At 55.4% G+C, this 68,584-nt stretch overlaps 3 protein-coding genes and 1 long non-coding RNA gene across 6 annotated transcripts; 3 read left to right on the top strand and 1 right to left on the bottom strand.

Moving 5' to 3' along the window:
• Positions 1 to 12,246: 12,246 nt before the first annotated feature.
• LOC116639974 lies at positions 12,247 to 40,567 on the bottom strand. 2 transcript variants are annotated; one of them, XR_004300951.1, is made up of 6 exons: positions 40,397 to 40,567; positions 39,812 to 39,950; positions 30,011 to 31,208; positions 28,889 to 28,999; positions 23,523 to 23,629; positions 12,247 to 12,677 (listed from the first exon to the last, which is right to left on the bottom strand). It is a non-coding gene; the product is annotated as an uncharacterized LOC116639974 (long non-coding RNA). The 2 variants fall into 2 exon arrangements; XR_004300950.1 differs by having other exon boundaries at positions 39,812 to 40,567.
• On the top strand, positions 14,457 to 30,391 carry RAC2 (Rac family small GTPase 2). The gene is made up of 7 exons (XM_032416738.1): positions 14,457 to 14,823; positions 17,012 to 17,083; positions 24,118 to 24,235; positions 24,892 to 24,954; positions 25,344 to 25,503; positions 28,875 to 29,006; positions 29,640 to 30,391. Exons 1-6 carry the CDS (start codon positions 14,789 to 14,791, stop codon positions 29,003 to 29,005), a joined length of 579 nt encoding a protein of 192 aa, XP_032272629.1. The 5' UTR covers positions 14,457 to 14,788; the 3' UTR covers position 29,006; positions 29,640 to 30,391.
• Positions 40,568 to 40,650: 83 nt separating the features above from the next.
• Positions 40,651 to 48,358, top strand: SSTR3 (somatostatin receptor 3). Of its 2 annotated transcripts, none has more exons than XM_032416858.1 (2): positions 40,651 to 41,307; positions 45,363 to 48,358. In XM_032416858.1, the coding sequence occupies exon 2, from the start codon at positions 45,399 to 45,401 to the stop codon at positions 46,665 to 46,667; it is 1,269 nt and encodes a 422-aa protein (XP_032272749.1). In that variant the 5' UTR covers positions 40,651 to 41,307; positions 45,363 to 45,398; the 3' UTR covers positions 46,668 to 48,358. The 2 variants fall into 2 exon arrangements, with proteins under 2 accessions (XP_032272749.1, XP_032272750.1); XM_032416859.1 differs by lacking the exon at positions 40,651 to 41,307 and adding an exon at positions 43,298 to 43,386.
• An 8,810-nt stretch (positions 48,359 to 57,168) lies between these two features.
• Positions 57,169 to 65,125, top strand: C1QTNF6 (C1q and TNF related 6). Its single transcript, XM_032416693.1, has 3 exons — positions 57,169 to 57,277; positions 60,036 to 60,291; positions 63,438 to 65,125. Exons 2-3 carry the CDS (start codon positions 60,042 to 60,044, stop codon positions 63,983 to 63,985), a joined length of 798 nt encoding a protein of 265 aa, XP_032272584.1. The 5' UTR covers positions 57,169 to 57,277; positions 60,036 to 60,041; the 3' UTR covers positions 63,986 to 65,125.
• Positions 65,126 to 68,584: the final 3,459 nt, after the last annotated feature.

Below are 68,584 nucleotides of genomic sequence, written 5' to 3'. Positions count from 1 at the left end.
GATCCCAGGACCCTGGGATCATGACCTGAGCCGAAGGCAGACGCTTAACGACTGAGCCACCCAGGCGCCCCAGGATAACTTTTATTAAACAAACAAACCAAAAACAAGTGTTGGTGAGGACATGGAGAAATTGCAACCCGTGGGCACTGTTGGTAGGAAGGTAAAATGGCGGAGCTGCTGTGGGAAACAGTATGGCGGCTCCTCAAATAATGAAAAATAGAATCACCAGATGATCCGGCAATTCCACTTCTGGGGATACACCCAAAAGAATGGAAAGCGGGGTCTTGGAGAGATATTTGTACACCCGTGCCCACAGCAGCATTATCCAGTTAAAACGTTGAGACACCCCCCCGTGCCCCTTACAGATGAATGGATAAGCAAATGTGCTGCCTCCTTACAGTGGAATATTATTCAGCCTTAAAAAGGAAGGAAATTCTGCCATCCGCTACAACGTGGATGAACCTTGAGTTCCTTATGCTCAGTGCAGTAAGCCACAAAATGACAAACACTGTATGACTCCACTTATATGAGGTATTTAGAGTAGTCAAAATCATAGAGGCAGAAGATAGGGAGGTGGGTGCCAGGGGCTGGGGGAAGAGGGAGTGAGAAGTTATTGTTTAATGACCGAGTTCTGGTTTGACAAGATGGAAAGAGCTTTGGGGACTGATGGTGGTGCTGGTTGTACAACATTATGACTATCGAATACCACCAAACTATCTGCATAAAATGGGTAAGATGGGAAATTTGATGTCACGTGATTTTATGGCTGTCGTAAATATTAAAATTGGCTCCCTCAACGGATCTGGAGCTCCACAGCAAGATCTAGTTTGGAGAAATGTATCTGGGTGTCATCAACATGTGGGTGACAGGGAGGTCATAAGACGGCCTGTGCTTGTTCATGGAAGCTTTGGGCAGTTGAGTTCAGATCCCTGTAGAAACCAGCATTATGGGGTCCAAGCTGTAAGAAGGGCCCAGAGCTGAGGATGAGATCAGAAAAGTAGAAGAACAGGAAGAGACTAGTCGAGGGAAGGTGAGGGAGGGAGCTAGAGGCCTTTGTCGCAGATACTTACCCGGCATCTGCTCTACCTTATTCAGACGTAGGTCTTCTGGAACCACCACACCTCCACTTCTAGTCCATGTGGTTTATGAGGCTTCATCCCTAGATCCAGGAAGGGGGTGGAGAAGGCAAGACAGACGTCCAGCTCATAATATTCCATCTCCTGACTGTGGTGATTGGTTCAAGAGTGGACCTGTGACCAAAGTAGGGCCAATGGGATTCAACCGTGGGATTTTTGCTGGAACAACTAGGAAAACAGAACTCCTTTCCAGCTGTGATTTCCAGCCGGGAGGATGATGCAAATCTGGAGCTGCTAGTGCCCCCAGAGGGACCCTGACAGGAAGTGAGTGGGCAGATGGAGAGCAGGAGATTGAGTCTGGATGATATCCTATGAGCTTCTGGATCCACCAATGCCTGAAGCCTGGACAACTTGATTACATAAGCCAATGAATTCCCTTTATGGCTGTGACAAATATTAAAAATTGACTCCCTCAACACCTATTTCCAGTTTGTCTTCCAATTTCCTTCCTCTGCTATAGAGTCTGGAAAGCTAAATCATTTCCCAGTGTCCTTTGTGGCCAAGGTGGCTGTGTGATTCTGGCCAATGAGGAAGTCCCTGGGGAGGGTGTCCCTTCCTGAATAGAAGGAAATTCTCATTAGGAGAATGCCGTTTGGGCCCCCCTTCTCCTCCCCTTTTTTGCCACTTGGCATGTGGGTATGAGGCTGGAAGCTGCAGCCGCCATCTTGCAGCGAAGACAGCGAGCATGAGATTTAGGACAAGCCCTAGGGGTGTTGGGGCCAAAAAATGGGATGAGCCTGGGCTCCTGATGGCATCACAGGGATGCGGCTCCAGGCCTGGGCTGCCTCTTCCTGACATCTCGAGAGGCAATAGACCCCTGCGTGTTCTGAGAGAGTCAGCTGATACCCAGAGATACCCAAAGGAGCCCAAAGCAATGCAAGGTGAGCATTTCAAAAGTACTTAAAAGGGGGTCGGTAGCCCCCAGGCGGGTGATGCAGAGAATCTGGGAGAATGGGGCTTGAGATGAAGCTGTGGGTCGGCTCACTTGCCTTCTGCTCTTCCCCCTCCCCTGTGCTTCCTTGAACCGTGGAGCCTGGAAAGCTCAGAACGCCATTTCTCCCGGACCCCTTGCAGCTGGGGTTCTGGCCGTGCATTTGATTCCGCCGCGGGAGATGGGCCCGGGGGGTGCCTACCTGCCGCTCTAGGCAGCTGCGAGCACCCAGGAGACGCTGTAGCAGATGAGACGGTGGTCAGTGGAGGAGGTGGAGGTGCCTCCAGCTGGAGGAAGGAAGGTGGAGCAGGTGGAGGAGGACAAGGGCCGTCTCAGGACGGGTTTGGTGGGGGTGGGAAGCTGAGGTCATCTGAAGGAGAGGTTGGTGGTTCCAGAATGTGGTCAGGGGAGGGGTGTGTGTCAAGGAAAGCACTCGGGGCTCAGCAAGGGCATGGCTGAGCACCTGGGGTCTTGCTGAAGCTGAAGTGGAGTCCACAGGGGTGGACGGGGTGGGTCAGGAGGTCTAGGCTCCTGGGTGGGGACCAGCCAGGTGTGTGGTGAGAAGGACAAAGAAGGAAGATGTTAAGGGTGTTCTGGGTAGCTTGTGTAGGATGAGGATCTAAGAATGGGCTGTTGGTTGGGGGTGCAGGGGGAGGGGGCCCTGGGTAAGTGGCCAAAGAGAGGAGTGCGCAGCCGATGAGGTCAGGGCTGAGGGCAGGCCGGGAAAGCCTGGAGGGGACACAGATATGCCCCAGATAGGCATGTGTGGTAGAAGAGATTTTCCTGCCTCCTATCCCCTCCCAGTTCCTCTGTCTGGTATTGGGAGGCTGGCAATGGGAGGGAGCTTCCGGTCATGCAGCTCAAGGCAGAGAAGGAGGCAGCCCTGTGGTCCTTCGGGTGGTCCTGCCTGTCTTCAGCGGGACTCCTCCCCTGGGTGACCTCCTGCCACTTTGAGTATCTCTACCTCTGGACAACTCCATGCTTATGTCTACCCTGTATCTTTCCCCTTGCTCCAGACTCATCATGCAACACACTCAGCATGCATGCCTTTGTCTGACAGGCTTCTCAACCGAAATATCCAGAATGGAATCTTTGATTCCCGACCCTGCAAACACTCTCCTTCCAGTCACTGCTTTCTGGTTAAGCACGTCCATCTTCAGGGTCGCTAGGAATGAAACTGGCGTCATCCTTGACTGCATCAGCAGATCCTGTAGACCCCACAGAATATATCTCAGGTCCAGCCACTTCTCCTATCCTCCACCATCACCTCCCTGGTCCCGGCCTCCGTCCCTCTCTCCTGGACCCCTCAGGGAGGGCAGGCTCTTCCAGCTTCTGCCCTTGTCCCACTAGGGGCTATTCCTCACATGGCCGCCAGGGAGCGCCTTCGCGATGCGGATGGGGTTTCCCTGCTCACGGAAGGAAGGCAAAGTGGTCACTGGTGCCTCCAGGCCCTTCCGCTGCTCTGCGTGTGCACTTCCCTGAGTCCCACCCGCCTTCTTGCTGCCCCTGAAAACAGTCTGAGCTCCTTCCTGCCTTTGCCCTCGGCGGGTCCTTCCGCCTGCAGTACCCTTCCCCCATCCTTGCAGAGCTCAGTCTGGCTTCTAATCACCTCGTCTTCTTCCCTTCTCGGTCTTTCTCTTCTCCCTGGCCTCCCTTGTTAGCTTTTCGTGGCACTTTTCACCACGTGTATTCTCATTATATGTATTAACTTGTGTATTGTCTGTGTCCCTAGCAGCAAGTGAACTCCCTGGGGCAGGGACTTGGCTTTGCCCACTGCCATGTCCTCAGGGCCTAGCACCCAGGACTAGCTTGTTACATATATGCTGCATGATGCATAGTGCGTGTCAACCTAGGACGGCCCAGGGGACTTGTCGGCAGGAAGCCATCCTCCCCCTCCCCGCCTCCTCCCTTCCCCGGGATTGAAAGTGTCTTCCCCTCCCTGCTCAGCATCAGCGTCCTCTGGCCCACCCAACAGTGGAGCCCGCAGAAAGGCAGGAGCGAAGGGGTCAAATGGCCTGGGAGTCCATGGAGGAGGAAGGGGACTTTGAGAGTCAAAACCCAAGACCTGCCCATTGGACAAGATGGGGAGGATGCAGTGCATGGAGTGGAGAAGTTGCCCCAAGACTCCTTGCCTTGGTCTGTCTAGAGCAAAGGTGTGTCCATAACTTGGCTTGTTCTGTGCCCTTGTGTGCATGCCTGAGGGCTGCCAGGCAGGCTGGGGTTGGGGGTCTCTGCTCTTACCCTTCCATGAGAAGGCTAAGGAATGGGGAAGTAAGCAGAGGGTGCTGGGGGTCAAGGGGGGACCCCCAATGCTGAGTCTTGGAGAAGAAATAAGATCTGGTCAGACAGAAGGGGAGGGCGAGGGTTTGGGGCGGAGGGAATGGCAGGTGCAAGGCCAGACTGAGTGTGGCTCTGAACCTTCCAGGGGTCTGGCCTGGGCGTGGTAGAGGGACAAAAGTGTAGGGGTAGGGACAAGCACGGGGACCCTCCCTCCCTGAATGAGAGTGAGCCTCACCAAGAGCGAACAGGATCCCATTCACAGGTGGGAAAGCTAGTGGCCCTCCTCCCGCAGCCCCCAGCACTGACACTCACCTACCTGCACCCTTTATTTTTTTTTTAAGTTTTTTTATTTATTTTACAGAGAGGTAGTGAGAGCAGGAACACAAGCAGTGGGAGTGGGAGAGGGAGAAGCAGGCTTCCCGCAAAGCAGGGAGCCGATGCGGCGCTCAATCCCAAGACCCTGGGATCATGACCTGAGCCGAAGGCAGACGCTTAACAACTGAGCCACCCAGGCGCCCCATCCTACCTGCATTCTTAATTAGAGCTGCGGGGTGGAAAGTGGGAGCCCAAGTGGAGAAATAATAAGGGGGGGACCACGGGGCCCTGATAGGGCCTGGTGCTGGGACTGAGCAAAGGGAACGCTGCCCCATCCAGGAATATTCAAACGCATGAACGATCGGGTAGCAGCTGACCGCAGCTTTTCAGTCAGTGGGGAGAAAATACACTGTTAGGGTAAATGGTGCTGGTCGATGGGTAGCCACCTGGAAAAAAAAACAAAGTAGCATCTGCTCTGCACGATGTAGCAACTAACCAAATGTAAAAAGTTAAACCTTAACACTGCAAGCAGAAACACTGCAGGAGAACGCTTTTAAAATGTGATTTCAGAGGGGCAGAGACCTTTCTAAGAATCACAAATGACCTGAACAATATCAATATGAAAATGTCTTCATGGCTCAAACCGCCATTAATTGAAGCCAGTGGTGGAACTGGGAAAACACGACTTGTGTGATGGACAAAGAGCTAATTTCCCTAATATGGAAATCAGTGAAAAGCCCAGACACCAAATAAGAAAATGAGCACCGGGTATGAAAACACAGTTCACAGAAAAGAGAAATACAAATGGCTTTTAACCCCCTGGAAAAATGCTCACTGGTACTAAAAGAAATGCAAACCAACACCCCATTGCAATATCACTGCCTCCGGGAACATCAGAAATAAGAATGTCGTCTGAATGACTGTTGGTGGGAACGTGGGAGATGAGCTCTCATGCACTGCTGGTGGGAGGGTGAATGGGTACAACCCCCCGGGAGGGCATGTAGCACAAAAGACACCCCTGTCACCCAGCAGCCCTCCCAAAGGGCAGGGCCTTCAGACGCTAGCACCTGGCAGAAGGGCGCGCGCACTGTGGGAGAAGCCAGAGGTGGAGGGGAAACCTACCTGCCCTTTCATAGGAACTAATCAGACTAATTCTGGCACGCCTAAGCAACGGAATCCAGCTGCGAAGATGAAGAAGGAAGCTCTTTCTGGATGAATACGGAACAAACTTCAAGGTAAACAGTAAATGAAAACCAGCAAAGTGCAGGACACTGGGCATCGTGGGCTCCTTTTGGGGTCAGAGAAAGGAAGTGAAGAATGCTGTTTTTTCTGCTGGAAGGTCCCTGGAAGGACACACAAGAAATTGACAATGAGGTGACCTTCTAGGAAGGACTGGGCGGCTGGGCGGTGGGTCAGAAGGCTTACCTATCATAATAAGCTCTTCTGCATAGGTGTAGGTGAATGTATTACTCATTCAAAGGTAATGTGAAAATATTAAAATATAACCAAAAAAACTTTAAAAAAAAAAAAAAAAGGTTTGCTGTCTAGGTCCCAGGTTAGGGGAGCGGGATGGTTGTGTTGTACTGGGAGGAGGGTTGGGGGGGTGCTGAGTTGGAGGAGCTGGTGGGTGTCTGGGGTTGGGTGAGGGCATCTTCAGCAGATCTCCAGGATGGCGATGGTGGCCCTGGAGTGGCTGGGATGGTCCCCAGGGTGTGAAGAGAAAGGCCAAGACAGCGTCCTAGGAGCAGGTATATGAAATGGAGGAGCAGGGTGCCCCTGCACAGGAACCAGAAGGAGCTGCTCTGTCCACTCATCAACGGGAGGAGGGTGGCCTGGGTGTGCTCCCTGAGGTCCGGGGCAGAGGACAGTGGGAGCCTGGCTGTGCTGGGTCTCTGGGTGTGTCTGGGGCAGAAGGAAAGCCCCTGATGAAGAGAGGGGTCTGCACTCGCATCTAGGGCTTCATGGGGGTCTCCTAGGAGAAAATCCCCTCCCTGAACCCAGAATTTGGCCCACGGAGCCCTTGGGCCCAAATATGGTCCCTCTACCAGGAAGGAGGGAGATGACTAAAACTGACAGGTGGCCCAGGAAGTTGGGTTAGGGGCAGGAGTGGGGGGAGGGAGGGGATGGGAAACAATCATCAGCTCTGTCTGAATCCACCCTCTGGTAATTTGAGCCCAGTCACTCTGCCAGGCTGGGGACCAGACTCCAGCCACTGGGGGCTGCTAAAACTGGCCACCCATCTTTGGCCACCTCTCTTGGTTGTGACGCTGAACATGAAGCTGACCCAAAGCAGAGTGGACCTCCACCCAAATGGGTTCCCAGCATGCCTCCGGGGGGCCTGCCAGAGACGCCCACCTCCCAGGGGTTTCCTCATTTTTTTAAAAGCTCTCATTTCTATCATAATTTTTAAGTGCTGACTTAAAATATAATAAATATGATAAAGTCTTTAAAATGCTGGCTGCTATTTTAATAAAAGGTTACACATTTTTAGTAAGATAAAATAATTCTAAAGTTGTATGCATGTGATGATATAGCCTAAAGGTTTATAAAGCAAAAATAAAAAGGGAGAGAATTACAAGGAGAATTGACAAAGTCACCATCATGGTGGAAGAGTGGACATACCTTTCTAGTAGCTGATGGATCAAGCAAGACAAATGAGAACAATTTGTAATGATATAAACGATATGAGCACTGCAATTAACACCTTTGGTTTCTTAGACATATAGAGAACACTGAATATCTACACATCTATGGAAAAATGAGCCTCATATTAGCTCATACATAAAGCAAGTCTCAACAAATTTAAAAGCATTAGTGTGATGCAGTCCATGTTCTTTGGCCACAATACCACTAAGAAAACTTAACAAAAAGACAACAATTCCTTCCCTGAATTTGAAAATGAACACACTTTCAAATAACGCATTGATCAAAAAGAAAATCAGGATGAAAATCTTAAGATACATAGAACTAAAACATAATAAAATGTTACATATCAAAGTTGTAGGTTGTGACAGATTGTATGTCTTTTTTTTACCACAATTAAGAAAAGATGGTAGGTTGCAGCTAAAGTATCTGAGGAAAATTTATAGCCTTAAAAAACTGCTATTAGGAACACAAGGCTGAAAATGCATGAACTGAGCATTCAAAATTGAGAAGTAAGATAAGAACAATGCAATAAACCCAAAGGAAAAAAATAAAGGAAAAATAAAGGTAAGAACAGAAATTTGTTAAGTGTGAAAAAATTGTATAATAGGATTAAAAAGGCCAAAAGTTGGTTCTTTGAAAAGCTTAGTAAAACTAACAAATCTGGGGAGCAATTCAGAACAAAGGTTGGAAGCAAAAATAGTCAATATGGAATGAAAAGAAGGGATATAACAGAAATTAAAAAGGAGACACTAAAAGTTTATAATACTATGAATAGATTCCTAGCAATAAATTTGAGAACCCGAACAAAATAGAAAGCTTTATAAACTATTTCTAGAAAAATATATAAAAGATGGTTCCAGAAGTAATAGAAATTCCAAATAGTCCTGTATCCACTAAAGAAATCGAATTAGTAATTTAGAGCTACTACGTTCTTCTCTCACATAATTCTAAAACCAGGCCCAGATGGCTTTATTAATGTTATAAAATATTCACGGTAGAGATAATTTCATATTATCCAAACTCCTCTAAAATTAGAAAAAGAGATAATGTCAGGCGCCCCTGGGTGACTCAGTGGGTTAAATGGTGACTCTTGGTTTCCGCTCAGGTCATGATCTTGGGGTCCTGGGATCCAGCCCGGCCTGGGGCTCCTCCCTCAGCAGGGAGTTGGCTTGAGGATTTCTCTCCCCCTCCCTCTGCCCCTCCTCCCCATAAATAAATAAAGGATTTTTTTTTTTAAAAGAAAAAGAGATAATTTCACCAACTCATCTAGTGAAACTAGCACAACCTTGATTACCCCTTTCCCTCCCCACCAAAAGACAAAACGAGAAAGGAAGGAACATGAGTGGCCAATTGCACTGTTGAACATGGGACCCTCCCTGCCCGCATGTTGGCAAGTTAAAGTCAACTATACACACAAGACAATCATCTGGACAGCATTCCTTGGGGTGTAGTTTAAGCTGTGATAACAAAAAGCCGCCAAAACACAGGGCCTGAAAGAAGACACAGTGCATTTCTGTCTCAAGTCCAGAGGGAGCCGTCCTGATCCACCATCCCCCACCCATCCAGGATTGCACCAGCATTTCTATTTCCTAGCCAGTGGGGAGAGGGGCAAAAAAGATGGACAGGACAAATGGTTTAAGCCTTCGAGGAGATGATGGCTCAGAAGTTGCCCACATTAATTCCATGCGCACCATTTCCCTCCACACTTAATCACAAGGCCGCACCTCGCTGGGAGGGACACTGAGAAATTTGGTTGAGCTGGGTGAGCGCATGGCAGGCTACAAGTCCTTGAGCTCTGTTACTAAAAAGAGAAGGCTAGTGAGGGACTATGGTCAGCAGCATTCCCCAGAGTGGCTAAGTTGGATTTATGCAGGAATGCATGGGTAGTTGAACACCAGCAAAATGGATTAGTGTTGTTCACATCTCCATAGACACAGAAAAAAAGCATTCAATAAAATTAAACCCTTATGATAAAAACAGAACAAAACTGCTGTTACTAACAATAACAGGGAAACTTCTTTAATGGATAAGAATATCTGCCAAGAGCCTACATCATCTTTAATGGTGAAACGCTCAAAGCACTCTTTTAAAAATCAGAAATAAAACAAAGATGCCCATCATCATGGATTCTATTCAACACTGTGGTAAAGGCTCCAGACACCCCAAGAAATTAATATTATAAAACTTGGGAAGGAAGAAGTAAAACTGTCATTTTCCACAAATGAAGGCTATCTACGAAGATAGTCTTAGACTTGTTAGTAGCAAAATCTCTAGATAAATTATAATAAGAATTTCCATCCATATGGCCATATATATAAGTATAATATATATAAGTCCAATATGCAAAATTTGACATTTTTCCGGCACAGAAGCAACCAACAGAAAATGCAATTTTAAAAGGTGTTCGTTACGATGACACTGAAAATAATAAGGTATCAAGGAATAAATCTGATGAGAAAACGTGCATGACCTTTCTGGGGGGAAATTATAAAACTTTATTGAAAGATATAAAGAGGAACTATAACACGTTAATGGGTAGGAAGACTGAATATTACAAAGATGTCAATCCTCCCCAAAGTCCTCTATAAATTGAACGGAATCCTAATTAGAATCCTGACATAGTTCTTCTCGGAACTTGACAAGCTTATTCTCAAATTTATACGAAAGAGCAAATGGTCAGGGATAACCATTTTGAAAAAGTTCAAGAGAGGAGAATTTTTACCCTGCCAGATATAGAGAGACCTGGCATAGGATTTCGGTAATTTAGGCAGCGTTGTGCTGGCTTCAGGGAAGAGCCGACTCACACCCGGGCAGACACCTGCCAGGAGACAGGTGGGCGGGCTCACTGGGGAAAGGCGGGGGGGGGGGGGGGGGGGGGGGGGGGCGCCTCAGCGCTTTGTGCCAGAGCAGTCCGAGATGGAAACGACAAAATTAACTCGGTATCTCCCCACATCCTAAAATCCACCCCAAGTGTGTAAAGCTTTGAACATGAAAAGCAAAACTTTAAAAGCTTTTATTATTTTTTTAAAGATATTATTTATTTGAGAGAGAGAGAGAGAGAGAGGACGAGGGGGGAGAGGCAGAGGGAGAAGCAGATTTCCCGCTGAGCAGGGAGCCCGATGTGGGCCTCGATGCGGGGCTCGATGCGGGGCTCGATCCCTGGACCCTGGGATCATGACCTGAGCCGAAGGCAGACGCCTAATGACTGAGCCACCTGGGCGCCCCAAAACTTAAAAAGTTTTAGAAGAAAACATCGGAGAACATCTTTATGAAATGGGGGGTGTAGGGAAGGATTTCTTATGACTTACTCCAAAAGCAACATCACCAGGGAAGAAGTTTACATGAAGCTACGTTCAAATTAAAAGTCACAACTGATGAGAAGACACCCCAAAGACTGGAAAAAAGATATGTAATGCATTTAGCAATTTAAGTTGGGAAATCAGAGTATACAAAGAACTTCCTCAAATTAATATAAAAGTATAGAGGAATGGACCAAAAAAATATGAAGAGGTAATTTAGGGAACAAGAAACACACACATCCAATAAATACTTGCAAAAATGCTCGATGGCACCAGAAGTAAGTGAATATAAATTAAAACCACAGTGAGAGCGGCCCCTGGGTGGCTCAGTTGGTTAAGCGTCTGCCTTTGGCTCAGGTCATGATCCTGGGGTCCTGGGGTCGAGCCCGGTGTCAGGCTCCCTGCTCAGTGGGGAGTCTGCCTCTCCCCCTCCCTCTGTCTGCTGCTCTCCCTGCTTGTGCTCTCTCTCTGTCAAATAAATTAATAAATAAAGTCTTTAAAAATAAATAAATAGATAAATAAAAAATCTAAAAAAGCCCCCCAGAACCCCACAATGAGATGCCGGTTCACATCCATGAGGTTGACCGAAGTATAAAGCCTACAAGGCCAAGTGTGGGTGAGGATGTGGACCCTGAGTGCCCCTGAAACATGACTCCTCACTCTATTGAAAGCCAAGATGTACATGGCCTCCAGTTCTGGGGCTCCATTTCTAGAGAGACCTCACCCACCACCTCCGGGAATCCACATGCATCATAGTGGAGGGGTTTGTAAAGCCAGCTTTGCAAAGCTCACACAGATCCATTCACAGGAGACTGGATAAATACATTCTGATACATTCATATCATGGAAGATTACATCCCAGCAAAAATAATCAAACCAGAAGTAGAAGTTTAAACATTTACCAGCACATTACTGGGTGGAGGCCGTGCCTCCCAAATCCTCAGGCTTGTGGTGAGGAGGAGGGAGTGCCCTGATCTGCATGGCCTCAGAATAAGAACGAGGACCTCTGTGAGGACCATCTAGGGAGGTGGACTGGGGCTGAAATGAACAAGGGTTTTGTAACAGGCCCAGGTGCCTGAGGATGGAAGAGACTGTCTCCTAAGGAAATGAGCTCCCCGTCACTGGAGGTATGTGAGCAGGGGCTGGGCGGCTGCTCTGTGGAACCAAGCGCTGGATACCAGTGGTGCCAGGGCGGGGCTGGGTAAATATGGCTTTTGGTGAGCTCTGCGTGCATGCCCAGAGGCCCCGCGGTTCTGTGATTCAGTGTGGTTAAAAAAGGCAGGACTAAATGAATAACCAAAGTGTGACACATCCCCGTGCTGGAACCTGCCCGTTGGCGCGAGGGGACGGGCCCGGCTCATGCAGCAGCATGGATGCGTCTCCAAAACATGCTGCACGAAAGAAGCCTTCTGCAAAAGGTCCCATACTGGGTGATTCCATTTCTGTGAAATTCTAGAAAATGTGAAGTAATGTAGAACGACAGAAAGCACATCAGAGCTTATGTGTGTGGTGAGGGGAGGGAAGGAGCTTCCCGCAGTGATGGAAATGTTCTGTAAGGTTCTGTATCTTGATCGTGGCGAGGGGTTCATGGGTATATAATGGATGGAATCGTACACTTTAAATGGATCCATTTATTGTATGCAAACTATATCTCAATATGGACACTTAAAAAAGAAGGAAAAAGATCAGGTGGAGAGGATTGGCAAGGAGGCCTCGGCTGCTGCATCTTCGCCTTGGTCACAAAGACTGGGCCTCAGTTTCCCCATCTGTGAAAGGAGGGAGAACCTGTAAGGAGAGCCCACATTTATTTCCAGTGTAGTGGCCACAAGTGTGTCCTCCTGGGCAAGTCAGGGAGCCTCTCTGTGCCTTGGTTTCCTCCTCTGTAAAGTGGGGGAACAACAGAGCCCCCTCCAGGCATGCGCTCAGAGCCACAAATGTCACGCTGGATGTCACAGTCGCGGCTACGGTCCTTCTAGTCCTGTGTCCACCTGCATGCTGCTGTCTGGGCTGCTCACTTCCCCTCTTGCTCCTCTGCCAACCTTGGCCTTGTCCGCACAGCCTGTGGGCCGCCTGCAGATCGGGACATCCCAAGAGAGGGGTTTCAGGACACCTGGGTCACTCTCAGCGCAGAGCACAGGTTCTTCGGGGCCAGCTTTCTAATCTGGGTTTGTGTCCCCTGAAGTATCAAGCCCAATGCTAGGTATTCAAGTGATGTATCCTTGAATGCATGCAGGAGGGAGTCTGATGGCCCTAAGTCAGGGAGGATTTTGCTTGGGTTGTCTTGGAGAAGTGGCTTTCTCGGCCTGGAGGGCCACCAGGGCCCTGTATGGTTGGGCAGGCTGTTCACTGCAAAAGGAAGCCCCGCCCTAGAGAGGTGAACGGGGGATAAAACCCATACATATACCCCTTTCGAAGTCATACCGTGTTTTCCCAAAGAAGTGCATTATTCTCTCTTTTCTTTTTAAAAAAATAAACATTTTCTTCTGGAACAATTTTAGATTTACAGAAAAGTCACAAAGATAGTGAGAGAACTCTCCTATATCCTTCACCCAGTTTTCCCTTCATCAGCATCGCTTACATAACCACGGGACACTTGTCAAAACTAAGAAATTAACATTGGGACAATACTGTCAACTCAATTTCAGACTTGATTTGGATTTTACCACTTTCCCCACTGATGTTCTTTTTCTGTTCCAGGATCCAATCCAGGATATCACATTGTATTTAGGTTTTGTTGTTGTTGTTTAGATCAACAGGGGTTGCCCTAGGGGCTAGCAGTGGATGGGAAAAAGAAGGTGGGTACAGGGGAGCACCCAGAATAAAGTCCTTAGGGGGTTTGTGAGGGAGGAAGCCCAGGGTGGGTCATGGGGGGCCACTGGCCTTCCTGACCGGGTCTGAGCACCGTGAAGTGTTTCCCACCGTCTCAGCTCAGCTTATGCAAAGGACAGAGGAAAGATATCAAAGTTTGTTGGCTGGTTTTAATTATTGACTGGCCACATATTGGAGCCGGCCACAGTCTTGTGGTTTCCTGGTTCGTCCTAAGTGACAGTCCAGGCTGGGTGACCAGTGGCTCAGCTTATTTCTTCCCTTGGGTGTGGGGAGCAGTGGCAAAATGAACGGTAAGAGCCAGGTGAACTCGGAGCCCACGGGGAGACGCCGTGCTGCTCAGATCTCAAGTTGACTCATGGCTAAGGGGGAGCACTCACCCTCCCCACGAGCTGCAGAACTCCGGCTTTGTCTCCTCAGCAGCTGAGGTGCCAGAAGAACTTAGAGTCACCTGGCCCTGGGTTTGATTTCAGGCCGGGTGGTCCTAGTGGGTCAGCTGCCTTCTCAGACCCTCCCATTTGCCCATCGTTAAAATGCACCACGGAGCCTCGTTCCAGGGCGCCTGGTCCCCCAAGCCTGCCTTGAGCACAGGACTGGCTCATGTGGAGCACTGCCCATCATTTCCCTTTAATTTCCTCTTCTCCCTCAGCGGGGCCCCCGCCCCCTTCCTGCCCCCCCCTGCCTCCCTGCCTCTCCCGTCCTTCCACACTCTGGGATCCCCATGCTCGCACCTGCTTGGGGGAGCCTTGTGTGTTGCTCGCGTAATCCCCTCACTGGGAGTGTCCTCTCTCTGGCGAGCTTCCGAGTGCTGGCTCAGATGCTCACAGGCCCCAGCTCTCCCTCCATGTAGCTCTGAGGTCCCCTCCCTGGAGATCCCCCCTGACACGTGTCAGGTCGCATCTTCCCCAGGGATCAGCTGTGCCTTTTGCACCTTGGACTCACCAGCACCGATACTATGCCCAGCATACAGTAGGCACTCATTAAATGCTTAACACTTAGAATTGAGATGAATTGAATTCCTGGAAGCCTGAAGTCTTTGGAGAACAACCCTGGCCCTCCCTCATGGGCAAGACGTGAGGCCCCAGCCGGCAGGGTACCCCGGAATCCTGCGGGTGCTCCAGCCCAGCACCTGAGGGGCCCCGAGCTGTTCTGCCAGACCGCATGCTCCGCCTTCTGCAAACGGCTGTTGGGGCAGCAGCTTGGGTAAGTTCCCCTTCCGCTTCCTCCTACCTCTTGTCTTACTGTTGCTCCTCCTCGGCCGAGGCGCCTTGCCAGTTTCTCCAAGCCCCTAGAGCCCGCAGAAGCCCTCTCTGCCCTGAGCTGTCACCAGCACTGCCTCCCAGGCCCCGGACGCCATGCAGGCCATCAAGTGTGTGGTGGTGGGAGATGGGTAGGTACCTGGCTGAACTTCCTCCCCTGGCTGAAGCTCTCTACTGGGGTATCCCTGACACCCGCCTGCCCTGCAGATGTAGGATTCCCTGGGAGGCAGCGGGAGGAGCTGCTCCCTTCTTGTCCCGGGACCCAGAGACAGCCCCCGAGGTGGGCAGAGGACAGCTTCACCCTCTTTGCCTACTTCACTCCGGAAGCTGCCTGGGTGGCGGTGGGTGGAGGTGCCTGGGGTCCCTCTCCTGCACCCTGAAAGCTGGAGCAGGTCTCTCATGGGACCTGTCTTCAGCTCTGTGGATGCAGGGGCAGGGGTGGAGAACCAAGAATCTGGCCTTTGTCCTCCGGCTGACCCGGGCTCTAGTCACTGGCTTGCACTGCTGTGTGTCCTTGGGCAAGCCACAGAGCCTCTCTGAAGCTCAGTTCATCCATCTGGGAAGAGGCCACGCCCCCAGGATTGATGTGGGGTCACCTGACATAGTTTGAGTGGCTGTCCTGTGCATAGTGTGCTCAATGAATATTAACCTCCTCCCCCTCCCCCTTCCCTGACTCTCCCCTCCCCCCTCAGCCTGCCTGGTTGGGGAGGATGTGTGGGGGATGTGGGTGATGAGCAGAAGGGGGAGGGGGACATGAAGGGAAGTTGGAGGGAAGAAGGCATGGGAGGGTGATTGGGAGGGTCAGTGTGGGCTAGGCTGGACTGAGGGGCTTTCTCAGCTGTGGGATCTCAGGGACCTCGGGTTGTCATGTCCCCGTGGGCCTCAGTGACCTCAGGTTGTCATGTCCCCGCGGGCCTCTTTCTAATGAGGTCTAAGATGCCGATCTCTGGAGCCAGCCAGCAGCAATGTCTCAGGGCCCAGCCCACAGGAGCATCCTGGCGTTTCCTATGAGTCCAACCCAGTAAACCCCAGCATTTCTAGCTGGGCAGGCCTCCGTTCCAACTCTCCCATTCTACAGAGGGGCAGCCTGAGGTTGGAGAGACTCAGATCTTTCCTGGCCTGGGTCACAGTGGCCCTGACATGACAGACCGACTTTGGCTCTGATAGATCTCATGGGAGCAGGTCCATTTATCAGCGCTCAGCTGATTCCAACACACCGGCCTGGCCTTATCTGCCCGCCTGCCCAGCCCTGCTCACTTCCGCTCTGTATCTGATCTGAGGAGGGGAGGGCAGGAGCCAACGTTCCAGTCATTCAAAGTCACCTTGGTGGCAAGCTCTGGGGAGGGCAGGGGGGGAAGAAGGTGGCCGGCCTCCTGAGAACAGGAAGTGACAATGCAGGAGTGGGGCTGGAGGGCCCAGGGCTGCCCCTTTGGCTGCTAGCCTTCCCACCGCACCACCCGCGCCCCCGCGCAGCCCAGCCGACCCGCAGGCAGTTACTATCGCTTGCTGTGTCAGGCACTGGACTCAGTCACGCCCCCTCTATTTGGTCTTCCCACCAATCTAAAACTAGGCCCATTTTACAGGTGGGAAAACTGAGGCTCGGAGAAGTTAAGTAATTTGCCCAAGACCTCATGGGATATGAGGCCGGGTCTCTCTGACCTCAAAACTCCATGCTCTTAACTGCTGTTCTCTCTGGTGAGGGGGGAGGGAAAGAGGAGGGAGGGACAGGCTTCCCCTAGTGTTGACTACTAGCCGCTAAGCTCTGCCAGACATGGTGCTGGCTGCTTCTATGGGCTTCCTCTGATTTACTACTCAGCACACTCCTAGGAGGAGGAATGCCTCGGATCCCTATGTTCTAGATGGGGAAACTGAGGCCTAGGGAGGCTAAGTGCCTTGCCCAAGGCTGGGCCACTGGTAGGTGGTGGAGCTGGTATCTGGAGCCCAGGCGTGTGACGGCAGAGGCCTGGTTAGGCCCCTGGGTATTGTCTGGTTCAGTGGGCACCTGGGCTCTTAACCCTGTGTCCCACACTGGTGTCACCTGGGGAAGCTTGTTACAAATACAGATTCCCAGTTCTGCCCTGCACGCACGGATCAGAATCTCTAAGGGAGGACCCTGAAGTCTGCCCTTTAACAAACAGCCTGATGACTCTTACGACTCAGTTTTGGGACCACTGATAGTGGCATTCTCAGGTGGGGAGACTGAGACCCAGAGAGGTGGGTCTGGGTCTTCCCTGAGGGCTGGGCTAGGGGACCCAGAAACCTCCCAGTGTCTCGGGCAGGGCCCATGACCGCTGTCCTCTCGAACCTCCTGTCTTTCAGAGCCGTGGGAAAGACCTGCCTTCTTATCAGCTACACCACCAACGCTTTCCCCGGAGAGTACATCCCCACCGTGTGAGTCCTGCGGGGGCGGGGGCGGGGAGCCGGGAGGATGGGGAGACACGCATCACCAAGCCCACCCCCTTGTCAGGCACTTCCTGTGTGGGCCCCTGGGGGGTCTCTGCCTGGCAGACCTGCCTGACGACCCCATCGGGAGGCGGTAAGCAAGGTTGAGCTGGGCAGTGACGACCAGTGCCCAGGCCCCCAGAGCGGGAGAGACTGGGCGGGTGGGGCAGGACGAGCGGCCTCCCAGCTGGGCCTCGGCAGGAGAAGCGGAGGGAGGGTGGGCTGGTGGAGGAGGAGGAGGCAGTTGGGGGCCTTGCCACCAGGACAGCGGGGCAGCGGGGCAGCCGCTGTTAGGGGAGAGGGCGGTGCCATCTGGAGGCCAGTGGGAGGCCCTGCCCTCTTGCGGGCTTGGAGGCAGGGCCGTCGTTCGAGGCCACGTAGGAGTCCGTGGGTGGCAGCCTCAGGACGGAAGGGTACCTGGGGAAGCACCGGCCCTCGGTGGCCCCATCGCTCCCAGGACAGTGTCCCCACCCCCAGCCCTGCATTCAAGGCTCCGGGCGGGCTTCTCCCAACCTTCCCTTCCAGCGTCACTGCCCTTACATTGCCTCACGTTCTGTCTGCTTGTCCCCACCAAACACTCCCTGGGCATTTCCACCTCAGGGCCTTTGCTCAAGCCGTTCCCTCTGCCTGGGGTGCTTTTCCTTTGCACGTGTCTAAGACCTCCAAGGCCCGCTCCAGGACCCCTCCTCCGGGAGCCTTTCTCACCCAGCCCGAGGGACCTCTCACTCCCCAGAGTGACTCTATCTGATCTTTCCCATGACTATGAGTCTCTGGAGGGCAGGGAGCCTCATCCAGTTCCTTTGGGTCACCCCGTGAGCTTAGCATGGTATGTCAGGCACACTATGATCCGTGCATTGTCTTAAACACGCCGGACGTGTTTTGAGTTGACCTGAACTGAACTTCATGGAGAGGCCCTAGGAGGATCCATCGGGGCTACCCTCCATCTACTGAGGGCCTACTGTGTGCTGGCCCCTGCATGAGACATCACACATGTGTGCCCCCACTTGACCCTCATGAGACGTGGGCATTCCACCCAGCCTGCCCACGGGGGAAGCTGAAGCTCACGGCTGCCAAGTGGCCTGACCCCCAGGACACTGACCAGCACCCCGGCCTGGGCCGGAGGAAGGCAGGCAGCAAGGACAGGGCAAAGAAACTGGGGTAGGGAGCCTGGAACACCGTTTTCTCGGCCCCATCTTGGCTCCCAAGTCCCCAGCTGGCCTGGGGATGGTGCTCGTCCCTCTCCGCACCTGCCATATTTGCCCCTTGGCCATCAGTCATCAAGTGTTTATCAGGCACCGCCTAATGCTGAAGGAGGGCTGGCTCTAGGCCAGAGGAAAGGCAGCTTCTGCAGAAGGTCATTGTCACCAGCCGTGCACTGGCTGCCTGCCGTCCTGCCTCTGCCTGTCCCAGCTGGGCCGGGGCCCGTTTGCTGAAGGACCTTAGACCAATCACTTCCCCTCTCTGAGCCTCAGTTTCCCCTTTTATAAGGGCAGGGCTGGGCTGGGAAATCCCAGGCTCACTACCGGGGCGCCTCCCCTGGGCAGGGAGCCGAAAGGCATGTTCTCTGGTGCAAGATGGTGGGAGGAACAGAGACCAGGCTAGACCCAGTTGTTCCCAACAACTTGGAGAACGCTGGGCCCTGGTGGCCCCTGGTGGCCTCAGGACACTGGACACCCTTGCGGGCCAGATAGAATGAACCAGGCAAGGTCTGCCTTCCCAGGACTCTGGGGAGCTGGGACAGACCCTAGGGCCATCTTGAAATTCTTGACCTTTGCACAAGGGATCTTCCATTTTCATTTCGCATTGGCCCCTGCAGAGGATGTGCTGGTCCTGCATGTTACCCTCCTGTGTCATCCAGGACCCAGATGCTCAGCTCTGGACAAGCCCTCCTTCCGGGGCTCCTGCTACAATGCCTGTTACCCCGGTTACAGGGAGGGGGAGATAAGTCACGCTGAGCCCTTGACATTGGAAGGTGGGGGCCGCTGGGGAGAGCAGAGTTGGGGAAAACAGGAGATCTCTGGTACAGAGATAAAGACAGGGAGAGCGGCTAGGGCTCAGGGCCAGGAGGGTTTGCTGGGGCCGGGGGGCACATGTGCCAGCTCACAATCAGAGAAGCAGGCGAGCTGAGCTCAGCTCATTGCCGGGGCGGGGGGTTAACAGCTCAGGGTCAACCCCCCCATGCCACACATGGGGAGACTGAAGCCCGCTGTGTGGGTGGTCTTGTGCGGGGCGTTGGGGACACCAAAACATGGCAGGAGCACCCTGCACTTGCGTGCCTGTGACATAGGGGCTCTCTCCCTTCTGCCTCTCCTCCTACAGCCATTCTCAAAAGGAACCCCAGACGAGTTTTCAAAAGGGAAAATTAGATGCAGCCAAGCCCAGGCCTAAACCCCTCCCATGGCTCCCCTTCACGTTTGAAACCATCTCCTCTTCTGTCATGTGAAGCCCTGAATGACAGCTGCCCCCCAGCCTCATCTCCTACCTAATCCCCCTTACCCACTGACTCCAGACTCCTGGGCTTCCTTGCAGATCCCAGACGCACCAGCCTCCCCCACTCCTCTGTCCTCCTTCCCATCACTCAGTTCCCTGCTCAGGGATCAGCTTTCTGACCCTCTGTCTCAAGTGGTCCCTCCCTCCACCCAGGCCCCATCACCCCACCCCCCTGCTTGATGTTCTTTATGGCCCTTCCTGATCTGACTTTCCCTGCTGGCTCTGGGAGGACAGGGCCCTGGTCTGTCCAGTTCACGGCTATCACACCAGCTTCTAGAACAGAGCGAGCACATCAGTGATGCTCTGGAGTGACTGGATGCTCTGGTATGTTCTGAGAAGGTGTCAGAACTCGGCCACCAGTGGGTGGCTCAGCTGGTGGGAAGAAAGAACACATGGTTAATTTAGGTCCCACTGGCCAGTACTCGATTTTCACCTTCAGTTCACCTCCTGGCAAGTCAAGCCTGGAACTGCATGAACTCGAGGACACCCAGCGTCTTCTGCTGGGCGCTTACTGCCCCTCGCCCATACTCTTGGCACCACGGGCGGGATTCCCTCACTGACTCGGCTGGCTCCAGCCTCCCCTGCTCATGCACCCGCTCCTGTCCCCTCGTGCCCTGCCCGGGAAACCCCCCTGCCTCCCCCCACCTCCCCCAGCCATGCTCCTTTATCACTGCTAGCTCTGTAAGCCTCCCACTGGCCCCCCCAGCTTCCCCTCTGAACTTCCTCCCAGGCTTCTCCATCCAGTGGCCAAGAGGAGCCTTTTCTAAATGCAAATATGATCACATCAGCCCACCCCATCCCCGCCCGGTGAAGCCCCTCAATGGTGCCCCATTGCCCCGAGGACCGACACCCGAGGCCCAACAGGGGTCCACGCCCACCTGACCTGGTCACTCCTCCTTGGTCCCCGTGTCACCAGCCAAGCATGCCCCCTGGCCTCTGGGTTCCTTGAATACACCATCTTCCTTTCTGAGGGTGGGCTTGGGTGGGGCGATCAGGTGATGCTGGGTGCTGGGCCCCCTTCCTCCTGCCCCTAATCCCCTATTCTACTCCATTCCAGGGTCAGGGCTGGGCCTGCAGCCCTGGGAATGCAGAAAGAGGTCACACGGACTCTGGGTGAAAACTCTCCATCCGTGTAACCTTGGGCAGATCACTCCCGGTTTCTGAGTCTGTGCCCTCATGTGTAACATGGGGACAAGGGTGACACCTGCTCCCTGGGCTCCCTGGGCCCACTGAAGTGGTCTAAGTAGGAAGGGCCTGGAACAGTCATTGACACCCCTGGGTGCTCAGCAAACGTGAGCTCTCTGCCTTCCCACAGCTCAGGGAAGCCCCACGCCCAGGCCCAGACCACTGACTCTCCAGCCATGAAACAGCCCCCATGTTTAGCCTGTGAGATTTTCTGAATTGGGGAACAGGGCTAGTCCTAGATCTGCTGCCAACTGACTGTTAGATCTTGGGCAAGTGCCTTCCTGTCTGTGGGCCTGTTTCCTCATCTGGAAAAAGGGGTGAGGGCTGGCCAGGGTGGGGGTGTAAGGTTCTTCTGGTCCCCGCTGCCAGTGAGTCTCAAGTAAGGGGGACCCCCGGGGGGCATGGATCCCGGCTGCATGCGTGCAGCGATCCCTCAGGCTCTGGCGGCTGGGCCTCTGGGGAGGGACCAGCGGGTATGTGTGAGGACTTTGAAAATGAGACCACTCAGCTGCTCAGCATCTCCCCGTGGGATGGCTTGAATGTTTTCTGTCTCTTCGGATCCTCCTAATGGCCCCAAGAGAAAGGACTTTTTTTTTTCACATTGAAGAAAGTGAGGCTCAGAGAAGGTAGGTGACTCACCCAGGGTCACACAGCCAAGACAAGGCTTCACAAGGAACTCTGTTCCCTCCTAGCTCTGGGTGGCTGTCCCTGGGGAAATCAACCCCCTGCAGTTCATTTGTCCACTTGCTCACTAACAGGTGTCACAGAAGGAGCAAGGCCCGAATCCCAACTCCTTTGCTTATGAGATGGTTGGCTTTGGAAAAGTTACTTGACATCTTGAGGCCTCGGTTTCCCCATCTGTTTGATGGAAATAACTTGAGGTTCTTTTGTCTTAGGCTACCTGGGACTTCAAGACCTAACATAGAAAAGTCCCTAGATTTCTGCCAAGCCCCAGATCTGGTGCTTGGTGCTGCTACGAGGTCCCAGGACCCTGCTCTTTCCCCATCGCCACGGCCCCTGAGACCCTGGGGATGGCTCCGCGAGGACACATGGCTTTGGCTCAAGGAATCTTGGGAGGCTTTTTGGCACCAGAATTTCAGGCTGGACATTAGAGAGGAGAGTGTCCCAACACCCTAAGTGTGTCCGGAAGGAATGTTTCTGACGGAAGCCAAGGACAACCCAGGTGCTTCTTTTCCCATCATGCCCTGCGGTGTCTCCCTGGACAGCGCCTTCCTCCTGACGTCCCGCGGCAGTGTGGGTGGTATCTAGAGTTGGTACACGGAGCCCCGACTATGTGGCGTATGCTGTGCTGGCCTCAGGGCGCCGTGAGGAGCAAGCCAGGCTCGGCGCCTGCTGCTGGCACAGATCGCTGGCCTGGGGCCTGGACTGGCTGGGGGCCAGGAAAGGCTTCCTGGAGGAGGTGACCTTGAGATGGGGCTAGAGGCGAGTGAGTAAGAGTCAGCTGGGCACCAGGGGGGGGGGGGGGGGAGGAGGAGCAAGGGAGGAAGAAGAGTGGGAAGTCAGAGGAAGAGTGTCTGTAGGAGCTTCCAGGCAATAGGGAGCGGGTCATCTGTGGAACTGAGAGGTGACTGGAACACTCCATGGATGAATAAGCATGATGTGTTAAAAATGTCAGGCTACTCACTTTTGGGGGTGTGTGTGTGTGTGTGTCTTTCTCAGAACAGGTGTCTTTGGAGTCACTCTGAAGCATTAGGGCTTCTTCAGCCTGTCCCTGAGCAGCATTCTGTGAGGGCTTCCTGGAGGAGGGGGCATTCCAAGGGCTTCAGTTCAGTTTGCTTTAATTCCGATGCACTCACTGGGTGCCAGGCCTGAGCCTGGAGATGAAGCAGGCATGGGCCCGGCCCACATGGAGCCTATGGCCCCTGGCAAGACAGAGACACACTAACTGCTTGTTTAAGTCAAGATAGAGCGGTTGCCTGAGGGAGGGAACAATGAGCTCCTTCCAGGTGGGGCACAGGGAAGGAGGTGGCCTGGAGGTTTCCCCACAGAAGAGGAACTGCCTGGGCACGATTTTGAAGCATGAATAGGAGACAAGGGTCAAAGGGGGGCAGAAGGGTATTCTAGAAAGAGGCACAGATGGGAACAAAAACCCTGGAGAGTGGGTAGGACTGCATGGTCAGGGTAAGTGGGAATGTTTGGACAAAGAGAGGTGGGGAAGGGCATTCTGGGCAGGAGCAAGTACAGGGAGGTGGGCAGCGCAGGCCTTGCCCAGGAGACAGCTTGGCTGGTGTATGAGGGGAGGAGGAGGAGGAGGAGCCTGAGGTCTCAGTGGGCCAGGTCAGGGGATGCAGAGCAGGGCCTTCATGGGTGGCCTCAGTGAGGAGAGACGAAATGATGATCCTGGGCCCTCACGGGCAGGAGGTGAGGGCATCTGTGAAAGCATAGCTGGGGCACGGGGCAGGGAATGCTAGATTCACGCACAACTGGTTTCTCACTTGGCTTGTTCACTCACTGGCTGTGTGGCCTTGGGCAGGTCGCTATACCTCTCTGATCCCAGTCTTCCTTCCCACAGGCTGAGAAACCAGCACCTTCCTCTCAGGGGTATGTGTAGTGAGAAATACTGTTGGGTTGAATTAAAAGAAAACCTGGAAGCTTGTTTGATTGCCCTGGAGGCCTCTCTGGTGCTGGTGGGAGATTTGGGCTATCACTGTCAGCACCCCCTGTCCCAGCACCCCTCTGGCATGTGTCTTACCTGTGTGTGCTGGTAGCATTTCTTGAAATTGTCTGCAACAGCTGGCTTTTGGTGTGCACTCGGGTGTGGGCTGGAAGACTGGGGATTTAGCGCCGCAGGACATCCTTCTGCCAATGGAAGACAGAGATGCTGGAGAGAGACCCCAGGTCGTGCCCCTCAGGGGTGCCCCATCTTCAGTTGGCCCCAACAGTAACGGCTCACTGACTGACCCTTCCTTGTCTCTTCCCCACTCCCCTCCCGAGGCTGCCACTGTACCAGCTACTCGGCTCAGGGTTTGCTTCGGGGGGCACCCCACCTGCCGCGGGGGTGACCGACCTCAGTCCAGCATAGGAGGTGGGGAAAGTCGGATCAAGCCCTAGAGGGAACGGCGTGCAGCCTCACAAAATCACCTCTCAAAGGGCAGGCAAGGGCAGACAGGTGATTGGAGACAATATTTTCCTCTTGATGCTTACCTGCTTTTAAAATTTAATGTAATGAATCAGTAAGGAAACAAAAGAAAAGCTGAGCGCCCAGCACCGTGTGGCTGCCCGTGGCCGCCCCTCCCTGGGTCTCGGCCTCCGCACGCAGCAATACTGATCCTACTGTCCCCCCACAGGTTCGACAACTATTCAGCCAATGTGATGGTGGACAGCAAGCCCGTGAACCTGGGGCTGTGGGACACAGCAGGGCAGGAGGACTACGACCGCCTCCGGCCGCTCTCCTACCCACAGACGGTGAGCTGCCCTGCCCTCCTGCCGCCAGCCGGAGCTCAGCCCGCTGCCACTGGGGGCGACACCCTGGGGCCAGTGGCTGGGGACCCTGCCCGTCTCAGCAATGCCCTCCCGGGCGGAGCCAGACCTCCTCCCCGCGCCCCTGCCTGCCCTCCTTTGGTCTCCCTGCTCTCACCGTGCCCATCTCCCCAGCCCCTCTGCCTCATGGGCTCTGGCACCCCCTGGCTCCCCGTGGGTGGGGCAGGCAGACCCTGGATGGGGCCCCAATAGGGAGCCCCGGACTCTGCGTCCCAGGGGTGCTGGGGAGGGGAGGAGAGATGGGGGGCAAGCCTGCAACTGTGGCTGCTAGACCCTGGCGTCCTTGGTTCTCCCTCCAGGCTGGCAAGGGAAGGGCTTCTGACCAGATGACAGGTAGTGAGCGCCCGGTGGGGAGTACGGGTTCTGTGGCAAGCCCTTGACCTCACTTTCCCCATCTGTAGAACGGGGTGGTAGCAGCACTGACTGCAGAGGGTCGCGTGAGGATTCATCACTTAGGACAGGCCTTTCGGAAGGGTTGGATAAACAAACAGCTCAGGGGCTGCCCAGGTGTGGAAGGGCCCAGGCAGGATGCCTCCAGGCCCCCTCTCATGGGTGACCGTTGACTGTTGCTCTGTCCCCAGGACGTCTTCCTCATCTGCTTCTCCCTTGTCAGCCCTGCCTCCTATGAGAATGTCCGGGCCAAGGTGAGCAGCACAGAGCGGGGCCTTGGGGGCTTGGGGGCTTGGGGCAGGTGACCCTGACGGAGGGAGGGGCCGCAGAGGGCGTGGGCAGAGAGCGTCCCCAGTGCCAACCAGCGCTGGGGGTGAGACTCAGACGGGGTTCAGAGGGGGCTGGGGTCATTAGCTGTCCTGCCCACCCTCTATAACCGTGCCCCCTCTCTCCTCCCCGCACAACCTCTGCCTGCCTTTTATCTCTCACGAAATCTTGCTTCTTTTCCTGCAACCACGCTCCCTCCCGTACCACCTCACGCATCTTCTCCTCACCCCCTCGCGCCGCCTCTTCTCGTCTCACACTTGGTGCCCCTCTTCTCCGCACGCCCATGCCCCCTCCGGCCCCCCGCCCGCCTGCCCAGTGGTTCCCCGAGGTGCGGCACCACTGCCCCAGCACACCCATCATCCTGGTGGGCACCAAGCTGGATCTGCGGGACGACAAGGACACCATCGAGAGGCTGAAGGAGAAGAAGCTGGCTCCCATTACCTACCCGCAGGGCCTGGCCCTGGCCAAGGAGATCGGTACGGGGCTCGGGCTCAGAGAGGGGAGCTGGCTGCAGGAGGACCGCGACTCGGCCTCATCGGGGTTTCAGGGGGCTCCCGGGCCGCTGTGCCATGTGCTGGCTGGATGACCCTGCCTGTGTCTCTGTGCCTGGGTTTCCTCACCAGCAGAACGTGGCAATAGTGATCGTTCCCGGTGGCTGCGGGAATCAAATGATTTCACACCCAGGAGGCCCCTAGCTCAGCACCTGCATGCAGGCAGGACCCCGGGCTGGGTAGTGGTGGTGGGAGTATACACACTCCATAAGCAGATGCTGAGGTTAGCGCACTGGAGCTGACAGGGGCAGGGAGAGAGTGACGTGTGCTGTGGTTGCGAGCAGCCAAGTCAAGCTTAGGTTTTCCAGGAAGGCTTCCTGGAGGAGGTGCTTCTGCCTTAGTTTGAAGGGTGATTTCCCTGCTGCCTCTTCCTCACCACCTTTTCCCCAGCCCCCCTCCTCAGCCCAACTGCTCTTTGCCTCCTGATCACTGGGCCAGAGAACTAAAGTGACTTCTCAAGGTCACACAGCTAGGAGGTGGCAGAACTGGGATTTGAACGCAAGACAGCAAATTGCTGGCTTGAGGGCCTCCTCGCGGGGGCTCAAGGCTGCCGGCACCAGGGAGGACGTGACTGGTGGGTCTGGCCTCTCCCATGGCGCCTGGGCCTGCTGTCCCAGGTCAAGTCCTGACCTGCCTGCAGCCGGGGGTTGGGACACTTGCCCAAGAGCCTGGCATCCCCAGCCGGGTTTACCACTATGAGCAGTGGCCCAGCGGCCCGGGGCACTCTGCCTCGCCACAGGGTCCTGCAGGCCCAGGGTTTGGCCCCTGAGTAGGTAGAGCCTCCCCACCCCAGGCCTGCCTCAGCCCCACCGCTCTTCCTTCCGCCGGAACTGGGAGGGCTCTGGGGACTCACATCTCTACAGGAAGAGAAACCACAGCTGCCACCTCCCCTTTCCTGTGACTAGTCCAGCGACATGGCCATCTTCCTTAGGGGGACTTGGGCTGCCTCTTAAGCCTTGGGTCCCGAGCCCCACCCTGGGGTCTTTGGCTCCTCGGCCTGCTGGCTTTCCTCACAAATATGGGGGTGTACTCTTGCCTTCTCTTGTTCTCTGGCCAGCGCATCCCCCAGCTCCTTCTGCCCAGGGCTGACGCTCTAGCCAACATGTGACCCGTCCCCTTCTAAAGCCTGTGCTTTGGGACAAGGAGAAGGGGGCTGGCAGCCTGGAGGCTGGTCCTGGCTCTAGCACAATGGTATGTGTGACCTTGGAAAAGTGGCTCCCCCTCTCTGGGCCTCAGTCTCTCCATCTGCACAAGCTGGCCCGAGTGATCCCCAAAGGTCCTTTCTCCTCTGTAAGGAGGTGGCTCGGGGTCCTGCCTTGGTCCCTAGCCGATCCCTCCGGGAGCTGATCCCAAGTGAGGGTGGGGCAGGGGCAGTGACTCTGAACTTGACTTGGACCAGCCTAGGCCAAAGGGGAGGCCCGGGAGACCTGCGGGTCTGATGAGGCAGACAACAGCTGTCTCTGGCCGAGCCTGTGGTGGTGAGTTGTGGAGTCGAGGCCCCAGCCGATAATCACTATAATCACGGCTGGCTGACCAAGACCGAGCACTTCCTGGGCGCTGGGTCACTGGTTCAAGGCCACCCAGCCAGGCTGGGGCAGAACCCAGATTTAAAGCCGGGCTGCCTGGCTCCATCAGTCATGGCGATCAGGGGCACCTGCTGCCTCCTAGCCTGCCCCCACGCCCTCTGCAGCTCCTCTGCCCCGCCTGCCTCAGCTTGACAAGCTGTCCCAGGTCACCATGTCCTAGACTGATGGGAGGCTCAGGCACAAAGAGGGGGACTGACCAGAGTCCTAGGGTGGTCAGGAACAGAGCTGAAGGGAGTGCAGCATCCCCACTCAGGACACTTGCTCTGGATGCCGCTGGGCCAAGAAGAGCAAGAGGGTGGCAGGTTCCAGGGAGGAGGCAGTTGGTGGGTGTGGAAGAAGTAGACACTGGCTGTGGTCCCTTGCAGGGAGACAGTGGCCAGATGCCCAGCGACACCCTTCTAGGCACAGAGGGTTATAAGGTGATGAGGCTCCTGGACTGAACCAAAAGGAACTCTGTCCCTCCCAGCCAGGCCCTGGGACCACTGCCCATGCTCCCTGGTGGGAGTATGCTCCCAAGTAGAGGGGAGACATCCAGCATGTGACTTTGTGCAAGTGACATGCTCTCTGAGCCTCAGAGACAGTTTCCTTGTCCCTGCCCCACCTTTTCTTTCTTCCCAACCCCAGGTCATCTGTGGGCTTCCTCCTTCCAGGGGCTGCCCCCTCGGAGGTCCTGGCTTCCCTCTCCCCAGCTGTGTGTCTCTGGGACCCAGGCTTCCCCCCTCTCTTGCCCTGTTTCCTCATCTCTAAGTGGGGAATCACAGTATTTCTTCACATGGTTTTTTGGAAGCACCCAGCTCAGGGCTTGGCAGGGAGCAGGTGCCCATCAGAGTCGGTCTGCTTCCTTCCCCCCAGAAGAGCAGACTCCAGCATGGGGACAAAGTTCTCCCTACTGCCCCTCTCTTTCCTCTTGTTCCTGAAATCAGCCCCCAGCCCTCTCAAAGAAGGGGTTTTGTGGTTCCTTACTTCAGGGAAACTGTGCTGTGGTGGTCATGGGAACTCACACAGGTTCCTTCCAGAAGGTCAGGGAATGCTGCCCCTGGCAGTGGGGGCTCAGCTGGCCTTTCTGGCTGTCTGGGCCCCAGGCTCCTGCCCTGAGCCGTAAGGTGGGAGAAGGCCAATCCCCTCAGTGAGGAGGGAAAGCTCTCTCATCCCGTTCCCTCACTGATAGCCCCCAGCCACCCCGAGGGGGGGAGGAGAAACATCCAGCATGTGGCTTTGGACAGATGACTCCCCACCTATGAACCTCGGTGTGCCCGTCTGTAAAATGAGGTGATGCTAAGGAATGGTCAGATGACATTTGGAAGGTCCTGGTGCCTGGGCCATGAGCACTTCAGGCCTCCTGGTGGAAGCATGGAGGCGGGTATGCAGCTGTTTTCTAGAAGAAACTGAGGTGTGGAGAGATTCAGTCACGGTAGCTCGAGCTCCCCCCCCCCCCCCCCCCCCAGGAATGTATCCAAATGCCTTCCTGCCTTCCACAAATTAAGGGCTGCCCTGTCTAAGAAAGATACAGACCTGCCCTTGTGGGTCTTAGCCTCTCCTTTTGAGATCAAGCTCCTTGTTCCAGGCATGAGGAAGCGGAGGCGAAGGGCAGTGGTTACCCGACCCCATGGCCTGGTAGTGTGTGGCTCGGGAGAGGCTTCTGCCCAGGGCCGTCCCCTGACCTCGGCTTCTGCTCTCTTGCCGTCCCCCCCCCCCCCCCCACCCCGCCAGACTCGGTAAAATACCTGGAGTGCTCGGCCCTCACCCAGCGAGGCCTGAAGACCGTCTTTGATGAGGCGATCCGGGCCGTCCTGTGCCCCCAGCCCACGCGGCCACAGAAGCGTCCCTGCAGCATCCTGTAGGGTAAGAGCGCCTCTTTCACTGCTCCGTGACCCACCCGACCCACACACAGCAGGCTGGGCAGGCTCCGGCCGGGAGGGGCTGCCCAGCCGCAGCTCCGAGGCCTTCTGCTTCGCCGGGAATGGCATTTAGGCCAAGACAGAATGGGGAGTATCAGAGTGGCCTCAGTTTCCTTATTTGCCTGAGCCAGTCCGACTCGGTGGGGCCCGGGTCCCAGAAGGAAGGTGCAGGGTGTCAGAAAGTGCCAGAGCCATGGCAGGCGTGTCCCGAGGCTTCCACTCTGCCAATCCTGCAGGAGGGACAAGGGATGGAAAGATGCCTTTGGCCCCTGCCCTCAGGAGAGCCCAGTGGAGCCAGGGAGACCCAACACCCACCGATAAGGGTGGAGGGGGGGCAGGTGGAGCTGAGACTCCTGGGGTGGAGGAGGGACCCGTGTGTGTCAGAGGCAGCCTGGAGAGCTGGGACAAGAAGGATGGAGGGGCCTCGGTGTGGTGGGCCCCCAGGGTGGGCTGGTGGGAGGGTCAACCTGGAGAAAAAGATGGGAGGTGGCAATGAGCTTTGAGTGGGGAAAGCCGTGAGGGGGCAGGCGATTCTGCTTGTCCCCAGGTTCTTACCCTCCGCATGTCTCCCTTCCAGGTTGCGCCCAGCCCTCCCAGCCAGATGGCTGTGACCTCCAGGGCCCTCACCCAAAGCCCGGTGGCACCCGGGCTGGCCCTGCTGTCCCCTCCTTGTGGTGTTTCTTAGCAGATGGCTGCAGAGCTTGGTTGCTCATCTTCTCTGGGCTGGAGGCCCCCTGGGGCTGGAAGGCTGTGAATTTGCAGGCTCCGCTCCCGATCCCTTCATGCTCCCACCTTCACAGGGGCCAGAGGGGAGCCACCCTTGCAGTAGTGTGGCCAATGTCAGCTGCCACACGTGGCAGCATCTATCCCTTTACCCCAGTCCCACCTGATGCCTGAATCCCCTCTGGAAATTTCGGGCCGGAGGGTTGCCAGCCGCCACTCGCATACCTTCAGGGATGGGTCGCTCACTCCCTCCTGAGGCAGGCTACTCCAATATTGATGGTCTTGCTTGTCTGAAAGTTCTCCTTCTGAGCTAAAATGAGTGTCTCAGACGTTTGCTCCTGCGGCCTTAGTTCTCCTTTTTGGAACAACATAAAACAGATCAAATTCTCTGCATGTCGGTGGGTACCTGCAACAGCCAGTCAAAACCCTCGGCCCAGCTGTCTCCTGCTGTCTCTCAAGTCTTTCCACGCCACTCACAGGATCCTGAGCTACATTTGCCTGTGGGAGTCTTGAAACTTTCAGACCCTGCCAGGCAGGACTTTTGCTATTGCAAATGGAAAACCTAATTCAACCTGCTTAAGCAGAAAATAAATCTATTGATCCAAATTTGGAAATATCATGACTTCAGGTGCAGTTTGATCAAGGGGCCTCAAAGCATGTCATCAGGACTTGCTTTCCTGTACCTCTTTCTTTGCTCTACCTTCCGCTGTCTGGTTCATTCTCTGGCAGTTGACTCTCAGAACATCCTTCCAGGTTCAAGGTTTGGAAAAAAAAAGAAAAGAAAAAAAAGGGGGGGAGGGCAAGCTTCTGCCCCAGGCGAAGTTCTAATGAAGGTTTACTCTGATTGGACCAGCCCAGGTCTTGGACCCCACTTCAACCAATCATATTTGTTGGGGGGGGCTGCTGAGCTCTGATTGGTCAAGCCTGGACCACTTGTTATGCTAGGGCAAGGAGGGGAGGCAATGGTGTAAAAATCTTGCATTCTAGGATGGAGGGGTTGGGGCCCAAATGAAGACTGAGACCTTGCTGGAATTTGGGTGTGTGGGTGGGTGTCAGGCAGCCAGAACTCCCCAGCCTCCACTATTGGAGCTCATGGGAAGTGTCCCAACAGTGTAAGAAAGCAATGCCCGTCCGGCAGGCACTAAGCTAAGGCGAGTCTCTTTACGAGAGAAGGTGGGGCTGTTGTAAGGAGTTAAGTTCACCCGTCAAGTCCAACAGCGCCTGGTGTGGAGCTGGTCCCACCGTAGTGTTTGTTACTTTACAAGTGCCGGCCTTTCCCTCCTGTGGATGATTGCTCTTCTCTATCCCAACTTCATCCATGCATTCAATGCATATTTATCGAGCACCTTCTCACTCTGTTCTAGGTGTGGGGTCCAGCGCTGCGCACGAGTTCCTGCCCTCGTGGGCTGACCCTCTAGAGAGGCTACAAGGAAGGAATAAAAAGAAAGATCTAAGACCCCACCCCTGATAGCACAGAAGTCCCCTGATTCCCAGCCAGCGAGATGCTTTGGGTTTCTATCTTCTGCTCCCCCAGAGCTGCCCCCTAAGTCCTGAGGTTCGGGGACAGGGCCCTCCAGCTCACTGGCCTCCCGGTATCCCCACCCTCTTGAAAGGGGCTGGGTTCAGGGGGGAAACCCCGTGGTGCTTCTCAGTTTCAGCTCAGACAAGGCCTTTATGTTTTTAAGGTTACTTCTCCTTGGAAACCAACCACCCCCGTGAAAAACCCAGATAAGCATGACGCAAACACAGACCCCACACCGAATACGTTTGTTGTTTAGAAGCCCTGGGGCGCCCCCTCCAGTTGGCCAGAGTCTGAAGAGAGCGTCTTTTGCTCCCTGCTCTTCTGGAGCCTCCAGATAAATCTGGGACCCTTTCTAGTGTGCCCGGGGGCCCGGTCACGCTCGCCTCCCTCTCTCCTCCCCTCCACCCTGAGACTAAACTTTCGTTTCCTCAAAGCCACTTTGACACCTCTTTCATCCAAGCCCCTCCACACCCTGGTCTGGTCCTCTTTCCTCGAATGATTTCCTCTGCTCCCCGAACTTCCTGCACATTGAGGGTGGGAGGGGGGGAAGGGGCCTCTGCCTTGCGCCTCTTGCCCTCAGCCCACCCCAGTGGGCACAGTCCTCGCTTTATGCCAATAATAACGTCAGCAAATAAATTCTTTTGCCACTGTGTGTTCTCACCTAGCACAAATGATCTCCTTTAATCCCTAAGGGCCTTCCCATGTATGTTCTAGCAGCTGGGTTTTGCGGACGCACAGGAGGGCCCGGGAATGAGAGCTAGAGCTCAACTCACCGCGACAGACCCTCTACTTTCCCACCTTCTCCCACTACCCCCATCCTTCTTGCTAACAGATACCTAGTTTCAAGCAGAGCAGCAAGGTGTCCAGCCCCAGACCAAAAAACTTGTTTCCCCCGCCTGCTTTGCAGTGGAGATCCCAAGGTGCACAGCGCTGGCCAAAAAGACAAGTGTAAGTCAGCTAGAGAGGTGACTTCCGTGACAGTGTTTGTTTTCTTCCACAAAAAAAAAAAAAAAAAAAAAGGACACTGCCCTTTGTCCCCAGCCCCTTCCCTGATGAATACTGATGCGATGTCTGGAGCCGCAGCAGCCATCTTACACACTTGAAACCACAAGCATGAAGATACAAACTAACATGCTTAGAATGGAGGAGCGGAAAGATCAAAAGAGCCTGGATCCTTGACAACTTTGGTTGGCAGCTGAGCCAATGCCAATGGCTGTCTTGTTATGGGAACAAAAGAAAAATGAAACCACCCAATGTGTATGCCACTGTCAGTCAGGTCTCTGTTACCGTTAGCTGACAGCATTTGTAACTAAGGTCTTAGGTTGCTTAGCCCCGTGCTCTTTCCACCATATCATTGTGTCCAGCGGTCACTGGACATGGGGTGAGTCACTCATTTCTGTTCTGCGAAGTGGCTGAGCACCAGAGGCCCTTTAGATAGGAAAGAGAAACCTCAAGGGGAGTAGGTGAGGAGCTGGTTTTGAAACAGGAAGAACTGTTGGTTGTGGCAGAAGCTGACAACTTGGTGATGTTTCACTCTGACACCAACCACCCCCGAACACCCACTTAGTGGTGCCAGGCCTGGGCTAGGCAGCAGGGCATCAGGCTGGGCGCCTTGCAATGACAGCACTGCCTGGTGGGCCAGGAAAACACCTGCCAGATGAACTGCTTCATTTGGGGCTTTTGGTCTCAGAGCCTGGCTGCTCCTTGCTCCTTCCTCCAAAGCAGAGGCCTGGGGGGCCCCCTGGCGCCTCCCATTCCCCCCGCCCTGCATCCACTGGTCACCAAACCTGGAAAATCTGGCCTGTCATTGTGTGTTAAACCCACCCCTTTATCTGGACCCACTGCCACTCTCTGCTCCAGGCCTTGCATCTCTTCCCTGGACGGTAGCCGTGACCACCTTGCTGGCCTCCCTGCATCTGCTGTCTCCACGGGGCAGCTCGGGGCTCCTCCTCACTTACAAACAACTGTGCCACTCAGATGTCACGATGTACACCTCTTGCCTTAACACATGCTTGTACGGCCATGGATTCACTCAGTCACCTACTCATTTAGCAAATCGTTATTGGGACTGTGCATCAAACACAGGGTTTGAGGGTGAGTCAAGCGTGGGCCTGCTCCTAGGAGCTCGCAGCCCTGGGGGGAGCCAGCGGAGAGCCCTGAGAAATGGCCCCTCTGCTTGGATTGCTCACCATGACCCTAGCAAGTATCTGGCACCTTGCAGATGCTGGATAAATGTGTGTTGTTTATGTAAAGGAATAAGCAGATGGAAGAATAGACTTCAATGGAGAGAGAGACCCAGCCTTTCCAGTGACCCAGCTGAGCCCAGCCTCCCAGTCATCCTTGCTAAGGCATCTGTCATGTGCGTCGGAAATCTTGGATGTGCCAGCCCAGTCAAGTCCCCGGATGACAGTGGTCCCAGCCAAAATCATGTGTGGCAGAAGAGCATCCAACTGAGCTCAGCCAACTCGTAAAATAATGAGAAATAATACCAGGGTATACTGAAACAGTGACTTTTGTGGGGCTGAGGTCCTTTTTATCTCTTCCTTTGATCTTTTCCCTCTCCTCCCTACCTTCTTAACTCCCCCAGCAGAGAAGTAGTCACCTCTGGGGACATCTGACTCCATCCGGGTCTCATGGGATGTAAGAGGCAAGCAGGGTAGGTTCTGGGGAGGGAGAAAGGAATCTAGGATGGTTCTTGAAGACTTCTGAAGGCCCTAAGGTAGGTGAAATGATGAGCAGTCATCCATGTAATTCGAAGGTCAGTTCAGTTCAGTTCCCATGTACTAACCCCAGGCTCCAGGCCAAGCTGTGTGGGAGCTGGAGGTGCAGAGATGGTGAGATCCAGCCCTCTGCTCCCTGGGGGCTCAGGGGCTAATAAGACAGACAAATGAGCAAATCAACACCTGCCATGCGGTTGATCCACATACCACAGAAGTGTATGCAATAGAGTAAGGAAGAGATTCTGGTCTCAAGGTGCCAGGGTAGAGATGTTTCTGCCCCCTTCCCTTGCTGAAAAGCAGCCACGACAATAAGGAGAACACGAAACAAAAACACAAACTCTCCTCTTCAAAGAAACCAGGAGACACCTGTGACCCCAAACCACAGCATACGAGTCTGGAGAGCAGATGGAGGGGTGGTAAATGATTTAACAGAGCCCAGGGAAGGCAAACTTCAGTGCCTGCTGTTTTGTGGTGGGGCGGGGTGGGGGGTTTGGAAGTGGGAGAGATGCAAACCGACTGACCTTGCAGAACCCCCAGGAATCTCCGAAGTAGGGGATCCAGACACCACAGATGGCAAGGCAGGAGGCTTAAACCCAGTGGGTTATTTGTAAGTTTGTTTAAGGAGCGATCAGACCCGCAGGGCCTCCCCCATGCGCTATGCAGCCAGGCAACCATCCCTCCCTAGCCTGGGCAGGAAAATCCAACCAGAGATTTCTGGACCCAAGGACACCAGCTCCAGGGCAGGTGGGGGTGAGGCCCCAGCCTGATTATTTGGGATGTAGTGGGTTTGATCATGCTTGGCAGATTATCACTCCTTCCACACCCACCTCCAGGGGCAGACCTACTTCCCCATTCCACTGATGCGAGCTTTGGCTTTGTGACTTGCTGTTTGCCAATGGGATGTTAACATAAGCGTCATAAGGTGAGCCTGATGTGCTTTCACCCTTGGGCATGCTCTCTTGTGCTGATGAAAGAACATGCCCTGATAAGCCCACTGGTTCCAAGAACATAAGGGCAGAGGTGTCCAGCTGACCTGCAGCTCAAAGCAGATCTGCCTAGCTTAGCCCAGCCTAGATCAACCCATTCCAGCTGGACTGAAGGTGTGAAGTACAAGAAATGCTTATTGTTTGTGTGGTTGTTTGTTACACAGCAATAGCTGACTGATGCAGGGGGATTTAGTGGAAGTCTGTATACTTATCAGGGTGACCCTAGCCCCCTTCCCTGGCTGAGTTCAGGAATGCCAGCACCCAGGCAGACACTTATCCCAGACAGGAATCTGTGGCCAGGATCTGACCACCCCAGAGAAAAGTCTTACTGATGCTGACATTCGGTAACATCAAGGCATCTTTGACAAAAGAGCCAGCTGTCCCTCCAGAGATGTTTGCTATCTTGCAAACTCTGCCTTTTGACATGGAGCTGCCAATCCGAGTTTTAATGTTTCATTCTGAAAAATGAATAGGTAACAAAAGATGAATGGACAATTGAGAAAAGCTCTGTAATGAAAGGGACCCAATCAAACAAACAGAGAAAAAGGAACTAGCAAGAAATAGAGACAAGGCAGTGAGCAGAAGAAAACTTAAAGAAACCATCACTGCTATCCTTGGAGAGAGAAGGAAACATATTACACCCACAAATAAATACAGAAGACCACAACAAGGGAACAATCAGAAAACAGAGAAGAGCTCTTAGAAATTAGAAATGTGTTTATTAAAATTTTTTTTTTAAATAGAAGGTTTGGAAGATAAAACAGAGTGAGCAACAAAAACAACAAAAACAACTCCTAGAAGGGAGAATAAGATGGTAAAAGTAAACAACAAGAAAATTACAGGGTTAATCCAGGAGGCCGATAGTCAAATAATAGGAGATCCAAAAGAAAATAATTGAAATATCTTGTCCAGGAGCGCCTGGGTGGCTCAGTCGGCTGAGCATCTGACTCTTGATTTTGGCTTGGGTCATGGTCTTGGGTTCATGGGATTGAGCCCCACGTTGGGCTCTGTGCTTAGCTAGGAGTCTGCTTGTCCATTTCCCTCTGCTTCTCCCCCCACCATAAATAAATAAATAAAATCTCTAACAAAAGAAAGAAAAAAAATCTTGTCCAGAACTGAAGAACACAAATCTTCAGATTGAAACAGTTCACCAAGTGCCCCCAAACACTTGGTGCTGGGACCAGATGGGGAGGGGGGTTGGTAGAGAGGGCACAATGCAAGCATTACAAAATTGCAGAAATTTAGGGGTAAAGCAAATATCTTAGAAGCTTCCAGAATAAAGGGAAAACACCTAAGGTTACACACAATGGATTGAGAATAAGAATAGTACTGGGAAGCCAAACTATGGAGAGAGTCCAAATCTCTAGTAACTGACGAATGGATAAAGAAGAGGTAATATATATATAATATTTTATATATATATATATATATATATATATATATATATATAAAATATATATAATAGAATATTACTCAGCCATCAAAAAAGAGTGAAATCTTGCCATTTGTAATGATGTGAATGGAACTAGAGTATATGCTAAGTGAAATAAGTTGGTCAGAGAAAGACAAATACCATATGATCTCACTCATATGTGGAATTTCAGAAAGAAACAGATGAACATATGGGAAGGGGTGGGAGGGAAAGGAGAGAGGAAAATAAAACATTAGAGACTCTTACAATAGAGAACAAACTGAGGGTTGATGGAGGGAGGTGGGTGGGGGGATGGGATAGATGGTGAAGGGTATTAAAGAGGACACTTGTTGTGGTAAGCACTGAGTATTGTATGTAAGTGATAAATCACTGAATTCTACTCCAGAAACCAATATTGCACTGCATGTTAACTAAGTAAAATTTAAATAAACATTTTAAAAATGAAAATTTTAAATAAAATTTTTAAAAAATTAAAATTAAATTAAAAAAAAGAATCGTACTGGGAACTAGACAGATGGACAGATGCCTTCCACCATCTGAGTCAAAGTAATTCTCAACCTAGAATTCTATACCCAGCCCGGCTATCAGTTGACGTGTGAGGAGAATGAACAATTTTCAAACACGCGCACTTGCTCAGGAAATTACTGGAGGATGTGCGCCCACAAGATCAGGGAGCAAACCATTAAGGAGGAAGATTCAAGACATGGGATCTAACACAGGAAAAAGCTGAAGGGAACCGCTGATAGAATGGTGAAGAGAGACTCTCAGGGCGGTAGCCGCACACAGGCATAGAGGATAGCCGGGACAGCAGGGAGGAGTTTAGATGCCTCCAAGCAGAAATCTTCACAGAGCTCAGACCCTGGAAACTCCCCTGCAAGGTTTTGACACAGCGGTAGAAGTGTGTGCAAATATGGAGTCCTAGAAAACTGAGATATTAAAAAAAAAAAAGCAACTAAGTAAATGAAAAAAGTGAAACAATTATGAACTCTGGGCTGGGCAAGAGAGAATATTTGCAGTGCGTTCCTAATGAAAACACCGAACATATACTTAACCGAAAATGTCGTCTCGTGGAGAGGGTGGAGAGGAAGGACCAGAGTATGTAAGAAATCTACAGTCCTCGTCTTCCATAATAGGAAGTCAGTAGATAATGGACAAAATTGGGGGATCAAGAGACAGAAAAATAAATCTGGTATTTGGCAAGATGGGGAAAATACAAGGAGAAAAGAGCCGAGAGGGTGGAATTGCTTCTGGGATCAGGGGTGGGTCGGGGCCATGGGAGGACTGCTGTTTTCTGCTCTTGTAAGTCTTTTTACCACTTTGGTTTTTAAAATTTAGTTGCAAACAGTACTTTGCTAAAAATAAAACCAAATAAAAAATAATTGCTTTACAGATTAAAAAAGAAGCCAGAAGAGGGAGCGTCAGAGAATGGGAAGGCTTCAGAGCAGCTGGTGCCTACACCTGCCGAGGGATTAAGAGAGCGACAAGGAAAAGCCTGTGCAAAGGGCCTGGGGCACGCACGGGGTGCTGTAGAAAGAGAGGAAGGGGCGAGTGGGAAGGAAGCAGGCAGAGGCAGTTTACACGGACTCCTCAGGCCACAGTAAGGATAGTGGATGTCATTCTACAGCAACAGGTGGCCCTAGAGGGTCTCAATGAGGAAGCAAGTGGCTTGACTTGTTTTTTAAAGGACTCACTCTCCCTGCTGAGGGGGCGGGGCGAGGGCAGAAGGACGGGGACAGATGAGGCAATGGTGGCTTGGCCTAGAAGGGAGGCTCAGGGGATGGAGAGCGGTGAGCAGGTCAGAAAACAGAGAGTCCGAGGTACAAGCAATGAATCGTAGTGCTGGGGGCTGCAAGCTCACAGCCATTTCCTCCGTTTGACCATCATAAGAACCCAGGGCCAGACAGGAAGGTGGACACATTTGACTGAAGGAGGAAGTTAGCAGAGGGGTTTCACAAAGTCACGCTGCTTGACTGGGCTAGGGAGGGGCTGAGACTCAGCTGTGCGGTCTGCTGGCCCCTCCCCCCCCACATAGGAGGCCGGGGGTGGGGCTGGGGGCTCTGGGGAGGCCTAGCTCATCTAGGACAGGGAAGGCTCCAGGAGGAGGCCACCTGAAGGAGGACTTCAGCTCACACGTAGGGGTGGGGTGGGGTGCGTGAGGGGAGTGACCAGGGCTGTGCAAAGGCCCTGCGGAGAACCAACACTGTCCCCAGTGCCTGACTGGTGAGCCCTTGAAGAACAGAAATTAGGTCAAGAAACTCCTCTGCTCCCGCCTGTGACGCTCCTGACCCACCCAGCCTGAGATAGGGCCCTCCGTGGTGTGGCCTCCCGAGGCCTCCCCTGCCTCCCTCCCCTCCAGCCACCCTGCTCTCCCCCTGCGCCCTCCTCCTTAGTTACTGCTCGGGCCTCTCACTGTCTCAGAGGCCTGAGCCACCCCTCTAGAGGCAGTGAATGAATGAATGGGTGAGGCTGGGTGTGCCTGGAGCTCGGGGAAGAAGGAAATGAGCAGAGCAGGATGAGGGAAGACTAGTGGGATATAAAGCCTGGAGGGCTGCTGGGGGGGGGGGCTAATTCTGAGGCGCCCTCAGGCAGGGGAGGCACAGGGCCATGGAAACCCCTTCCTCACTTCCAGGAGCTGCCTGGAGCCCTCCTACTCTTCAGGAACTTGCACGGACGGGCAGACGGACAGAACACTGGGAACCCCTGGCAAGTGGAAGGACAGCGTCAAGGAACGGGGCGTCCAGAAGCCTCTGGAAGCGGGTGTGTTCCTAGTCCTACTGTGCTCTGCGGTAGCCAGAATGGCTCTTCTGGAAGAATCTGATGCCGGGCTCTCTGAGGACCTACTCCACCCCATCCCTGGGTGCGTGGTGACAAAGCAGACCCAGCCTCAGCCCTGAGAAACGGCCCACGATGGGAAGGGGCCTGGATGGTGCCTGGCACGCTGCAGGTGCTCAACCAAGACCCCCTGCCGTCCTTCCTCCCTCCTCTGACCGGTCCCGCCTCGCCCTCTGAGCAGGGGCAAGGCCGCTCCGCCGGGAAGGTGCTTAGCTGCACACCGTTAACGTGGGGCCGGCCCTTCTCCACTCGCTGGCTGTGTGATCGGAGTAAACTGCTTTCCCTCTCTGAGCCCCAGCTTCCCACCCGTAAACCAGATACACTGTACTGCTCACCGTGGGCAGTGTGGTGGCCACGACGAAGACGCAAGGCAATGCGTGTGAAGCAGGGGGCGGGGCTTAATACCAAGCGGCCATTGCTAATTGACCCCCCGGCAATTATAATGGTCACATAGAAAGAGGAGCTTAGGAATGATCCAGTCCAACCTCCCGACTATCCAGATGAGGAATCAGGCCCAGAGGAGGGTCGACTCACCTGTGGTCAGAAGGTCGGTCAGCAGGAGCTGGGGTACACATCCAGGGGCAGCCAGGGGTGTGCTCAGGCCCTGGGCAGAGCACCTTAGACCATAGGCTGGCAAAGCCGGCCCACCGCCTGCTTCTGTCCAGGCTGCCGACTCAGAATGGATTTTACAGATGAGCATTTGCAACCGATTTGAGGATAGGAAATACTAACTTGAGCTCCAGTTAAGCACAATGTCCCCCTCACCCCCCACCCCCGCCCAGAGAATTCCACTCTTCTCAGTAGTAGCAGACTGGGTTATAAAACGTTGTCCTCAGTTATTATTATATTTTAAATTGTGTCAATTTATAAACAGTGGACATTTGTTTTCTCCTGTATAATGTCTTTGATTCTGCCCTTGACCCCCAAAACCTGAATTATGTATTCTTTACCCCGTCCTCCAACCCCCCCACCCTGCCCTGGGCTCTCCGGGCTCAGTCAGGACTGCTGTCCCCAGCTGGCCTTCCTCTGCTTGGTGTCCAGCTGGCAGCCAGGACCGTGGACTCCCAGCCCAGTGCTCGTCCGTGCTCCCAGCCCTCCTAGCACTGCCCAATCCCTCACCTGCCTGGCCTCGGGACCCAGCTGTCGCCCTGGGGGACATGTGCCACGGGGGCCCGGGGGGCATCCGGCTCCCCTGAGCACTGCGTTTCCCCCCTCCGCGGCATGAGCCAAGGCCAGCGTGGGTGGCCAAATCTCTGCAGTAACAGGGTCTGCCTCTCCCCACCCCGCCTCCTTCCCTAACCTGCCACCCCTCCCCCCTCCCTGCACCTGCTCTCCAGCCCCTCCCGCACCCCCCCCCCACTCCTGCTCCCTCCTTCCCTGGCTCTCCATGTCACCATCTCTAGCACAATCCCTCTCTGTCACTCTGCCTGCCACCCCCTCCTTCTCCTTCCTCCTTCCCCGCTCTCCATCCCTGCCTCTCTCCACATCTCCCTCTCGCCCCTTCTCTCCTCTCTGCTCCTGCTTCTCTTCTCCCTGCCACGCATTTCTTATCACTCCCCCTCATTCTGGCTTTCCACCCACTCACTGTCTTCTCTCTCTCTCTCTCTCTCTCTCCACCTCCGACCGATCCCCCCTTTCCCTTCTATTTCTATTGGCTTCCGACAGTCCCTGCTCCCCTTTTCTTTTCCTTGGGAGGTTCTCTGTCCACCCCCACCCGGAGCTCCTGCCCACAGACCCCCCGCTGTGCCTCTAACCCCCCCCCCCCAGGATGTGTCCTGGAGATGGGGGGGGTGACGCACCAGGCACCCGTGGGAAGTCAGGGCCGGAGACCAGATGGGAGAGGCTCTGTGGGCAGCCGTGGCCGCCGCAGGCCTAGGAAGGGGCTCGGGCCGTAAGCTGTCTAGAAGTGGGCAGTGTGTGGGGACCCCAGCTAAGGGTGCTCTGGGCACTTGGGGCCTGGGCAGGGAGAGGGGGCAGCAGAATGGTAACCAGCCTGGCGGCAAGCAGGGGAACCCTCACCCCATGGGCAGGTAAGGAGGCTGGGGCTTGGGTGGGGTCCCAGAGGGTGGGGTACTGGAACCCACCCTCTGCCCAGGAGAGAGTGGGAAGGCCCAGGGAGGAAGGAGGCCTCCCTGTGACCTCTTGGTGGGCTGTGGGGAGTGGGGGGCAAGTTCATCTCAGATTCTCGTGCCATGGTTCTAGAAACTGGAACCACAGAGCAGCAGAGTGTCAGAGCTTGGGAAGAAACCAGACGCATCATGTCGGTGGGCCTCCTCGGCCCCCGGGGCCAGCTTCCCTGAGGTCTCCCTCCGTGCTGGGCACTGCGTTCGGCACACTCCCATTTAACCTTACAGCAACCCTGGGATGTGGGTTTACCTGTCTTCATTGGAATAGGAGGAAACTGAGGTCCAGAGACAGGATGTGATTTGCCCAAGGTCACACAGTAATTGGGTATCATCATTCTGTGGTAGAGCCCAAGCCCCCAGCCCAGAGTTTGTGGGGTGTGTTCCTGGGGGTCAGACCCCAGGCCTGGAATGGGAGTGAGTCCGTCGGCACTGATTAACACAATCCAGATCTTTGGGGGGAAGGCCCAGGGTTGCAGAGGGCAAGCAGAATGCGGTTGGCCGGGGGGCATCAGCCTGCAGGCTTCGGGCCATCCCAGGTCCCAGTCCTGGATTCCTCTCAGCCGGGGGCCTTCAGGGGAAGCCAGCAGGGCCAGGAGGTACTGATGGTTTATGAGTAGACAGAACTGGGTTTGAATTCTTGTCTCCCACTCACCAGCTAGGGGACCTTGTGCAAGTTACTGAACTTCTCTGAGCCTCAGCTTCCTCCTCTGTAAAAATCCTCCCTCCTGGACTTTGTGAGGATTTCATGATGTGGGTCTGAGTCTTGTGCCCAGGAGCAGTGGCTTGCCTCGCTCGGAGCTCTACTTGCTGAATTGCTTGGTCTGTCCTCATTTCCCAGTGCCAGGCGCTGTGCCAGGTGCTGGGGCTAAAGAAGTAAGTAGCTCAGGGTTCCCACAACCCAGACGCAGCACTCAAGAGGGTAAGTGGATGGGGGCAGACAAATGGAAAGTGGTTGGGGGTGTCTGGCATCTCTGAGCGGCTGTCCTGAATTGCTGTGTGGCTCAGGGCAACCCCTCACCCTCTCTGGGCCTCTGTCCCCTCTCAAACTGTCCTCTGAGGAGTCCGCCCCCAGTTTTCAGGCAAGCTTGTGCCAAAGATAAACCAGACGGGGAGGAAAAGTCCCTCCTCCCTGAGGATGAACTAGATCATGGACAGGATTCCGGCTCCTTACAGAAAAGGCGGCACCTATTGCAGGTTGGCTTATGCCTGAGGAAATCTGTAATTTTCCTGCTTCTGGCGCCTGGCCTGTTCAACTTTGACAGGGAAGATGGGCCCAGATGAGGGCGGAGGCAGAGTCTTCCAGGGCGGCTGGGGCTTTGGGAGGGGCTGTGGCATCCCCCCTCAGTACAAAGGCAGGGCCTGGCTGGGTATGCTGTGTTCCCAGGGCCGCGCATGTTATTACGTGTGCGTGTGTGCAGGGTACACGCGTGTGCCCGAGCAGGAGGGGGGCGGTCCCCAGAGCTACCTCCAGGCTTCCCTGGGGGCATCTATCCCTGCAGCCTGGAAATTAGGTTTGCCCAGCTCCCTGCTCCTCTCTCAGGAGCCTGGCACTTTCCTGCCTCCTCCAGCCCTGGGCTGTGATTGGCTGCCCCATGCGGACACTGGAAAGAGGATGCGCGTGCAGGGCGGCAAGGTGGACGGATGGGTGACGTAGGGCTCCTGGGCGGAGGAAGCCAGAAAGAACTCCGAGGTCTCAGATTCCACAATTCCAGGTGGAAGAGGGCTGATTCTGGCATTCAGGAATTCTGACATTCTGATTCAAGGACACAGAGTCTAAAGATCTAGAACTCCATAACTCAGTTCTAAGAATCTAAAATTCTATTTTTAGGACCCTACGATTTCAGGGGTTTGAGCCCCTGATCCTAATAGTTCAAGAAACCAAAGAGCAGTGAGGGGAGCTCTGCATAGCCTGGTGGGAGAGTGGGATGCCAGCTGGAGGCCTCCCCAAGGCTCAGCCTCAGTCTGCCGGCCTGTGAAATGGAGGTGTGTGTGTATGTGTGTTGGAGCATGACCTTCAGCGTCCTCCCAGGTCTGCCCCTTCCTAGCTGTGTGACCAGGGTGGTATGGCCTCACATTTGCGGAACTGGCAGCACTGTTAGGATCCTCCCTGTCCAGATAGGCCCTCCTTTAGTGCCACTGTCCCAGGCTCAGGAAGGCTGATGAGGTCCTGGGGTGATGACAGGTTGGGGGCTCCTCCCCTGGGGTTGGAGGAGCAGGGAGGGGGTGCTCTGAGCCCAACCAGCCTGGGGTGTCATCAGGAGGAGCCACGGCCAAGGGGTTCTTTGCCATTCTCTGCATTGCCTGGCCTGGTGCTCAGAGCTTATTTGGAGCCCAAGGTCCTTGGGCAGGGACAACCAGGCAGGCTCACCCACCCAGGGGTGTTTGCTCCAAGTCGGAGTGCCTCTCCTTTCCAGAAGCTTTGCATCCTAAAAGTAGTGTCTGGATAGGGCAGGCAGGTGGCAGGTCCCACTGGAGGGGATCCAGGCTCAGTGTTGGCTCAGAGTGGGGATATCGGAGGATTTCTCACGGTTTTCTGTAGGGAGAGGCAGGGGACGGACAAGAGCCAAGAGACTGGGGGAAGCCATCAGGAAGAAGGGGTGGGGAGAGGTCCAGGCCCCAGAGGAGGCTTGGCCTCTAACCGGGCCTCCTGAGAGCCAGGAAGTCCCACTGAGGGAGGCTCACAAGTTCTGAGGCGGGTGGCCTTTCCGAACGAGTGGGGCTTGAATTTCTGCTATCAGCAATTCATGCCCCCTTTGCATTGAGAATTGTCTACTCCGGGTTCCTCTGATTCATTCAATGCTTCAAACACTGATGCAGAGCCTATACAGCTTGAAGGGATGAAGAGACGGTTCAAAGCGGAGAGGGTGTCTCCACATTTAAGGGGAGCCAGTCTAGCCGGGGAACAGGAAGAGTCCTAGCCTCCTAGGATACACGGGAGGCACGATAAGAAAGGGACTAAGGAAGTGAACGGGCATGCTGGTTCCCACTCTGTCATTTGGCAAACTCTTATTCATGCTTCAAGACCCATATGAAATGCCCTCTTCTCTGGGAAGCCTGCCCCACCGGTGCGGAGGGGGTGGCTCTTCTTGTACTTATTCCCAGTGTGCTGTGAATTTCTCACCACAGGGAGAGAAGGGGCCCCATGTGCCCACCCCCCAGGTTCACAGCTAGCCACCCCAGGCAGGGCCTTTGGGGCACCGTGGAATGGGCTAGGCTTAGGAGGTCTCCAAGCATTCCGATTCCCAGGAGAGGGGACATCGCTATGCTTGTGGTTCTTAACTCCGTTCAGAATCTGAGGAACCTGATCAAAGCTCTGGGATTTGCCCAGGAAAGACATGGACGCATTCACTTGCACCAGAGTTTTGGGGGTTCATGGATCCTTTGCAATTCATCTAGAGACCCAGTTCCAAGGTTAAAGACTTGCGATATGCAGCACTGGTTTTCAAATGTGAGGGCTGGGAGCTGCTGGTGGCCGTCTTAGTCCATTCGGGGCTGCTATAACAGAATACCACAGCCTGGGGCGGGGGCTTATAAACAACAATTTATTTCTCACAGTTCTGGAGGCTGGAAGTCCAAGATCAAGGTGCCGGCAGATTCAGTGTCTGGTGATACCTGCTTCCTCGTTCATAGTCATCTTGCTGTGTCCTCATATGGCGGGAGTGAGGGAGCTCTCTGGGGCCTTTTATAAGGCACTGATCCCATTCAGGGGGGCTCCACCCTGAAGACCTAAGCACCTCTCGAAGCCCCCTGCCTCCTAATGCCATCTCTGGGGGGTTAGCATTTTAACATACAAATTTGGGAGCAGGGGGGACACATCCAGTCTATCACAGTGGGTGATCCACTTGGGGTCAAATTCTGGCCGGGCACACTGCAAGTCTCCAAGGTCAGTGTGATGGGGGAAGGGCATCGCAGAGAAAGCCGTCATCCACCATGACGTGGCTGTGTCCTTCCTCCTCCAGGCCAATAGCTGACCGCTGACCACCCTCCCCACGGCCATGGACGCCCCTGGCTATCCTGCATCGGCGCCCACAACCTTGGAACCTGGGAACACCTCCTCGGCCTGGCTCCTGAATGCCACCCTGGGAAATGTGTCGGCAGCCCCCAGTGTGGCAGGGCTGGCCATCAGCGGTGTTCTGATCCCACTGGTCTACCTGGTGGTGTGCGTGGTGGGCCTGCTGGGCAACTCCCTGGTCATCTACGTGGTCCTGAGGCATACGGCCAGCCCGTCGGTCACCAATGTCTACATCCTCAACCTGGCCCTGGCCGACGAGCTCTTCATGCTGGGGCTGCCCTTCCTGGCTGCCCAGAACGCCCTGTCCTACTGGCCCTTCGGCTCCCTCATGTGCCGCCTGGTCATGGCCGTGGACGGCATCAACCAGTTCACCAGCATCTTCTGCCTCACCGTCATGAGTGTGGATCGCTACCTGGCCGTGGTGCATCCCACCCGCTCCGCCCGCTGGCGGACAGCGCCCGTGGCCCGCACGGTGAGCGTGGCCGTCTGGGTGGCCTCGGCGGTGGTGGTGCTGCCCGTGGTGGTCTTCTCAGGGGTGCCCCACGGCATGAGCACCTGCCACATGCAGTGGCCTGAGCCGGCGGCCGCCTGGCGCGCCGGCTTCATCATCTACACGGCCGCCCTAGGCTTCTTCGGGCCGCTGCTGGTCATCTGCCTCTGCTACCTGCTCATCGTGGTCAAGGTGCGCTCGGCCGGGCGGCGGGTGCGGGCGCCCTCGTGCCAGCGGCGGCGGCACTCGGAGCGCAGGGTCACGCGCATGGTGGTGGCCGTGGTGGCGCTCTTTGTCCTCTGCTGGATGCCCTTCTACGTGCTCAACATCGTCAACGTGGTGTGCCCGCTGCCCGAGGAGCCCGCCTTCTTCGGCCTCTACTTCCTGGTGGTGGCGCTGCCCTACGCCAACAGCTGTGCCAACCCCATCCTCTACGGCTTCCTCTCCTACCGCTTCAAGCAGGGTTTCCGCAGGGTCCTGCTGCGTCCCTCCCGCCGCGTGCGCAGCCAGGAGCCTTCTGCCGGACCCCCCGGGAGGACAGTGGAGGGGGAGGAGGAGGAGCGGGGGGAGGACGGGGAGGAGGGGGCAGGGAGGCAGGGGGAGGGGCGGGAGATGAATGGCCGGGTCAGCCTCATCACGCAGCCTGGCACCAGCAGGCAGGAGCGGCCGCCCAGCGGCAAGGCCAGCAAGGACAAGCAGTTCCTCCCGCAAGAGGCCTCGGCTGGGGACAAGCCGGGCACACTGCACGTCAGCTATCTGTAGGGGCCTGCGGAGGGCCCGCGGGGCCCACGGACAGGACAGAGGCTGTGGGTGTGCCTAGAGCATGGCCGTCCATGGTGCCAGAGGCCCACGATGGGATGCTTGGAGGCCTGGGCTCTGATCCCATAGCTGCTGAGACTCGCTGGGTGACCTTGCCTAGGTCCCTTTCCTTCTCTGGGCCTTGTGTTCTCTTCTGTGACTCAGGGATGGGAGTAATTAGCCAGGACAAGCTCTGCTGGATGAGAAGTCCAGAGGGGCATCGCCACTGGCTGGCCTTCCTGAGGGGGGCCCAGTTCAGGGGACAGGTGCAGACTGGCCTTCCCCCTCAAAGAAAGAGCATCCTGGTGGACCAGCCTGAATCTTGGCCCTCGGAGCAACTGACCAAGGTCTGGATTTCCTGGGCTCAGAGTTAGGTTCGCAGGGAAGGGACTGGTGTAGAAGTAGAAGAAAGTCTTAGCCAGTGCAGGGAGGGATACAAACTGCTCAGGCCCCACCTCAGCTCTCCCCCACTTGCTGCAAGGCCTCGGCCGGCTCTTCCCCTCTCTGGGCCTCAGGCCTCACCTGCTGAACAACCCAATAACCTCCAGGCCCTCTTGGCCCAGATGGTCAATGCTGGGACTCCTGTGTTCCTGGCCCTGAGAGGCCGTGGATTTTCCAGGAAAGTCTCTCAGGCCAGCTTCAGGGTCCCTTACCGCTTGGGCCCATCCAAGGCCCCGTATCTCATTTTGTACTTGGAATTTTATATTCATTTTCATAAAGAGGGTCTCCAAACTGCATAAGTTTAGGCCACTCAAAGCCCCACTCAGCCCTTTTGAGAGCAGCTGACCAATTCCCAAAGCAGCTCACATTGTGTCCTGTGGCTGGGGAGGGGGGTGTCTCCGGGTGTCTGAGGGCTCCAGGGGCCCCCTTATAGCAGCACCCATCAGCGTTCCTCCCCTCCCAGAGACCCAGGCAGGGCCCAAGCCAGGCAGACTGGTGGGGAAAGGCAGTGTCTAAATAGCATGGTGAGGAGAAGGAGGAAGAGGAGGAGGGGGAGGATGAAGAGGGAGGAGAAAAGAAGAGAGGAAGGAGGAGAAAGAGGGTGGAGGACAGATCTGCCCCATGACCACGCAGCCATCCTCAGCCCCTCTGGGCTGAGCTCGGTGGCAGCATTGCTGAAAGCAGGTTGTGGATGCCTGGTCTGATCAATCTCAAGGGAAGGATGCAGTCAGGATGGGATAGCAAATGCTCTGGAAGGTACAGCGCAGGCTCCCTTGAGGGCCTGTCTGTGCTGGTAAGAGGGGCTGTGCCTTGACGGTGGCCTAGGGACAGAGCTGAGACTCAGGGCCCCGCGGGTCGGGGATCAGGCCTCCCCATTCTCTATATTCTCCGGGGCCACAGTGTGGGGCGGCCCAGGGAAGACAAGACAAGGGGGGCTGGCGAAGACAGGAGAGGCCACCATGCAAGGACTCTTTCCCAGAGATAAGCCCTCAGAGCCATGGTGAGATTGGCCCTGGGGTGAGCGGCACCTCAAGCTAACTCCCTCCATCCCCCACCCCAGCAGAGGGCAGGGGAGTCCTCAAGGAAAGCACGGAACCGCAAGTTGGAATACCTAGATCTTCAACCCACCTCAGGATCCTAGCCTGGACTTCTCTGGGGCTCAGTTTCCCCATCATAAAATGGAGGCTGTCCCAGTCTGCCTACCTGCTCGGATTTGGCGGGGGGGGGGGGGGGGGGGGGGGGGGGGGGGAAATGAGTCATGCTGGGCAAACCGGCCCACACAATACAATGGGTAGAGGTGGGGGTGTCAGATTACAAAGTGGAGGCAGCTCTCATGCCAGGCTTGGCCTACACCTGCTCCTTCATCAAGTGGCCTCTCGGTCTCTGGCCCTTGGGTGTAAGGATAGTACGGGACCCAGGTTCGGGGGATGGGGGGAGGCAGAGGCCAAAGATGGAGAGGTGGGGTTTGGGGAGTGTGCCCGCTCAGAAGTTCACAAAACCAGACCTTGTATGGATGTTGGAGCTGGAGACCCAGCCCTCAGTCTGGGGTTCCCCTGAGGAGGATCTGAGTGAAGAAGGGCCCCCGGCATTTCAGCATTTCCTGGCTGACCCTGCCTTCCTGGTTTCTGGGACAGGTGAGCCTATTCAGCAGGGGTGGCTGGAAAACCCCTGAGGGAAACCCTTTGCTTCTCCTGCCCCTAGCTCTTGTCAATAAAGACGGTGACACATGACACCAGCTGTGACCTGGGCCAGTTCCTCTGCCACGTGCTGTGTGTGTAGCTTGGTGGGCATGGATGGGTGTGTGTATGACGTCTCTCCTTCTATTCATCTCTCAACCCTGCGTGCCCAGGTCTCTGGGTATGGCCTCCCTGAGTCTAGGTCTCCAGCGTGCACGGAAGATGCCCCACAAGCCTCAGCTTACATCCTTACAGATCTCGATCCCAAAGCAGTAGACAGAGTCTTTTCCTGTGCCCCAACAGCAAATCTCATGGCAGAAAGCTGATTGGCTTGGCTGGGTCCCGTGACAGCTCCTTGGGCCAATTACCAAGGACAAGGTGATGGAGTGCGATGATTGGTCAGGTGTGGGTCACATGCCTATCCCCCCCCCCCCCGGAGAAAGTGGGACGCTGTGAGGGACAGTCTGGCCTGACCCAAAGGCAGGGGTGCGCTCCAGGCAGCAACAGACTGTGTGTGCGTTTGTGAGCACGGGGTGCATGGTAGGGGCTTGGGCATCTCAGCCACATCCACGTGAGTGAACGCGCCTGGGGGTGTTAACACCAAGGGTCTACTGTGCCCGAGGCGGGTGTGCATGAGGTGGGAGCAGGGGGACTGCTGGGGGCTAAGTGTCCCATGGGAGTGGTTTCCCCGCCAGGGTTCCCCCTCTGGATCCCACCATGCCATGTGGCACTGCCCGTGCCCGCTCACATTTATGCGTGTGGGTGTCCCGACGCCAGCCTTGTCTCCGCGGGCAGGGACTGTGTTCCCAGGGTCAGGTAACTACGACTACTTGCAAAAAATGAATGAATAGGGGAATTCCATCTCACAAACTCCAGGGGCAGTTTTCACCCCGTGACTCTAGCCTCCTTTGGATGTGTGCCACGCAGTGACCCTGAATCAATGGGGGGAGGGCCAGGGGGATGGAAGGAACCTGTATAGGGGTTTGGGCCTGGAATCTGTGGGTTATTGGAAGCGCAGGAGCCCTAGGATGAGGAGAGGCCTGGGGCTGGGGGCCTGGGCAGGCAGGAAGGGGTGGAGATGACCCTCCCTGCCTGATTCCCCCTCTCCAGATCTTCAAGTGGCTCACACCCAAGGCCTTACCTTGAACTTGTCTCTCAGAGGCGGTTGCCAGGCAACAGCCCATGGCCACCAGGCTCTGGACCAGGACTTCCTGCGTCAGCATCAGCATCTGTGGGGAGGACCTGGGAGCCTGCAGGGCCTGGGCTAGGGCAAGCCAAGTTCCCAGGCTTCAGGTTGTTCTTACCTACAAGCGGTTCCGGGAGACAGAGGCCACCAACCCATGGGGAGGTGACAGCTGGGATCCACAGGACTACAAACACAGAAGGAAACACTCTAAAGGTGGCAAGAACCCTGGAATGTGGGGGCCATTCCCAGGAGTAGCGCAAGGCCACAGTTCTGCCACGGCCTTGCACTGCCCCCTGTCACTGGCAGGCCCTGGTGACATTCTTGGTGAGACCACTGGAAGGCTGTGGGGGAAATGCATCCCCTAAAAGTTATGGGACCCAAATCAGGAGGCCTGGGACCGAGGCCCACTCCGTCACAAACCTACTGTGCAGCTTTGGGCCATTTACTTCACCTCTCTGGGCGTAGCTCATGAAGTTAACAAAGATTTTCCTGAGCACGGACAGTAGGCAAGGCTCTGACCCTGGACTGAAGGTGTGGTGGAGGAAGACAGACACAGTCCCTGCGCCCTTGTTGTTCCTGGGCAGCCACACAAGTAAATGTATGACTATCTAGTTGGGAGGGAAGCGTGATGGGGGAGGGGTCACGGGGGGGGGGGTTTCTGCACTGGGAGCAGAGGGCAGCCAGCCGAGTGCCTGGCAGAGGGACCTGTGTGCGCTAAGACCTGAAGGCCAGAGGAACGCAGTCAAGAAAAGGAGGAAAGGCAGAGGTAGGGCCCGGCTGAGGGGCAGAAGTTGTGTCAGACAGGACCTCGTAGGGGGTTAATTCCTGTTGTGGGTTGAGTTGTGTCTCCTTGCCAAATTCATGTTCAAGTCCCAACCTCCGGTCCTCTGGATGTGACCTTCTTTGCAAGTCCGGTCCCTTCAGATGAAAGTAGCTAAGATGAGGTCATACTGGGGCGGGGTGGGCCCCTAATCCAATGCGACCGGTGTTCTTAAGCAAAGGGGAGATTTGGACAGACAGGAGCCCAAGACGCCGGGGGATGCTTCTACAAGCCCCGGGACACCGAACGTTGTCAGCCAAGCGCGGGAAGCTGGGCAGGAGGTCCTCAGAGCCCTCCAGAAGGAAGCAACTGTGCTGACTCTTTGATCTCAGACTTCCAGCCTCCAGAACCAGGAGCAAATGAATTTCTGTTGCAAGCCACCTACTTTGTAGTACTTGGTTACGGCAGCCCCAGCGAGCGAACACAGCTCCCCATGTGCAAAACAGAGACTACGGTCCCTCCTCTCCAGGACCTCCGGGGGGGGGGTCTGTTGGACTGGCCCGCTCACTCTTTCATTCAGCAAGTGTTTTGGGGGGCAACTGCCAATTGCAAAAGGCTGAAGGCAGAGAAGTTGCAAGGCCTGTCTTTTAGGAGCTAAGGAAGTCACAGTAAAGAGAAGAGATAAACTAGCCCGTTCTGAAGCACATGGACCCTGGAACTGCCTGGGTTTGAATCCTGGCTCATCCATTCACTAGCTGTTTGACCTTAAGCCCGTTAATTAACCTTCCTGTGTTTTGTCTCCTCCTCTCTGAGAAGAGGATGAGAGCAGATGTCTCTATTGTTGGGAGGTTTAAATGAGTGAATATTTCTTAACAGTTTAGCACAGTGCCTGATGCATTAGGTGCTGTGTTCAATGAACGTGAGACGTGCTCTCACGGAAGCAAGAATCCCTCCACGGGTGGGGGGTAGAAGTCTCCCCAGGAGGCATGATGGCCCCACTGAATGTAAAGAGGAAACGAATTTATGCACAGGGAAGGGGGCATGCAAGACAGTCCAGGCACTGAGGATAGCTCTGATACCCATTTACAGCGGAGGACGGTGAGGCCAGGGAGGGTCAAGCACCTGGCTCAGGGTCACGGTACCAGAAGCAGGACCAAGAACCCTGTTTTCCCAGCCCTCAGTCCAGTGTCTATAGTTTTTTTTAAAAAACTATGAAACTGAGGGGCAAGGTGGCAGGAGCGATGCGGGGAGTGGAGAGAACTCTGAGGCCGCTGGTGCCAGCACTTCGGTGGCCACTGGGTGGTGGCAGATGGTGTCCTCAGGGAAGACCAGACAGGCATGAGGGCAGCCCAGGCCCGGCGGGGACTTGGTGGCCTCCTAGAGGCTCAGCCACCCTCCAGTGAGCCCTGCAGCCCAAAACAGGCCTGGCCGGCAGACCTCGCTGCTGTGCACACAGGGGGGAGCGAAGGGCAAACACTTGTGCATGTGGGTGTGCGGAGGGCCCCTTTTCAAAAAAAAAAAAAAAAATGCCTGGGCCACACCTGGCATCTCCAGGGTCCCAGACACCTCAGGTCCTGGTTCACACATCCCAGGAACACAGCCTGGAGGCAGCCAGGAGCCGAGGTCCCCTGTGGCCGGCTTGTTACAGGTGCGGAAAGGGAGGCCAGGGGTGGGACGTGGCCCCCCGTCCTGCTATCTGCTTTAATTACCGGCAAATATGTCATATTCGCACACCGACCGGCCAGTCCTGCGCTGCATTTGGTCAACACGGCCCGGAGCCTGCTTAGTTTCTCCATCTGTAAGGAGGGGTTGTCTCTGAGCTCCGGCTTCCCTCCGCTCATCAGACAGTGCAGGTCCCTCCTGCTCTCTGGCCGTAAAATAGCAGCAATCACGGGGACAACAAAGCAAACTCACAATGCCTGTTTACGTGGGAGGCAGTCAGCTGAGCTGTCAGCCACGCAATCAGACTCCAACCCCAGCGCCACCACTTCTTAGCTCTGCGGGCCTCCGGGCTAGCCTTGGAACCGCTTGGAGCCTCAGTTTCCTCATCCATAAAATGGGCTTCCTACCCTCACCTCACAGGACTGTCGCAGCCAGACTGGCTCCGGCCGAGGCCCGCGCTGTGCTCTGTGTCCGGTAGGGGGCGCCGCGAGACCTCCGCCTGGTCGCAGCTCCGCTCGGCCGGACTCGGCTCTCTTCGGCCACGCTCGGCTCCACTCGGTCAGACTCGGCCATGTTCGACCGCCCCCGCCAGGCTCGGCCAGACTCGGCTCTGCTCGGTTGTCCTCGGCAGCACTCGGCAGGATTCGGCTCTGCTCGGCCGAGTCCGGCCTTGCTTGCTCCTGCCGGACTCCGCTCGGCGCTGGACGCGCAGAGGCCCCTCCCTGGCGCCGCGGCGGCTCGCGGCCTCGGGTTGGGCTTCCCGGGTAGAGGCCCCTAGGCCAGAACAGAGGCGCGAGTGTCCGCGCGGCGGGGTCCGGTTTGGCTGAGCCCTGGGCCGTGCTTTTCCGGGGCATCAGCCTGGCTGGCAGTCAAAGGAGCGTGCCCGCGGCCGGCAACGGTCTTTTCCCAGTGCTCGGGCCGAAGCGGGTGGGCCTGGGGTCGGGGAGCCGCTCCCCTACTTCTGCCCAGCGAAGCGGGGAGGTTGGCTGCTGCCTCCCCACTCGCCTTGGCGGCCTCATCGTTCTGGTTCTGCCACTAGTCGGCCGTGGGGAGGGAGCCCGTTGCTGCACCTGTTCCCTGTAGCCTCAGTTTCCCCCTCTAACAGTTCACAGGGTTCTTCTGGGGCGGGGTGGGGGGCGGCGGGCAGACGCCCCGAGTCCTGCTGGCTCTTTCCTTCCCTGGGCCTCTTGGGGATTCAGTTTCCCCTTCTGTAAAATGGAATTAAACTCGCCCAACTCGGATTAACACCCTTGGGATCAGACATGGATTGTTGAAAGCAAGTTGGAGAAACTGAGTCTGGAGGTGGAAGTTCACCCAGGACAACCCGGCTGGTCAGTGGAAGGGCTCCGTAGAACCAGGTCTGGGGTTCTCCTCGCAGGAGGAAGTGGGACGAACTGCTTGGGAGAGGGAGGGTCCCATTGGACCCTCTGGCCACTTTGTGGGGAATGGGGTTTGGAAAAAGTGCATGGGCGCCCCAGCCAGCCCCTAGCGGGTCGCAGTGGGCTCTTCATCCTTCTCCTACCCCTCTCCTACCCCCTTAGCTCCTGAAGAAGGGGATGGCACGGGTGGGGAGCGTCACAAGCCGCGGGTGGGATGAAGTGGGGGCACGGGGGGTTGGGGCACACAAGCCGCAGGGCCGAAGGCTCTCCCCAGCAGGTGGCGCTCGCGGCTTCCTTTGTTTAGTTTCTTAATTGGCTATGACCCTGAGCAATTAGATCTGTGACTTTGCCATTCACAACTTGCAATGCTGACTCCAGGAATCATGTTTTCTATATCACTTTTTGACAGGCACGCGTTTTATTAAATAAATGAGGGGTCCTGGCACTTTGTAAACACTGACTCACTATTTTTATACCCTCTCCCCAACCCTGGGCTGTAACCTAGGTGTGGCTAGGAGCTTGGTTCTGAGAGTCTTTGAGTCCGGGACGCATTTTCCTCATCTGTAAAATGGGGATAATACTTGTGCCTACCTCAGAGAATTGTTGAGGGATTAGATGAGTTAACACACGTAAAAACCTCAGAACAGAGCCTGGTAGGGAGTAAAAGCTGTCTTTTGTGAGCAGGGACAATAGGCAGGGGGTGGGTGGGGGCAGACATGGCTCTGCCCTGGGTTTCTGGTCTTGGTGACCGAGGTTTTGGCTTTCTACATTGGGGTTGTACCCTTGCTGATGGGGGTTATTGCAGAGTGATGAGGGGTATCCCGGGCCATCTTCTCCTCTGGACGTGCTGTCTCCTGGATCCCAGGGCTTCCGACTCAGGTGTGCATGAGGAGAATGGGCTCATACCCTTACCCTATTCAGAATGTAACCATGGAGAAGCACTGATGGGTGACCAGTAGAGGGTGCCCCTATTGGGTATCCCACCAGACTGCTCAGGTGCTCTTGGCCTCCTCATGTCCCCCTGGCCCAGGGACACCAAGGCTCAGAAGTAGGAAGCGTGCCCAAGGTCACCCGGCTAGAAGGAGCTGGAGATGAGACATAACCCAGTTTTGTCTGGCCCAGGTTGGAGCTCTGTCTCCAAGCTATCTGGCCAGCCGGGGAGATGCTCTGAATGGCTGGGAGACCAAGGGATGCGGCACAAATGAAGGTATTTTTAGGCAGACGGAGAGTGAGAGGAAAAATATTGAAGTATAATATATCTGAGTCTTGCTCTCTTCTCTGCCCTGCCTGCAGCCAGCTATTCTGAGCAAAGAGAACAAGGGGCCCTTTTCTGGGGCATCGGCCTGGCTGGGAGCCAAAGGAGTCGGCCCTAGAACCTGGCAAATCCAGTCCCTCTCCTGGCCTCAGCCTCCTCACCTGTTAAATGGGATGAGTAGCCTTTGGCAGAGGGGCTGTTGAGTGTGGCATGGGGCACAGTGCTGGCACAGCGTGGGATAAACTTCCTGTGTCCCCAAGCTGTGCCCCCCATCCCCCATCTGTCTTCCCTTCCCTTCTCCTTTTCCTCTGATTCTAGGCTTTTGAAGCCAAAGGGCTCAGAGGCAGCCGGGAGCTGTCTCCCCCTCTGGTGCTGCTCACTCAGCCCTTTTCCTGGGGGCAGCAGCATGGGGAGGGTGGGAGGGTGGCTCCCCTTGGCTCCCGCCCTCTGCAGCTCTGGCTCAGGGCCCTGGGAATGCTGCCTGGGCCAGGGCCACGTAGAGGGCATGGCCAGTGTGGCCCTGGTGTTTTCTCAATGCCATAGTACTTCAATCTGCTTTTTGGGGGACCCCCCAGGACCCCTAAGTAGGCCTGTGCTGGGTGAGGGGGAGACTCCAAGTGGGCTTGGGAGGTGAGAGCCTCACCTCGAATCTGGGAGAGTCTGACTCTCATTCCAGCTTGGACTCCGGTCTGCTGTGACCTTGAGCCAAAGACTGGGGTCTATCCTTGACCCAGAGACTGGGTCACAGAGTCTCCACTGGTCACATTAAGTAATTGGGTCAGGCCATCTCTCAGGGTCCTTCCAGGCCTGACGTTCTGCTGCTTGATTATCCCCAAAACTGCTAGAAAAACCGAGGCCCAATGTGGTCAAAGACACACAGGCCAGGGGCTTTTCTATCCTCCACATTTGCCCAGTTGAGTGGGGACTAGGGTTCGGTGTCCGAAGCCCCAGACTGAAATCCATCCCCCTCAGATCTCGACATTTCTATACAGAGGGCAGTAATGTCACCACCTTCCTCTTCCCAGGGGACAGACTTTACCTGCCCCCCCCCCCACGGCCAGGCATGCTCATAGGACTCTAGTGGGGTGGGGACCGCACCTTCCTGTGGGGCTGTGACCCTGGGAAAGCGCAAGGCTGGGGTCGGCTTAGTTGAAATAATGGATGGGAACATCCTTCAGGGACCAAAAGCCCCTGCAAAGATGGGACCCGGCCCGGGGGAAGTAAGTACTCAGCCAGTGCGGAAGGAGAGGGTGTTGGAGCAGGAGGGACACTGGGGACAGTCTGTGCACAGGGGGGCCTCAGACCCCAGAGTCCCAGGGCTGCGGCTTTGGAAAACCTCCACAGACCAACGGAAGGAAGCTGGGCAGGACCCCGTCCAGGTCCAAGGGCATACTCCACAGGCTGCCCCTCCTGCCAGCAGGACCCTTCTTGGGGCTCATTTTCATAGAGGGGTTAGCTCCAGAAGACCCAGGGGGTGGACCCATCAGGGGAGATTTCCAGGCAGAGGAGGGGGACTTCCACGTCCACTGGGGAGGGGGGTGTTGACCTGGCTGCCCAGCCCTTACCTGATACCTGAGGGGGTAATACCTGCTCATCGACATGTGCTGAGCCTCCCCTGTGCCTGGCACAAGGGGGCTGGCGACTGGAGTTCTGCAGACACCTAGGGACTGAGAGGTCAAGGGATCGGTCCAAGTCCCGAGCTAGTGGGCAGCCTTGCCCTCTCCACTCTGCATCCCGCCCCTGTGACGCAGAGCAAATAGGCCAAGCCCACCCCTCACCCCAGATTCTAGCGCTGCCTCCCCCTTCCTGAGCAACTTGGGGGGCTCCTGCCCCCTCCCTTCCCTCGATTTTCTAGCCTGCACTTCAAGGGGCCTCAGGCCCTTTCCTGCTCTGACTCTGTTGGGCCTCTGACTCAAACCAGACCCCACTGGACCACCAAAGAGTTAAGCAAAGGAAATCCCCAGCTCCCTTGGCTCCCTTTATCTCCCAGAGATCATCCCAGAGGCTGGAGGGGAGGAGCAGGGAGGAGGGGAAGTGGGAAGCCAGCTCAGCCCACTCCCTCCGCCCTCCCTCCGCCTCTCTCCCTCCCTTTCTCCCTCCCTCTTCTGCTCGGCCTGGGGGTCTGGGCCAGCAACAAGCAGACATGGGCCAAGGAGCCAGAGACTGCCCAGAGGCCGGGGGTCCCTAAGCCACCGTGGAGGCCGCTGGACACAGGGTGAGTGATGAAAGGTCCTGTAACTTCTCCCAGCAGGGCCCAAGGCGCTGGGGTCAGAGCCCGGAATTCCCTTCCTCCCTCCTCTCTTCCTAGACACGTCTTGGGTTCTGCTCTCTCCCTCTGACCCTGGCCAGCCCCGCTAGCTCTCCTTCCCCCCTGTCCTCCTGCTGGCTGAGACCTAAGCCCCTGGTGAAGGGCTGCCCTGCTTTTCCAGCTGTGCCCTCCCCTGCCCCGACACTCACCAGCTCAGCTCAGCAGGCCCAGCCCCCTCCCACCCCAGAGAGCTCCCAGCTCCTGAGTGGAGGCAGCAGGGACCCCCCAAATCACCCCAGATGGCACCGTCCCCCACCCTCGATCCCTGCCTGGCCCCGGCCCCCGGGGCCAGTCCATGATCATGGCTGTGGTTATTATTACTCTTGTTCATGGCTGCTTTGCTTCCTGCTTCCTGCGCTCCCCAGGTCACAGTTCTGTGTCTCAGAGCTTTTGACTCCCACCTGGCCTCCGCCAACAGAAACATCCCCAACCATGCCAGTCCTCCGGGCGAAATTCTGCTCTTCCCAGCCCGTGCGGGTACTGGGAAGGGCCCTTGTCCGTCACAGGAAGGAATACTTTTTCAATCTTATTTGTTTATTATTGAAGTGTAATTGACATACAATGTTGTATTCGTTTCAGGCGCGCAACATAGTCATTCGGCAATTCTGTATATTACTCAGCGCTCACCACTGTTAAGTGTAGTCACCGTACAATGTTATTGCAATGTTATTGACTATTCCCTCTGCTGTCCTTTGTGTTAAGAGTCTTACAAGTCAGGCACTTTCCCTGCATTCAGAGCCTCCCAAATAACCTGGGAGGTGGGCAGTGGTTTCAGCTCCTTCTAAGTGTCAAGGAGCAGCGAGGTGGCGCAGAGAGGTTAAGCTACTAGCCCGAGGTCACACAGCTTGTAAACTATCATGGGATCTTATGACCAACCCTAAGGCCTCACCCTTTCCCATAAAGTCACATCTATGGCCAGGAAAAAGGGGATTTTTGCTCTTCTCAAACATCACGGAGATGCGACATTTACAAACACAGGGTGAGGGCGATAATCTTGGACAGAGAGGATGTTAATCTCTGAGAAGTTGATCTGCCTTATTGAGCAGAACCAGGAAAGCAGACCAGGGTGGAACTCGGGAATGGTCACCTCTAAGAGAAGGGTGGTATCTTTGGGGACTGCCTGCCCACCGCCCCCCCACTCCTGCTACTACCCAGGCCCCAGCACGGTGGAGTGTGTGTGTGTGTGTGGGGGGGTGCCCTTTAAAACCCATCCCTTACCTCAGTGCTCAGTGGAGATAGAAGAGCATTTTTTTTTAATAATAATTTTAACTTTACATATATTAACCACAGAAAAAATATTTTTGAATTGTACTAAATGTTAAAGGAACAAAAAGGAAATAAACAAAGAAACGCCAGAAGTGTAAAAACCAGTCTGGTTTCAAGAGCCGAGTTTCTGATCCTGCGATAACATGCCAGCCCCCAAACACTGCTACCACCTCAAAGGCTCTTTGCCTGGCTTCCTGCGCACCCAGCCCCAGCCTGTCCCCAGTGTCTGCTGTCCTGGCCACTTCCTGCCCCCCTCCTGGAACTCTGGAACCTCTCTTGGCCAGGGCCAAAGACCCATCTTCATAAACCCTTGGACTTCTCCGATCCTTTCAAATTTTCCAGACCTACTAGTCCTGCTCCTTAATTCCAATTTACCCCCTTGGCAGCTGATTGGTAGGTCTATGACGATTGACACAACCATCTTCCAATGAATTAACTCCAGAGCCTTGGGGCTTCTGTTTAAGGTTGAGCTGTGTGGGTTGTTGACTGCACAAAGGTGCTGAGGGGGAGGTGGGTTGACAACAACCCTTACCAACCTACACACCCTTAGTGTTACATTCCTCCAAAAATGATTTCTTTTCTTTTTTTGTTTCTAATTTGTCCGCGCAGAGAGGTACCTGCTTCTGCCTTGCACAGAGACACGGTATAGGCAGGCTAGCAGTGGTCTGCAGTCTGCAGTTCTGCATACCTACTCCTGAATTCTCAGAGATGCAGTAACAGCATCACTGTGCATAACCCCTTGCATTTTCTCTGGATGTTTCTTCCCGACTGCTAGAATAGATGAACTTGCCTAGATCTTTGTCAGGACCACGGTGCTCACGTGCCAGCCCATGGGCTTAGCCACTTGTCCCCTTGCCTGAAGAACAAGCCTGCAGAATCATTTGCGTTTGTCCCAAGGGCCCACTAACCTCCCTCATGCTGTGCCAGTGGCCTGTGCTTGCTGGAGACGGAGGGATACGTGGCAAGAAAACATGCCAAAGGGAGGTGGGTGGGGCGGGGTGGGGGGAGCATTTCATAGTCGTATTGGTTAGGACACGTGGGTGGCTGGAGCATCTTCCTCGCCCACCCCAGCAAAGGCTTCCTGGGACCCTCGTCTGTTCCCGGCTGTGACTCTCTTTAGAGGGGTTTCCTTCCCAGGCCTATGTGTGCTGGAAATCCCCGCAGACTGGCTTCCAGGGGACTCAGCCTGTGGGCCCTGCATGGCCACCAGTCTCTTCGTGACCTTGAAGAAATTGCTTCTCTGTGTCGGTCTCAGTCTTCTCATCTGTTAAATGGGGACGCTAACGCCCCTGAGTTATGTCAGGCGCACCGATGCTCTGGTGGCAGCATCCGTGCTGGACATCTGCGCGGTGTGGATGTTCCCTTAAATAGAATCTCCGCCCCTCCTTCCTTGCTCCAGGTCACCATGGGGATAGCTGCCCTGGGCCTCCTCTGTGCAACACTCCTGCTCCCTCTCTTGGTGTTTGGGGTCCCCACCGAGGAGCCCTCCTCTGGGGAAGCTGTGGCCTCGGGTTCCCCTGGGTATTGTCAACGGTGCTGTGACTCTGAGGACCCCCTGGCCCCTGCTGATGAAGCAGTGTCCTCGGCCTCTCCATCTGCCCTCCCATACCTGCTGCCTGAGGTCAGACCCTACATTAACATCACCATCCTGAAGGGTGAGTACCCACCCGTGGCTCAGGCTAGACTGGCCTGGCTGGGGATGGGGAGGGCGTGGGGCCCTCTCCTTGGGCTGGGACCGGTGAGGTGGAGGGAGCAGGAAAAACCCAGATAGAAAATTGTCCCAGACCCGTTCTATCATTCATACATTTATTGAGCAGCTACTATGTGTCAGGACTGTTCTGAATTCTGAGGATAGAGCATGAGCAAACCAGACAGAAGTGCCGACTGCTGTTCTCGTGGGAGAGACAGAGAGTGAGAAATAAATATATTGCCCATGTTAATGAGACGGAATGTTCGATGGTGAGAAATGGGATGGCAGTGCCAAGGTCGAGCAGGGTAAGGGGCATCAGGAGTGTAGGTGCGGGGGATAGGTTGCATATTAAATGGGGTGGTCATCAGTGTCAGTTCATTGAGAAGGTGAGGGAGAAGCCATGTGGATATCTGGGGAAGAGTAGTCCAGGGAGCATGAGCAGCAGGTGCAAAGGCCCTGGGGCAGGAGTGGGCCTGGTGTGTTTAAGGAGCAGGGGGCAAGAGGAGGAGCTGAAGTTAGAGATGAAACAAGGGGCAGGGTCAGACTTGGGTTTCCCTGAGTGGGAATGGGGAGCAGGGGAGGGTTTGAGCAGAGGGACCTGATCCCACTGAGGTTGCAAATGGATCCCTCTAATGTCTTGTGGAGAATGGCTGGCAGGGGACAAGGGTGGAAGCAGGGAGACCTATGGGCAGTCACTAGGGCTGTCCACGTGAGAGCAGGCCTCTGTCCTCGACAATCAGGAAGAGGCTTCTGCTGCCGGGGGCTGTGAATAGCTGGGGCTGGGGCCAGGCCCTAGACGCCCTTCACCTGGGTTTGCGCTGCCAACAACCCCAAGAGGTCAGTACTTGGTCATTCCTCCCACTTGGCAGAGGGGGAAACTGAGCCTCCAAGAGGGGAGGAGCTCTCCCAGGAGCACACAGCTGTCAGGAGTGAAGCCAGGATCCATCCCTGAGGTCTCCATGGGGCCAGTCCACCCTCCAGCCAGGGGTCGGCTGGCTTCTGAGACCTCTGGCCCTCAGGTTTCATGGGGGGAGACACCTCCCTTCCTCGAGCACCCCATCTTCCCCAAGGCCCGCAGAGCCCCTGCCTGAGGCTGAGGAGCTGCCTGGCCACTGGAGGTACCTTTCTCCACACTGTCTTCCTAAAACCCCAGGTTTAGGAGGACACCCCTGGGCCAGCCTTCGCTGCCTGCTGAGGCGGGCGGACACTTGGCTGTGGCAGGAGGCCCCTGGCTGGTGTCAGGAGTCCTGCGTCCCAGCCCCAGCTGCTCAGCTCCCTCACTGTGTGGCTCAGACTGGTCTCTCCGTCCCTGGCTTGCTGCCTCGTTTGTAAAAAGGAGAAGGTACCCCTTCCTAGGACCACCCTTCACCCCCCTCCCACTGGGCTGGGGCAGAGAGGCAGTTTCTTTTATAGTTGTAGCAAGAGTATGGACACTTTCTAGTGAATGCATAAATTAGGTTGCTCTTCTTAATTTGCTTTAAATCCCTAGTTTTGAAGCCCCTGTGACAAAATCCTAACAGACCAGGTCCTCTGAATGGACATACCACAATAAAGTCAAATTATGCTTACTAAAAAAAAAAAAAAAAAAAAAAAGCCCTGCAAACTGTAAAGTGCGGTGCACATGGGGAGATCCTTCTCCATTGAGGCCAAACCTCTGCAGAGCCGTGGACCCCCTTCTCCCTGCTTCTTTCCAGGCTTGTCCTCTGTGGGTCTATGCCTTCCTTTCTGCTCCTTCCAGCAATATTGCCCTGGTCACAGGAGACCTTGGGAAAACACAGGGCTGTGCAGATCTCTCAAAGGGGAGTGGCTAATGGTGGGAGTTCAGGCAGTGTGACAGGCAGCAGGGAAATGTTTGGGATCAAGACATTTGGGTCTCAAGACATAGGGGGTCGCCTGCTCCTCCTGTGTTCAAGGTCAGCCTGGAACAAAGGCTGGGGAGAGGTGTGCCTAAGGATGAGGTTAGATGCTACCGGACCCCCGGGCAATCAGGAACGGGTTGAGTGTTACCGGGTGGACCCTCCTGCCTCATATTTGCAGTCTGTAGAGCACTCTCCCATAGGACATTTTGTTGAGAGCCCAGGACCACCCCTGTGAGGTGGACATGATCCTCTTCAAGACAGAGAGAAAATAACCAAGACCCCGACCGTGAAATGCGCCAGCGGGACATAACACCAACCAAGGGCTGCCTGGTTCCTAACCAGGGCCTTTCCCTTCAGGTAGGCAGAGGTATTTTCCTTGGCTCCTTCTCTGGGTCAGAAACGCAAAGTGCGACCCAGCCATCAAAAAGAATGAGCTCTTGCCATTTGCAACGATGTGGATGGAACTAGGGGGTATGATGCTGAACGAAATAAGTCAGTCAGAGCAAGATAAATACCATATGATTTCACTCATATGTGGAACTTAAGGAACAAAACAGATGAACATAGGGGAAGGGAAGGAAAAGCTAAAATAAGAGGAAAACAGGGAGGGAAGCAAACCATAAGAGACTCTTCACTCTAGGGAAACAAATTGAGGGTTGCTGGAGGGGAGGGGGTGGGAGGATGGGGTGATTGGGTGATGGGCATTCAGGAGGGCACGTGATGTAATGAGCACTGGTGTTATATGCAACTGATGAATCACTAAATTCTACCCCTGAAACGAATAATACACTATATGTCAACTAAATTGAATTTAAATAAAAAATTAAAAAAAAAAAGGAATGCCAAGTGCATCCTGCATACCCCACATCTCCGCTGGAGTCAGGCTGGGTGCAGTGACTCTTGGGCCTTGGGCCCGGCTTCCCAGGGAGCTTTATCACACCTTCACTGGAGGGGGAGGGGACCAGGCGAGTGGAAGACAGAGCATCCCGAGTCTTGCCTCTCCTGCTTCTCCTGAGCTGTGTGGCCCTGGGTGAGTCACTGAACCTTCCTGTGAGCGGAGATGGTCACGGTATCTTCTTCAGAGGGGCGTTCAGGGAGGTGATGCCCGGCATGCAGTAGGTGCTCAGTAAATGCTGGATCTTCTCTGGCCTTCCTTCTCGTGGCGGGGCGGAGCCCTCTGCAAACGCAGACAGCTACTCCCTTGGTGCAGGCCCGGGTGCCTGCCCTGACTTCCCCCTTCTTGTCCCCACAGGTGACAAAGGGGACCGAGGCCTGCTGGGCACGCCCGGGAAGCTGGGCCGCGAGGGCCCCCGGGGGGAGCGCGGCCCGCAGGGCACCAAGGGCACCAAGGGGCAGGCAGGCAGCCCCGGTGGCCCGTGCCAGACGCGCTTCTCCGCCTTCTCGGTGGGCCGCAAGACGGCCCTCCACAGCAGCGAGGGCTTCCAGCCGCTGCTATTCGACACCGTCTTTGTCAACCCCGACGGGCACTTTGACCTGGCCGCCGGCCGCTTTGTCGCCCCGCTGCGCGGCCTCTACTTCTTCAGCCTCAACGTACACAGCTGGAACTTCAAGGAGACGTACGTGCACGTGGTGCACAACGAGGAGGCGGCCGTCATCCTGTACGCGCAGCCGAGTGACCGCAGCATCATGCAGAGCCAGAGCGTGATGCTGGCCCTGGCGCCCGGGGACCGCGTCTGGGTGCGCCTCTTCAAGCGCGAGCGGGAGAACGCCGTCTACAGCGACGACGTGGACACCTACATCACCTTCAGCGGCCACCTCATCAAGCCCGAGGATGATTAGTGCCCCCAGCAGGGTGGCCCAGCCCCGGGGTGGTGGGGGGCTGTCCTCCTGCAGGGCCTCGGTGTGTCCCTCCGTAAAGTGGGCCCCCGGGACCTGGCATTCTGGGTGAGCTTCCTCTTCTTTCCTTCCCTCCATCACCCCTCTCTCTCTCCTCTCTTGAACATACTTTAAGAAGTCCTCCAACCTAAATATTCTAGAACTTTCCCAGCCTTTGAGACCAGCACCTGTCAAACTTGAAAGTGGGTGTGAACCACCTGGGGATGGGGCTAACATGCAGAATCTGATTCTGGTTCTGGAGTGGGCCTGGGGTTCTGCACATCTAAGAAGTTCCTGGCTGATGCTGATGCTGCTGGTCTATGGACCCCACTTAGGTAACCAGATTCTAGAACTTTCACAACATTCTTAGACTTTCTAAACATTCTGGACTCCTCCAAACATTCTAGACTCTTCCCAACATCTTTCACTTTTCTCATCCCTCCAGGACCCCCCCCCCCGCCACGTCCTCGCACTCCTTCCACCTTCTCTGTCACTCTCTTGTGCCCCTAAGCAGTCGCAGTTCACTTATTCATTCATCAAACGCTCACTGAGCACTCACTCTGTTAGGCTCTGGGGAAGCTGAGGTGAATCAGACGCAGGCCCTGCCTTTGGTGAGCACCCAGTCCAGCCAGGGTGGGGACACTCAGGATCAGGAAACCAGACCCAGATAAATGCACGGGGCTCTCATCACAGAAGTCTGTGTCTGGGCGTTCAGGCACTGTGGCCCCTCCTTACCTGCAGATCCCCAAGGTGGGATAGAGTCCCCAAGGTGGAGGTATTCTTTATCCTTGGCCATTCCTTTCCTTCCTGCCCAATGCCCTTCATTAAAGCAAACCCCAGAAGGGCCTTGGTCAGGGCAAGGGTGCTATGAGGGGAGGATCCAGGGGTTTGGGGGTAAAGAGGGCCCTTGGGGAAGGGAGCCCAGACCCACAGCTCCCCACACGCCCAGTACGGTAACCTTCGAGGACTCCTCCCCTCTTCACACATCCCCTTCCCCGCCCTGTCAGTCCACCCTCCCAAAGGTGCCTGGGCCTCCGTCCTCCCAGGCTCCCACCCACTGTCGGACACTGACGTCTGTCCCCAGGTGCTCTCTGACCCTCCTTGGCCCCTCTCGCCAGCCCAGTGTCCCTGGCTTTCCAGGCCTGGTTAAGGTGCTGAGGCCCTGGTAGGAAGCTCCTGCCCAGCCTGATGCTGCTTTTACACAAGCCACCGGGCCATGGGCCAGGCTTTGGACCCCTCAGCAGGTCTAGGGGACTGAAGCGGGCCACATTCCAGGTCAGTCGGGGCGGGGGGAGCCTCCTCTGAGCCATGTTGCCAAGACAGGCACTGGGTGAGACCGAGGCCAAGTAAGGGACATCCGGCCTTCCGTCCTTTCTCCCTCCTCCAGGGTGGGGCAGCCTGGCGGTCTCCGGCCTTCTCCTCCTAGCCCAGGGGGCCTGAACCTCTCTCCAGAGGGAAATGGCCTCTACCCATTGGTGCTGATGCCGACTGCCGGGCCGAGGTGGCCCTGGCGGTGGTCTCTGGTGCTCACTCATAGCCGACAGATTCATGGCTAAGTGGCTGGGGGCTGGCAGCAGGACCTGACCAAGTGCCGTGAAGGCTGGTGCTATCCAGCCACCCCTTGCCTGACTTCGCCCCTGCCCTGCTTGTCTGGAGTGATTAAAGTGTGTGTGTCTTTTTGGCAGTTTGGGCTGGTTCTTTCTGCTCGGCTCCCTCTGCCCCCCTTGGGAGGGCGGCCAGTCCTGGTTCTGCTGGGGCCCCCGCTGCAGGGCTCCCCTCCATGTGCTCCCCACCCCACGTGGTCCCCTCGGTCACTCAAGGCTGGTGGGCCTTGAAGTCAGCGGAGCCAGCTCAGAGTTGGCTGTGCCACGCCCTGTCTGTGGCCTCAGGCCAGTCCCCACACATTTGAGCCTCTGTTTCCTTGTCTGTAAAATGGGGATGGAGATAATCTACCTCAGGGGTGGCCATAAGGATCAGAAGAGAGGTTGCCTGGTGAGCACCGCGTTCATCCTTTGAATGACACCTGCTGAGCACCTACTGTGTGCTGGGTACCCCACTAGGCTCGGAGGCTGCAGGGTGAGCACAATCCATCACCTCGCCTCGGAGAAGGCCGTGGAGTTTACGTTCCAGTGAATCACTTGCAAATGCTGAACCCCACAGCCCTGACCTGGGGATTCTGTCTCATATTTTGTATTTAATATTTACGAGAGAACTGTTGGCTATTCTCTGGAGGAAAACACACAACTTCATCCTACAGTGGACTGGCTTGACAGGTTCTGACTTTCTAAGCTAGCGCGGTGGCTAGTCACATAAATATACTTATATTTGCAGTGACCCCTGTCGGCTCCCCTGACACACTCGAGGTGGGGGGCATCCTGCATCTTTGTGCATCACTACGGCTGTGCTCGGTGGCTTTCTGGGCACCGTGTGCAAGAGCCAGCTATAAAGAATGAAGCTACCAGGACAGCCCTGGGACTTAGCCCAGCCCAGGGGCCTGCAGCCCAGGTAGGGGAGACATGAGTCTCCGTTTCTCTGGAACCTATATGGCCACGGCAAGAGGCTTCCCACCATACCTGAGCGCTCCTCAAGGCTCAGATGCTACTCAGGGAAGCGACCCCATGGCATGCTTTTGGCCCAGGCTCTGTTCACGCGTCATTGGCCTACCCCCAGGCCTCCCGTTGTGTCCCTGGTGGTAAAGGTTGCACCCAGTGCCAGGAGCCTCTTGTCACGGATGTCGCGAGGACAAGTGGTTTTTGCTGATCTGCTAAGGCAGCAAAGCCTTTTTTTTTTTTTTTTTGGCTGCAAAGCTTTTGAAACTTCTTGCCAAGCCCCTGCAGGAGAACTGAAGTTTGTCCTTTGCAAGCTGAGGCCAAAGGTCACAGACATTTCCAGGCCACGTTAGTTCAGGGCTCTCAGAACATAGCTCCTCCTTGGTCTTAGCTGACCTGCTGCAGATGCTTCTATCCTGGTTCTGAGCGGCCTCTGAGGTCTGCTTGCGCCAGTTTTTCCCACAGGAGCCCAGTTCCCGGCTTGGTGGTGAATCTCCAATGGGTGGTAAGAGCCTCTGGATCTTTGTGATGGGGACCCTCCCAGAAGGCAACATCTCAGTGGGGGCTGGGCAAGGGCCCTGGAACACTGGAGGCCCCCAAGCCTGCCACCAGGTTTGTGGGGACAATGTCCCCCAGGAGATCTGCAATGCTTAGTCCTGGTGACCCCAGCGAGCCCATGTAGCTACCTTCCCCATCCCGGCAATCCCTTTCAGTTACAAATTTTGGAAAATAGTATTTCCCTCTGAAATGTTAGCGAACAAGGAAGGGGAGAGAGAGGTTGGCCAGGAGAAGCAGCAGCCCATGAAATGGAAAACAGCCTAGACTGGGAGTTGGGGGACTTCAGCTCCACTCTGCCATCGCTTGGTCGGGGGGTGGGCGGGGGAGAAATGCAGGGAATATTGAGGGGGAAGGGTGATCAGACAGAGCTGGTGCAGGGAGCTGAGCCGGGCTGTGTCCCTGGGGGGCCTGCTACCTGGATGGGTGGGCTGGATCCGTTCTGTGGGCTTGGGTAGGGTGTATCTGGGAGTCCTCAGCTTTCCTAGGAAGAGGATCCGCACAGGCGGTCCTTCCTCTATTGCACTGGAGTATGGGGAAGAGAGTAGAGAATTCTAGAGAGGGTGATCTAGGAAAGCTTCGTAGTGGAGGGGACATTTGAGCAGGGCCTTGGAGGATAAATAGGAGTTTGAAAGACGCACGATGTGGGGAAAAGGGACAGCAGGATGAAAGGGGTGGAGGTGGGACAGTGCAGTCTACGTTCCGGGCAGTGGGAGAGGCCAGTATGCTATGTAAATGGAAAGGTGGCAGAAACAGGGCAGAATGGGATTTGAGGCTGGACAGGTAGGGAGGGGCCAAGACATAAAAGGCCTCGAATGTCTGGCTAAGTTGGGACTTGACCTCGTAGGTGCTGGGGAATTGCTGGAGGGTTCTGAGCAGCGTGGTCACGGTTAGAGCTAACTTAAGAGGCAGACTGCTCTGGTGGCCAGGTGGAACATGGTTTGTATGGGGTGAGACCGGAGGCAGCTGGCCCAGGGGAGGACACAGGGTGGACTGAGGACGTCATTCTGCAGGAGAGGGCCGTATTCCCACTCAACTTCAAAGGAGATAAGAGGTTTAATAGCAGAGAGGCAGGAGGAGGGCAGGCAGGTTTGGGGGGGGGGGGGCGGCACGCAGCCCAGCTTGGGCAAAGGGTCTACCAGGCTCTTCTGTTCCTACCAGATGTTTCTATGACAATGGGAAGAGAGCAGGCCCAGGCACCAGGAGGTAGGCCCCTGTGCCGGCTCTGCCCTGGGGAGTCCCCTGAAGGAGCCGAGGACTGGGGGGTGGCTGGGCAACTCATCTGGCCTCTCTGGACCCCCTCATTATCCTTATCTGTCACATCGGATTTGAAGCCCCTCCTCTCTTGCCCTGCTGAGGCCTGTGGGGGTCTCTGAGGCTATATCGGGTGACTATTTTCAGAACCCCAGATCAGGACCCATGGACTAACAATGGGGAGGACTGTGAAATTAGTGCCGAT

Source organism: Phoca vitulina, unplaced genomic scaffold (genome assembly GCF_004348235.1).
Source record: "Phoca vitulina isolate PV1807 unplaced genomic scaffold, GSC_HSeal_1.0 scaffold19, whole genome shotgun sequence".
Classification (NCBI taxonomy): domain Eukaryota; kingdom Metazoa; phylum Chordata; class Mammalia; order Carnivora; family Phocidae; genus Phoca; species Phoca vitulina.
Note: the sequence above shows the minus strand (reverse complement) of the source record. Positions and strands in the feature narration are given on the sequence as shown.

Excerpts from the sequence above, each read along its gene's own strand:
- RAC2 (XM_032416738.1), top strand. The coding sequence starts at position 14,789 with ATGCAGGCCATCAAGTGTGTGGTGGTGGGAGATGG. Across the intron at positions 14,824-17,011 it reads TGTGTGGTGGTGGGAGATGG|AGCCGTGGGAAAGACCTGCC; the intron begins GTAGGTACCTGG and ends CCTGTCTTTCAG. Across the intron at positions 24,236-24,891 it reads CGCTCTCCTACCCACAGACG|GACGTCTTCCTCATCTGCTT; the intron begins GTGAGCTGCCCT and ends CTCTGTCCCCAG.
- SSTR3 (XM_032416858.1), top strand. The coding sequence starts at position 45,399 with ATGGACGCCCCTGGCTATCCTGCATCGGCGCCCACAACCTTGGAACCT.
- C1QTNF6 (XM_032416693.1), top strand. The coding sequence starts at position 60,042 with ATGGGGATAGCTGCCCTGGGCCTCCTCTGTGCAACACTCCTGCTCCCT. Across the intron at positions 60,292-63,437 it reads TAACATCACCATCCTGAAGG|GTGACAAAGGGGACCGAGGC; the intron begins GTGAGTACCCAC and ends TTGTCCCCACAG.